The following is a 72,089-nucleotide window of genomic DNA, read 5'->3' as shown; positions in this document are numbered from 1 at the left end:
CTTGGCCAATATCCCTCGTCTTCCTTTCTCGGATCTTGGCCATCTTATAGATGTCCCTTTCACCTTCCTTCGTGCCTAACCGTTGGTAGAGGTCCTCATATGCCCGACCCCTTGCTTCACCAACAGCTCGCTTTGCGGCCTTCTTCGCCATCTTGTACTTCTCTATGTTGTCTGCACTCCTATCTAGGTATAGGCATTTGAAGCAATCTTTCTTCTCTTTAATCCTTCTGGACATCATCATTCCACCACCAGGTATCCTTATCTTTGCTTCTCCTTCCCCTGGACACTCCAAGCTCCTCCGAGGCCACCTTACGAATGCAAGTCGCCATCTTCGTCCACACATTGTTCGCATCTCCTCCTTCCTCCCAAGGGCCCTCCTTAATGACCCTCTCCTTGAATGCTAGAGCTACCTCCCCCTTGAGCTTCCACCACTTCGTTCTAGCGACTTTGGCATGCTTATCCCGCTTGACACGAATCCGAAAGCGGAAGTCAGCAACCACCAGCTTATGCTGGGGTACAATACTCTCTCCAGGTATCACCTTACAGTCTAGGCACGCACGCCTATCTTCTCTTCTTGAGAGGATGAAATCAATATGGCTAGAATGTTGGCCACTACTAAAAGTCACCAGATGTGATTCTCTCTTTCTAAAGAGGGTGTTAGCTACAATCATGTTGTTAGCTACAATCATGCAGTAAGCTTCAGCAGTACAGAAAAGGAGAGGTACAGAGAAGAAGAGGAGGCTACAGTAGGAGGTTGAGGGGAAGAAGAGAGCAGCAACAGTGGCGCAAGAAGAAGAACAGCAGCAGGCGTTGAATAGAAGAGAAGCAGCAACGCTAGGAGAGGGAGAGAGCAGCAGCAAGGAAGAGGGAAGGAGTAGCAAAATGGTTATAGGAGAAGAAGATAGGAGAGAAGAAGTGACAATAGGTTAGCAAGAGGAAGCAGCAGAGCGCAGTAGCAGCAGTAGCGTTGGGAGAGAAGAAGTGCAGCAGCAGGGACGTGAGGAGAGGGAAGGAGCAGCAACAAAGTTTGGGGAAGAAGAAGCAGCAGGTTGAGGCGCTAGGAGAGGGGAAGCAGAGGAGAAGCAGAAGGGCAGCAAGGAGGACATCGGGAAGAAGAACAACAATGAGGTAGGCGAAGGGAGCAGCAAGGAGAATCAGCAGCAGGTGGAGGCGCACGGGTACGGCAGGCGAGATGGGTGTTGGTGGTGAAGTTGGTGGTGAGTGGTGGATGTTTGTGGTGGGTGTGCTTATGGTGCGGAGGCGCACCACCACGCTGGCCTGGCCGTGGCAGCGGCCGGAGGTGGAGAAGGAAGGGTGAGGGAGAGAGATGTGATGCCAGGCCCGATTTTGAGGACTGAGAGCGCTAGGGATTTGATTCCCCCGATCGGATCTTCCATTTGCACATTGGCCCCTGTCCTTTTCTTCTCTCTGCACAAGTTGGTCCTCTTCTTAAGTTTGGCCCCTCTGATTACTTCTTTTTCTTCACGCTTGACTCCCTCCGTAAATTACAGTAACCACAACTTCTTGACACTCTCCATTATAGAAGGATTTTGGGCCTTTTCACCCTTTTCTGCAAAACATGGAGGAGTGTTGTAAATGTAATATAACGGGAACATCCGAATATTTCTTCAGTAAATAATGTGAAAATATGATTACAATGTGATGCAAAAAGGCTAAAAAGATTATATGAGGAAATGCTCTATCAAGTTCCCCCACACTTAAATCTTTGCTTGTCCTCAAGCAAAGGCATATGACAAGAGCAATAGTATGAATAGTGAATTGAGTAAAGAATGTCCTAGTAAAATAGATCTCCAAACAAGGCGTGCTTCAGACTTAGCTAGTGAAAATTAATGGTTAGGAGTGCTACAAAGCAGTAGGATACTAGTAAGCATGACGATTTTAAACTTTTACAATGATAAAAGAGGATCAACAAGTTTAAATGATGACTGTGCCAAAGGTTCCTAAAGAGAGCATGATCCTGAGAAACACTTATTACCATGAACACAACATTGTAGTAGAACCACTTATTGGATTTGGAGGAAGCAACAATGATAATATTTTACCAGTCTCACCAAAGGAATATACCACCGATCCCGAGAACATGGTATACACCTGGCTCGACCAATATTTAGTTTTTTTGTTTGTCTCCCCAAAGGAACATACCACTGATCCCGAGAACATGGTATACACCTGGTTCGACAATTACATTTTTTAAATATAATTAACTCCTATCCGATCCAACCACATTTCACAAGCCACCGATCCAGGGAACATGACATGCTACCGTTGGGTAAGATCTGATAATTATTCATTATAAGGTATTTTTTTAATGAACAACACAAGCACAAAAAAAGGAGTCCTCACTTCTCCATGTCTGGTTCACATGCTACCGATCCAGGGAACATAGCATGCTAATCCATAGTGGTTAGGTGATTGCTCTCAATAGGAACACACTTCGCAGAAATTCAGCATCTAAACATGGTGATCTAGGTGTATCATAGTAAATGCAGGAAATGACGAAGTTTTCTAGTGTACTAGGGATTTGAGCACTCAAAACTAATAGTTCTCACTAATTTCAGCCAAGCATGCATGGTGTAGATCACTAGTTTACAAGGCATTCAGAAATCAAGTCCACAAATTCACAACAAGCACGATGCCAAAGGTGAATTTTAGCTTGACAATAAGTAATAACTGGCTCAAGCAACCCAACTAGCAATTGAATTCAGCATGTATTTATGATGTTCAGAATGGGTCATGAAACAGCTCACCGGGCACTATGAAGTAACACTCGCTTGATCACTCTCTAAGTTGCAGCTCTTCTCCGTTGCTTCCTCGTGCATGCTCCAGCTTCACTCTTCTTCGCGTGTGCCCATTGCTTCTCCTCATCACCATGCCGTGAATCCACCAGGATCCCAGGGAATGTCATCTCGAACTCGGTCAACTCGTAGTAAATGGTGCACAAGCATCAACCTGAAAGAACACTCAACAACCAAGCCAATACAAGTGACAGAGAGAATGCCCTCTAAGTCATCGATAGAGTACCCTATCATATAAGTATATCTATTGAGCAAATCAGGAACATGTATCAACAACAAGTCACATGGTGCATAGGCAATATCAGCAATATGACATAACTTATCCAGAAAGCTGAGATAATACCTGAAATGGCCTTGGAGAAGTTTTATGAATACCTCAACTGAAGATACCATGGAAGGCATGGTAGTAGGAACTTCCACCGGGCTCATATCGACATGTGAAATAGTAGGGCTTTGCTCCTTGACATCTGAAGTGACCTCATCATAATCAACAATGAAGATTTCTATCTCAGGCTCAAGCATTGAAGAATCGATGTGGCTAACATCATCAAAGGTGAACTTTTCCATATCTGTCTCTAGCAGCACATGATCAATATCAACTAAAGGTATCTCCTCAATATCAAAAGTAACCAACTGTAGCTCTGGTTCATCCACAGAAGAATCATCACAATGCAAAACTGAATCTAGAATGCTAGTATCCATATGATCTGAAGTGTGTGTGTCAACTAGGATGGTGTCATCATCATCAAACATAATCCATGAAAGTTCAATCTTGTCACACGGAGAAACTGGTTCCGACTTTTGTGTAAGAGATTCTTGCTGAGATGAAGTGATTTGTTGCAAGCAAGCAACTGGGCCAGAGGTGGGCTTCTCATTGTACCACTGAAGTTGGTGGAAGGCTATGTTCTCAATCAGCAGAAAAGCATCATCAAGTGTCTTGTTTGTAATAGCTCCACCCGCTGCCATATCGACGTAAGATTGAGTGTCCGAAGTCAATCCTCTATAGAATAGCTGCAGCTCTAACCATCTCTCGAGCCCGTGGTTAGGACATCTCCTGAATAAGGCTTTGTACCTCTCCCAAGCATCATACAAGCTCTCGCCTTCACGCTGAACAAAGCTGAAGATCTCATCTCGAATTGTGGACTGCTTGTGTAGTGGGAAATATTTATCTAAGAAAGCTCATGATATCTCATTCCAACTGAATGATCTTGATGGCAAGAATCAATACCAAGCACGAGCATCATCTCGGAGAGAGAATGTGAACAACATGCACTTGATAACATCTTGAGGAACTCCATGATACTTTATTGTATCTGAATACTCCATGACTCGGAGCAAGTGCTCATAAGGGTCTTCAGTAGGCAGTCCTCCAGACTATTGTTGTTGAACCAAAGCAATAAGACTAGGTTTCAGCTCAAAGTTCTCTGCCTCAATAGTTGGCCAAACCGGTCCTGTGATATAGCACTGACTTTTGGGCATCCAAAGATCACGAAGCAATGCCATCTTAACCGAGTGTAACTATAGAACAACCTGCAATTAGTTCAGATTTCCTACGCACACTCATAAACAGTAAACACTAGTCAGAAAGTTAGTATCCTAATAAGCCGAAGCAACAAAAAGTAAGAAGGTAAAAGAAGCACCGAAATAAGTTTGACTGGAAATTTAAACAAAAACTATACTAAGCCTAGTCTATAGCTTCACACAATCGTTCGACGCTAGTCCCCGACAACGGCGCCAAAATAATCAGTTGAAAGTACAGCAGGATATTTCGCCCGAACTGCGAGTGTCGTGTTCCCCACAGGGACTAGGCGACGACGACTATGCTCGGCTAAATCTAGGTTACACAATTTTGAGAGACGGATGCAGAAAATAAAACCTAAACTAAAAAAGGTCGACGACAAAGAAAATGAAAATAAGCAAGGGGAGGTTCAGACTATCTTATTGTCTTTTTGGTATTTTGTTATTATTTTAGAAACTAAATACTGACACAGGACATCATCATCGACAAAAAAAAATAACAAGAGTTGATCACAAATATATCTAGCAGACGTATATAAGGGAAGGAAGAGGCATTTATATCATAGACCTTTATAACACAAGTACTGGAGCTAAAACATATATTACAAAACTGAATAAGTTTCTTCGAAATAAGAGCAGTGCACGAGTGACTAAGCATATATGGACGAGATTATACAAATCACAAGACTAGTACCACGGATCAACACAACAGTATTTAACAACTAAAAAATACTAGTAAAAATTAATGAGTACAGCGAGAAGAAATACACAGGGTGAACACACATATAAGGTGACAGAGCACTAGTTACCAAAGCAACAACATATCATATATCAGTTAATTCCCAAAGCAACAAGACATACACTATTCGGAACATAGAATTTTACAGATAAAAACTGAACAATAATCAAGTTGCAAGCTCTTATAAAATCTGAATATTACATGTGCTAAACATCTTAAATTACATAAACTTTAGAGAGAGAGCAGCAGCAGTAAGCTTCAGCAGTATAGAAAAGGAGATGTTCAGAGAAGATGAAGAGGCTACAGCAGGAGGTTGAGGGGAAGAAGAGAGCAGCAACAGTGGCGCAAGAAGAAGAACAGCAGCAGGCGTTGAATAGAAGAGAAGCAGCAGCGCTAGGAGAGGGAGAGAGCAGCAGCAAGGACGAGGGAAGGAGTAGCAGAAGGGCTATAGGAGAAGAAGATAGGAGAGAAGAAGTGGCAGCAGGTTAGCAAGAGGAAGCAGTAGAGTGTAGTAGCAGCAGTAGCGTTGGGAGAGAAGAAGTGCAGCAGCAGGGACGTGAGGAGAGGGAAGGAGCAGCAGCAAAGTTTGGGGAAGAAGAAGCAGCAGGTTGAGGCGCTAGTAGAGGGGAAGCAGAGGAGAAGCAGAAGGGCAGCAAGGAGGACGTCGGGAAGAAGAACAACAACGAGGTAGGCAAAGGGAGCAGCAAGGAGAATCAGCAGCAGGTGGAGGCGCGCGGGTACGGCAGGCGAGATGGGTGTTGGTGGTGAAGTTGGTGGTGAGTGGTGGATGTTTGTGGTGGGTGTGCTTATGGTGCGGAGGCGCACCACCACGATGGCCTGGCCGTGGCGGCGGCCGGAGGTGGAGAAGGAAGGGTGAGGGAGAGAGATGTGATGTCAGGCCCAATTTTGGGGATTGAGAGCGCTAGGGATTTGATTCCCCCGATCGGATCTTCCATTTGCACGTTGGCCCCTGTCCTTTTCTTCTCTCTGCACAAGTTGATCCTCTTCTTAAGTTCGGCCCCTCTGATTACTTCTTTTTCTTCACGCTTGACTCCCTTCGTAAATTACAGTAACCACAACTTCTTGACACTCTCCATTATAGAAGGATTTTGGGCCTTTTCGCCCTTTTCTGCAAAACATGGAGGAGTGTTGTAAATGTAATATAACGGTAACATCCGAATATTTCTTGAGTAAATAATGTGAAAATATGATTACAATGTGATGCAAAAAGGCTAAAAAGATTATATGAGGAAATGCTCTATTACTGATAACCTTAAATATGCTTATCTTGATGAAAAGAAGATATATCCTGTTATTATTAGTGCTAACCTTTCAGAGCATGAAGAAAAAAGATTATTGAAAATTTTGAAGAAGCACCGTGCTGCTATTGGATATACTCTTGATGATCTTAAGGGCATTAGTCCCACTCTATGTCGACATAAAATAAATTTGGAAGCAGATGCCAAACCAGTTCGAGATCCTCAACGACGTCTGAATCCTAAAATGAAAGAAGTGGTAAGAAAAGAAATACTAAAGCTTCTGGAGGCAGGTATAATCTATCCCGTTGCTGATAGTGAGTGGGTAAGTCTTGTCCATTGTGTCCCTAAGAAGGGGGGTATTACTGTTGTTCCTAATGATAAAGATGAATTGATTGCACAAAGAATTATGATAGGTTATAGTATGGTAATTGATTTCCGCAAATAAAATAAAGCTACTAAGAAAGATCATTACCCTTACCTTTTATTAATCAAATGCTAGAAAGATTATGCAAACATACACACTATTGCTTTCTAGATGGTTATTTCGGTTTCTCTCAAATACATGTGTCGGCTAGAGATCAATCAAAAACTACTTTTACATGCCCTTTTGGTACTTTTGCTTATAGACGTATGCCTTTTGGTTTATGTAATGCACCTTCTACCTTTCAAAGATGCATGATGGCTATATTCTCTGACTTTTGTGAAAAGATTTGTGAGGTTTTCATGGATGATTTTTCCGTTTATGGTTCCTCTTTTGATGATTGCTTGAGCAATCTTGATCGAGTTTTGCAGAGATGTGAAGAAACTAATCTTGTCTTGAATTGGGAAAAGTGTCACTTTATGGTTAATGAAGGTATTGTCTTGGGGCACAAAGTTTCTGAAAGAGGTATTGAAGTTGATAAAGCCAAGGTTGATGCTATTGAAAAGATGCCATGTCCCAAGGACATCAAAGGTATAAGAAGTTTCCTTGGTCACGCCAGATTTTACAGGAGGTTCATTAAGGACTTCTCAAAAATTTCTCGACCTCTGACTAATTTATTGCAAAAAGATATACCATTTGTCTTTGATGATGATTGTGTAGAAGCATTTGAAATACTTAAGAAAGCATTAGTCACTGCACCTGTTGTTCAGCCACCTGATTGGAATTTACCCTTTGAAATTATGTGTGATGCTAGTGATTATGTTGTAGGTGCTGTTCTAGGGCAAAGAATTGACAAGAAATTAAATGTTATTCATTACGCTAGTAAGACTCTAGACAATGCTCAAAGAAATTATGCTACTACTGAAAAAGAGCTTTTAGCAGTTGTATTTGCTTGTGATAAGTTCAGATCTTATATTGTTGATTCTAAAGTAACTATTCAAACAGATCATGTTGCTATTAAATATCTCATGGAAAAGAAAGATGCTAAACCTAGACTTATTAGATGGGTTCTCTTGCTACAAGAATTTGATTTGCATATTGTTGATAGAAAGGGAGCTGAGAACCCCGTTGCAGACAACTTGTCTAGGTTAGAAAATATTCTTGATGACCCACTACCTATTAATGATAACTTTCCTGATGAACAATTAAATGTTATAAGTACTTCTCGTAGTACTCCATGGTATGCTGATTATGCTAATTATATTGTTGCTAAGTTTATACCACCTAGCTTCACATACCAACAAAAGAAAAGGTTCTTCTATGATTTAAGATATTACTTTTGGGATGACCCACATCTTTATAAAGAAGGAGTAGATGGTGTTATTAGACGTTGTGTACCTAAGCATGAACAGGAACAGATCCTACGCAAGTGTCATTCCGAGTCTTATGGAGGACACCACGCTGGAGATAGAACTGCACATAAGGTATTGCAATCTGGTTTTTATTGGCCTACTCTCTTCAAGGATGCCCGTAAGTTTGTCTTGTCTTGTGATGAATGTCAAAGAATTGGTAATATTAGTAGACGTCAAGAAATGCCTATGAATTGTTCTCTTGTTATTGAACTGTTTGATGTTTGGGGCTTTGATTATATGGGACCTTTTCCTGGCTCTAATGGATACACACATATTCTAGTTGCTGTTGATTACGTTACTAAGTGGGTAGAAGATATTCCAACTAGTAGTGTTGATCATAACACTTCTATTAAAATGCTTAAGGAAGTTATTTTCCTGAGGTTTGGAGTCCCTAGATATTTAATGACTGATGGTGGTTCACACTTTATTCATGGTGCTTTCCGTAAAATGCTTGCTAAATATGATGTTAATCATAGAATTGCATCTCCTTATCACCCACAGTCTAGTGGTCAAGTAGAGTTGAGCAATAGAGAGCTCAAATTAATTTTGCAAAAGACTATTAATAGGTCTAGAAAGAATTGGTCCAAGAAACATGATGATGCGTTATGGGCTTATAGAACTGCATACAAAAATCCTATGGGTATGTCTCTGTATAAAATGGTTTATGGAAAATCATGTCACTTACCTCTCGAACTAGAACATAAGGCATATTGGGCTATTAAAGAGCTCAACTATGATTTTAAACTTGCCGGTGAAAAGAGGTTATTTGATATTAGCTCACTTGATGAATGGAGAACCCAAGCATATGAAAATGCCAAGTTGTTTAAAGAAAAATTTAAAAGATGGCATGATAAAAGGATACAAAAGCGTGAGTTTAATGTAGGTGATTATGTATTGCTATACAACTCTCATTTAAGATTTTTTGTAGGAAAACTTCTCTTTAAATGGGAAGGCCCCTATGTTATCGAAGAGGTCTATCATTCCGGTGCCATAAAAATCAATAATTTCGAGGGCACAAATCCGAAGGTGGTGAACGGTCAAAGAATCAAACATTATATCTCAGGTAATCCCATAAATATTGAAACCAATATTATTGAAACCGTAACCCCGGAAGAATACATAAGGGACACTTTCCGGAACGTTTCAGACTCCGAAAAGGAATAGGTATGTGGTACGGTAAGTAAACCGACTCCAAAACAATTTTTAAGGCAATATTTCTCCGTTTTGGAATATTTAGAAAAATAGAAAAATAAGTAGTAGTCCGGGAAGGACACGAGGGCCCCACGAGGGTGGTGGCACGCCCTACCCCCTGGGCACAGCCCCTACCTCGTGAGCACCTCGTGTGCTTTTCGGACTCCGTTTTCTTGCACATTACGTATTTTGGTCGGTAAAAATTCATTATATATTTTTCCGAAGGTTTTAACTCCCGTATCACGCAAATTTCCTCTGTTTTTGTTTTTGAGTTGTTGTTGCTGCAGATTAGAGCAAGATGTTTTCTCAAGAGTCAATCGGGGAGAGCCGGGTATCTAATCCGGCACCGGAACCAAGGGCAAACAGCGACGCTGACCACTTTGGGCCAGCAACGGAGGAGGAGATGGAGGCTGACTTGATGAGAGTAGATGCTATGGACGATCAAGAAGTCACCTCTCACCTCCGAGATGGGTTCATGATGGGGGAACTACAGAGCTCAGCTATTCCAAACTCGGTTATCCCTTCTAATGTTAGATTTCTTACTTATGAAAATATGAAGAGGAGTGTCACTTGTTCTCCCGCAGCTATGCAACACCCTTGGGTGCAAGGAGCTTTAGCTGTCATAGGAAAGCTTCGTAAGGAAATAATGGACCTCAAGCAGCAAGTCAATAAGCTCGAGGAGGAGAACCGTATCCTGAGAAGAATAATCGCCAAGAATATTACACCAACAACAAAGAAGGAGACATAATCACATGGGTACGGGCACTCCCCTTGGCAACTGCCAAGCTTGGGGGAGGTGCCCTGATATCGTATCACAATCAAAACTCCTATCTTTACCATTTTTCTTATTTCGATCCATTTGATAATATCTTGATCTAGTAGAATAAAGTTTATGGCATGATCTAGTTTTGAGTTTTGCTTTATGATCTCTCTATGTAATCGAGTCCGTGAGCTATATATAATAAAGATTAGTGTTGAGTCAAGGGCTTGATTATTTTGCCATGATCTTGGGTGAATAAAAGAAAAGAGAAAAGAATAAAAAGAAACAAAAAGTTCATATTGATCTTATTGAGAGTAATGACTTCACATAGAAAGAGTATGATGATTAAAAGTTGTTGGTAGTTGGCAGACATAGCTTTGGTCATTGTTGCAATTAATAGGAAGTAATAAGGAAAGAGAGGTTTTCACATATAGATATATTATCATTGACATCTTTTATGATTGGGAGCACTCATTAAAATATGACATGCCAAAGAGTTGATGTTGGACAAGGAAGACAACGTAATGAGTTATGTCTTTCTTATATCTGAGATAAAGTATGTTGTCATGGATCGTCTAACTTGTTGAGCTTGCATTTCCCTCTCATGCTAGCCAAATTCTCAGCACCAAGTAGAAATACTACTTGTGCTTCCAAATATCCTTAAACCAGTTTTGCCATGAGAGTCCACCATATCTACCTATGGATTGAGTAAGATCCTTCAAGTAAGTTGTCATCGGTGCAAAGCAATAAAAATTGCTCTAAATATGTATGATTGATGGGTGTGGGAGAAATAATCTTTATACGATCTTGTGATGTGGAAGTAATAAAAGCGACGGACTGCATAATAAAGGTTCATATCACAAGGGGCAATATAAAGTGACGTTCTTTCGCATTGAGATTTTATATATCCAACCATAAAAGCGCATGGCAACCTTTGCTTCCCTCTGCGAAGGGCCTATCCTTTATTATTATCTTCTACCTTATGCAAGAGTCATGGTGATCTTCACCTTTTCTTTATTATTTTATCCTTTGGCAAGCTCAGCATGTTGGAAAGAACATGATATATATATATATATCTAATTGGATGTAGGGGAACACGAACCATTATTGTTGACATTACCCTTGAGGTAAAAGGTTGTGGGGCAAAACTATAAGCCCCTATCTTTCTCTGTGTCCGATTAAAACTCTGTAACTACAAGTATCGCGTGAGTGTTAGCAATTATGGAGGGCTAAATGATAGTTGAGTATGTGGACTTGCTTTTTAGCTCTGACATAGACTCTTTCCGATGTTATGATAAATTGACTGAGATTATAGTTTGTCGGAGCCCGATAAGGTTTATGATCTCTTGCATTGTGAATAGATCATCACTTGAACATAAGTAATCATATGACAGAATCTATATACGTTGCTGTTATGAGAATAATCATGATGCCTTCATGTCCGTATTTTATTTTTATCGACGCCTCTACCTCTAAACACGAGGACATATTTATTGTTATCGGCTTTTCGCTTGAGGACAAGCGAGGTCTAAGCTTGGGGGAGTTGATACGTCCATTTTGCATCATGCTTTTATATCGATATTTATCGCATTATGGACTGTTATTTCACTTTATGTCACAATACTTATGGCTATTCTCTCTTCTTTTACAAGGTTTACATAAGGAGGGAGAATGCCGGCAGCTGGAATTCTGGTATGGAAAAGGAGAAAATATTAGAGACTTATTTTGCGCAACTCCAAAAGTCCTGAAACTCCACGGAACGTCTTAAAAGAAATAAAGAAAAATCCACGCCAAAGATGAAGGCCAGGGGCCCACACCCTGCTCACGAGGGTGGGGACGCCCCCCCTAGGGTGCGCCCCCTACCTCGTGGGCCCCCTGGTGTCTCTTCGACGCCCATCTTCTCCTATATGAGGTCTTTCAATGAGAAAAAATAAGTAGGACCTTTTTGGGACAAGACTCCGCCGCCACAAGGCAGAACCTTGGCGGATCCAATCTAGAGCTCCGGCAGAGCTGTTCTGCCGTGGAAACTTCCCTCCGGGAGGGGGAAATCATCACCATCTTCATCACCAACGTTCGTCTCATCGGGAGAGGGCAATATCCAGCAACATCTTCACCAGCACCATCTCATCTCCAAACCCTAGTTCATCTCTTGTATCCAATTCTTGTCTCAAAGTTCGGGATTGGTGCTAGTAGGTTGCTAGTAGTGTTGATTACTCCTTGTAGTTGATGCTAGTTGGTTTATTCGGTGGAAGATCATATGTTCAGATCCTATATGCATATTATTACCCCTCTGATTATGAACATGAATATGCTTTGTGAGTAATTACGTTCATTTCTGAGGACAAGGGAGAAGTCTTGCTATGAGTAGTCATGTGGATTTGGTATTCGTTTGATATTTTGATAAGATGTATGTTGTCTAGCCTCTAGTGGTGTTATGTGAACGTCGACTACATAACACTTCACCATTATTTGGGCCTAGAGGAAGGCATTGGGAAGTAATAAGTAGATGATGGGTTGCTAGAGTGACAGAAGCTTAAACCCTAGTTTATGCGTTGCTTCGTAAGGGGCTGATTTGGATCCATATGTTTCATGCTATGGTTAGGTTTACCTTAATACTTTTGTTGTAGTTGCGGATGCTTGCAATAGAGGTTAATCATAAGTGGGATGCTTGTTCAAGTAAGAACAGCACCCAAGCACCGGTCCACCCACATATCAAATTATCAAAGTATCGAACGCGAATCATATGAACGTGATGAAAACTAGCTTGATGATATTCCCATGTGTCCTCAGGAGCGCTTTTCCTATTATAAGAGTTTGTTCCGACTTGTCCTTTGCTACAAAAGGATTGGGCCATCTTGCTGCACTTTATTTACTTTTGTTACTCATTGCTCGTTACAACTTATCCTATCACAAAACTATCTGTTACCACTTATTTCAGTACTTGCAGAGAATACCTTGTTGAAAACCGCTTATCATTTCCTTCTGCTCCTCGTTGGGTTCGACACTCTTACTTATCGAAAGGACTACGATAGATCCCCTATACTTGTGGGTCATCACTAACTAAACTAGATTAAGTTTAATCTAATTACCCTGGACCCACGTGTCAGCATTGACTGTGCTGACGTGTCCGTTGACTGGACCCACGTGTCATTGTCACTGAACAACACTGGGTCACTGACCAGTGGACCCCACTGGTGAGGTTTGACCTGGAACGCTCCTGTTGACCTGCTGATGTCAGCATGATGTAGTGCTGACGCAGTAAATATTTTCTGGGATTTAAAATAAATCAGAAATGATTTATTTAGTTCAGAAAATATCCAAAACTTCTAAAAATCATACAAAATCAACCGTAACTCCAAATGAAATAATTTATATATGAAAAATTATCAGAAAAATATGAAGAATCTGTCTATGGAATTCTCATGCATGTTTGAACAACTTACCGCCACTGTATATGACAAATTGAATAAAATGCATTTGAAATGCCTTACATGGAGTTTGAATTTGAACCTTGGGTTCAAACCAACTTCATTTAATCTGTTGATAGCTGCATTAGCTCAAATCACAGCATATTGCCATGTCATGATCATGCATCATATTGTTGCATTGCATTGATTGTGTTCCTTCTCTGTTGTCGGTATTTGTCCCCTCTTAGTAGATGTGGTTCCGACGATGAGATCGATGACATCGATGAAGAACTATACTATCTTCAGAAGTTCCAGCCAAGCAAAACCCCCTTGTTTATTCTGATACAATCCCACTCTCTCACTTCTGCTCTCTTTTACTGCATTAGGACAACAACAATTCAATTGTTACATGTTGCGGTAGTTGAACCCCCTTTCCTCTGCATGACCTGTCATTGCCACAGTAAATAGATGAAACCCACTAGCATGAGTAGGAGTTGTTTGAGCCCTGATGTGCCTACTCATTCATGCTTGTTTGTTATGCCCGCTACTACTTAGAATTGAGTTAGGTCTGATTCATCGGGGATGAATTGGAGGTGTGTGAACATGTCCTATTATTGAGAGCTAAGTGTGTGAACATGATTTGGTAAAGGTGTCGATGAGAGGCCATGTAGGAGTAAATGGTGGGTTGATTCATTGAAGCCGTCCTTGGGAACTGGGTTTTGTGTTTGTGATCCATGAAAAACTACTACCAAACATTGGGCCCGAAACCAATGGACCCTCTCGACTTATCAACTGCCCTTGTCCTCTGTCCAGGAATTGCAACTAGTTTCTAGTGTTTGTAGGATATGTGTTGGAGGCCGTGCGTAGTGCTGACCCTAGGGGTGGGCTATGATGTGGTAGATACACCGTGGCTGGGTATGCCGGGCGCCCGTTTGGTGTCGCGGAACCCTGTACACATCGTTTGGGGATGTGAGAGAAACCCCGGCTGGATCTCCTCATGGATGGAACCCGAATAGGCGATAAACCTGGACTAGAGACTTGTGTGGTTAGTTAGGTCATGGCCGACTCCCTCGCCAGGCTTCCGCTTGAAGGTTACCGAGATACACAACATGTACATGGTGGTAAGTGGCGAGTGCGTGTGTGAAGAAGTACACCCTGCAGGGTTATAAATGATCTATTTGAATAGCCGCGTCCACGGTAAAGGACCTCTGGGTTGCCTGTATAGTTCATAGATAACTTGAAGTGGATACTCTAAAACTCGCAAGATAAGCGTGAGTGCTATGGACGGCCTTCTCGTAGGGAGACAGGAGCGGATCCATAGTGGTGTATTGTTATGGTGAATATGTGGACTCGTGTGCGTCACCTCAAAAGAATTACTTGCAGTTGTAGTTTAGGATAGCCACCGAGTCAAAGCTGGCTTGCTGCGGTTAAACTCCATCACCCCCTTTGTTGATATTGATGCATATGTAGCTAGTTCTGATGTAAGTCTTGCTGAGTACATTTGTACTCACGTTTTCTTAATTTATGTTTTGCAGAGAGACTTTAGTCTCGCTAGTAGTTCCGTTGGACTTCGACGTTTAGCTTGATACCTCAGCTACGATCTTGTGCCCTCGGTAGGATCTGGTAGATAGTCTGGCTTCTCAGCCTTTTTCATTTGTAGATGTGTGTAGTTAGACATGTTAAGCTTCTGCATGTGCTTTGACTTGTATGCTCTGAATGTTGGGTCATGAGACCCATGTTTGTAATATCTCGCTCCTCGGAGCCTAATGAATAAATACTTTGAGTCGTAGAGTTTTGTTGTGATGCCATGTTGTATTTGCACATATCGAGCATATTGTGTGTAAGTTATTTAAATGCTTGGTATGTGTGGGATCCAAAAATCTAGTTGTTTATCTTTGGTAGCCTCTCTTATGGGGAAATGTAGTCTGGTGCTTCCACTAAGCCTTGGTAGTCCGCTACAGCCCGGTTTACCGACATGCTCGATGTTGATTCATGTATGCCTATCCCTGTAAGTTAGTGCTACTTTGGGCTCACGACTAGTCATGTCGGCCCGGGTTCTCTGTCATATGGATGCTAGTGACACTATCATATACGTGAGCCAAAAGGCGCAAATGGTCCCGGGCCATGGTAAGGCGACACCCGTGGGGATACCGTGCATGAGGCCGCAAAGTGATATGAGGTGTTACAGGCTAGATCGGTGTGACTTAGAATCGGGGTCCTGACACCTGGACAGGATATTGGACCGACCCTGCCAGATTCATGGCTGCCCCGATAAACCAGCTAATCATACCAACAGAAACTGCTGGGTACTTAAACAGGCCGGCAAGCTCAACGCCGAACACAGGAGGAGGAGGCCGCCAAGCGACAGGGATGACGGAAAGGTTCACCAACGAAACATCAGAGGTCAGAAGCAGTCTCCCCCCGAGGATCAACTTCTCCTAGAACGGAAATAGCAACCCGGCTTCCGCCGCCCACTCCGTACACCTACAAAGTTTGTACCGCGCATACATCATTACGCACTCAAGATACCATGGGCATTGGCGGAAGCACAATATGGACAAGCCTGCAAGCACTCCAGTAACTTTTTTATTATTTATTTTCTTTTTATTTCTTCCTTCGCTATCCTTTAGAAATAGGTGACGAACAGGATAAACATCAGAAACTGGCTCTATCAGAGTCCGGGTCCATACACTCACCTAAGGGGCTATTTCCATCAAGGATTCCCCCCACCAAGGACTGGCGACGCAGACGTGCGACAGGAGGTCCAAAATAACTTTTTGTAGACCGCACTCTCTATTTCTCGAGCCTGTACTATGCCTGTTCCTCCGCCTCCAACCCCGAGCATGTCAAATAGCCGGGGGGACGGCTTATATATATATCATAAGTAATCATTGGCATATCGCTCAGTTACCAGTAAACAATATCCGAACTAATCATCTGTATTGTTTTCCCGACAAACATAGCTCCTACGGTTATTTCATAGAAATACCTTGGCATAACCTGCCAGGGGCTCGGTGTGGGAACAAATGAGTTGCCGGTAAAAGTCTGAACAGTTCTATAGCATACTTCCGCATCGCAAGCTTGGCCTTATATGCATCAGCTCCAAATCATAGTCTTGGGTCAATAGTTGGGTTGCCTAGCTCATGTGCTTGCTACCCTACGTTCCGCTCTATCGGCTAGGGTAGTAAAGGGAGAACTACTGCGATTGTGCCCTGGCCTAAACCGAACGAGCACCTCAGTAGAGAAAGCCGAAAACTGACTGTCATGATGCGGCGTGAGCTGGTCAGCCACTTGACGACTTATTGGAATCTTTAGCGATTCTCCGTGTCACACAAGGGATCTTTTTCAAATCAAATATATAAGGCACTATACGCCGCATACATACCAGGGGCTATGTCATAGCCCCACCATAAAACTCCTATGGCTAAGTGAATGTGTTAACGCCTTATAGTCCGAGTGCCTGGTTCGCCGCATTATCACCTCCTTCATGGACCAAGACGTTGGATAAAGAGTGATTAAATGCTTTTCCAAACACCCCCGTACTTCCTACGAGGGGGCTGAAGCCGATGACTGGAAAACTTCTAGATTATATCAAAATGGCCGCACAGGAGGAATTCAAGCTTTCAAGCAAAACACAAATAGATTAACTATAAAATTGTCTTTTACAATTTTCATACACGTCACTCGAACATTATGTCTTTTGAGCACTAACCCTCTATAAAGCGGGCGGCCTCTAGGACGTCTTCAAAATAATGCTCTGGTTCCGGACGGTCCTTGCCTTTGCGTGGACTCTTCGCCGCAACATCAATGGCCTTCATCTTCCCCTAGAACATCTTAACTCTGGCAAAAGCCATCCGTGCCGTGCACCCTCAATGCACGTTGAGCGCTTCACAATGTCGATACACGGCACTGCATCAACAAGCCTTTGCACCTAACCGAAATAGCTATTCGGAACAGGCTCGGTTGGCCACAACCGGATTACGACATCCTTCATGGCAGCGCCGGATATCCTATGAAGTATGGCCCATTGGGACATTTGTTCATTGAGCAACAGAGGACACTTTGATGCGCCAAACTGCAACCAAGAAAGCTTCTCTGTTGCATATCCATCCCGCACTTGGTAATACTGCGCCGCATCGGTAGAACTCTTCGGCAAGTCCAAGAACTCGTCCGGAGAACTCCATACTTGGTTAAGCTGGGCATAGTTCGGGTCACTGAACTTAGTTTGCAGCAGAATGGGCTTTCCAGCCGTAATCTCCCTGGCCTGTCGAATGTCCTCACGGGCTACTCTGCATTCCGACCGCGCTTCTCTCGCCTCTTGTAAGGCCTTCTCCAGATCAGCCGTTAAGGCTTCTCTCCTTCTCCAGAAATTCACAGCGGCCGTAGCATTCTCCAGTTCGAGCGTCATCATGGATATCTTCTCCTCATCTTGGCGCCGTGCAGCTTGTTCAGCTTTTAATTCAGCCGATGCCTTTTTGGCAACAGCATTGCTACGCCGGGCCTGATCCTTGGCCCGGGCCAGCTCCGCTCGAAGAACTTCAACAGCGGCAACACCATCTGCAGCCAAATCTCAGCATTATGCTTATACCACAAAAAAGTATGAGGATTGCCCCGAATACATACCTTCGACTCGTCCAGACGCATATTGATTAAAGCAAGATCATCCCCTGCCACATCAAGCTTCCGCTGCACATCGGCAATCTCCATAGTCCGGGAAGTGGCCAAGGGGGAAGCAGCCTGTGTTCAAAGTTCATCAAGTTAGTCCTCAAACAATCCTTTTCCGATCCTCCTTTTGCTTCCTAGTGGAAGCTAACCCGAGTATCAGGGGCTACTACCTATACACAGACGCATCTTTGCAAATGAAACATAGCAAAAAACATTATGTCACAAACTTCGAAGCCCTTCAGTAGGCTCATGAAGGCTTCATTTAATCCGCTCTTCGCGGATGAAATCTTCTCAATCACTGTACCCATCAAGGTACATTGTTCCCCCGAGATAGATGCTTTCCGCAAAATGTCCCGCAATATATCCGGAGTCTCCGAGTTTCCCGAAGCTGCTCCAGGAGCACAATCATTCTTTGAAGGAATCTGTTCACCCGTCTCCAGAATCAGTGTCGGCTGCGAACTAGTCAATCTGGGACCTTTGTTATCATCAGCCCCGGATCCCGGATGGTCGGTGCTCCACCTTCGGGTACTGCCTCTTCTGTCCCCTATGTAACTTGTTGGTCAAAAGGGACCCTCCACGATGACACTTCAGAGTTATCTGCCTTGTTGGTCGAGGAGTTTGGAGGAGGCGTCTTGCTCTCCATCATCTCTGGGAGGAGACTCCTCGAAGAAGAGGATCGTCCAGAAAAACTCTGTGCCGACCTGTAAAAATGCATGAATGCGTTACGTATATCTTCGGTAACAGCAACGGAGTGGGACGCTATCAAATTACTCCAGATTCTCTTACGGTTTGGCCGAGGGCTTGTCCCCTTGTTGGAGCTATTTAATGGCATCACTTTCCAAACCCAGGGCGCTCGACGGTGGCATCTTGCCCTCATTAGAAGACCGCCCCTCCCAATCTTCGGAGGCGGCCCTTTTTCTCATGCCTGTAGTAGGGATACTGGGTCCTTTTTCGCCTCCGTCTTTGGGCGAAGAAAGGTAGATTTGTCCGGACTCAGTGTCCGACTTACCTCCGGAACCAAGGTCATCTTGGGCCTTCTCGCCCTCCCCTGCCGGTGCCTGGTATGCCGCCGAGGCCAACATCCTTGTTAACACAGGAGTAGTTGAGTCTTCGGGAAGGGGAGCCGGGCACCTAATCAGTTCCACCTTCTTTATCCAGCCCTGAAAAAGGATGATACTATTGGTATCTTGCCACTGGGTATCTGACTATAAGGTATTCGGTAAACGGGTACTTACCGGGGTATCCGGATGATTACAGTCTAGGCCGACATCTTCGGTGGTGTCTGGCCATTGCCTTTGTTTCCCCTAGAATAATCTCCACATTCCTTCGTGCGTTGTGCCGAAGAAGTGCTGAAGAGTCCGCAGCCCTTCTGGATTGAACTCCCATAGGCAGAGAGGCCGTCGCTGGCACGGCAGGGTCCGACGAACTAGCATTACTTGAGCGACGTTGGCTATGTCGATGTCCCTCTCAATGAGGCTTCGGATGCGACTTTGCAGAGTTCACACATCATTAGTTGATCCCCAATCCAGCTCCTTGTTAATCCACAATGCAAGCTGAGTTGGGGGGCTGGATTGGAATGCGGGCGCAGTTACCCACTTGGAGCTGCGGGGCTCGGTGATATAGAACCACCCCTGCTGCCACAGATCGGAAGATTTGGTGAAGGATCCTTTTAGCCAAACGACGCTAATAAGCTTGCTCACTGTAGCGCCGCCGCACTCGACCTGCTCCCCTTCTACCACTTGCGACTTCACATTGAAGGTCTTGAGCCACAAGCCGGAGTGCGGAGGAGTTCGGAGGAGGGCTTTGCACGTGACGATAAATGCCGAGATAAGAAGAATAGAGACCGGGGCCAAATCGGGAAAGTCTAGACCGTAATAGAACATGAGCCCTCGGAATAAGGGGTTAAGTGCAAACCCCAACCCGCGGAGGAAGTGGGACATGAACACGACCCTCTCGCCGGATCTGGGGTTGGAAATAACCTGCCCCTCGGCAGGAAGCCGATGATGGATTTCGGCAGTCAGGTACCTCGTCGCTCGAAGCTTTGCAATATCTTCCTCCACAACAGAAGAAGCAACCCACCAGCATTGATGGCTGGATCCGGACATGATTGGGTCTAGTGGCAACCGAAACCCGGGTGTTGGAACTCGGAGTTGCAAGGGTCGAGTAAGAGGCAAGCATAGAAGAAAAAGACGGGTCTGTACCCCTATATAAAGGCTGCAAATATCAAACATCTCCTCTTGGGCCTCAAAAACTTGCTTATTTCCAAGGAGTTGTATCCCAGCGACGGTTGGGTTACCCACGTCCGGGTTGACAGGAATCCCTTAAAAAAAGTGGAGGCATGATCTCCGCTTGGATAAGACGCGCCAATAAAGCCACGTCTTGGGACATGGGGCGACGGGCCGGCTAAAACGGTTCGCAAGTAGTGGCCAGGCAGGTGTGGTGTCATATTACCAAAAAGTGGTCGATGGGTTGAACTCGTAAAATATTCCTCTGCGGTTGTGTATACCAGTCCGGATACAATCATCACATCGGAAGATCAATTGGGAGTTCGGAAGGGGGAACCCGCCTTGCAATGCCGAAAACAATCTGCACGTCAGACTCCTCGTCATTGAAGTCAGGTTCAGGGGCTACTAAGGGAGTCCTGGACTAAGGGGTCCTCGGGCGTCCGGCCTATTATCCATGGGATGGACTAATGGCCTGTGAAGACATGAAGGCCGAAGACCGTACCCGTGTCTGGATTGGATTCTACTTGGCGTGGCGGGGCAAGCTTGGCGACCGGCTAGGAAGATTCCTTCTTATGTAACCGACTCTATGTAACCCTAGATTCCCCCCAGTATCTATATAAGACAGAGGGGTTAGTCCGGAAAGGATATACTCATTACCATAGTCATATAGGCTAGGCTTCTAGGGTTTAGCCATTATGATCATGTGATAGATCAACTCTTGTAACACTCATATTCATCAAGATCAATCAAGCAGGACGTAGGGTATTACCTCCATAGAGAGGAACCGAACCTGGGTAAACATCGTGTCCCCCGTCTCCTGTTACCATCGATCCTAGATGCACAGTTCGGGACCCCCTACCCAAGATCCGCCGGTTTTGACACCGACAGAGAAGCGGAAAACCCTATTCCTGCTTTTGTGTATATTTGAGTGTTCTTGTGTTCTTGAACTAGCTGTGGTGTCTGTCTAGTCCAAAAGATCCGAATCCCTCTCCAGTACACCTCAAGCCTCCTTTTATAGACAAAAGGGGTCTCCACAGAGGCACACAGGAGGTGCAAAGGTGTACAGTGGCTGAGTATATCCTCTAGCATCGTCGAACAAACGGATTTAATGCGCTGCCGGCGTGCCCCTCTTGCTTTATTGGGGACGGCAAAGAAGCTCGTCCCAGCTATCGTCGCTTCTCCTGGCTCCGATGCACGTTCAAGCTGACGAGGCATTGTAGCGCCACGTTGGTTGGCTGCTGGGCTGGCGCAGTGGTGGAGCCTTCACGAAGATCTGCATGCCACCACGCAGGTGCTTGCTGAGTTGGTGTGGAGGCCGCGCGCTGCCACGCAGATGCCTGCTCAGCTGGTCGAGCTAGCAGCTATGTGGGAGCGGCGGTGGAGTCTTGGCAGGCGTGGGCCTGGCAGCGGCCCCGCAGGTGTCTTCGGCAAGGGCCTTGCTGGGGGCCCTGTCGGAGTAATGGGCCACGGGTAGGCCAACCCGAGTCCCATAACCTTTCAAGACATCGGGGCAGGCTGCGCCCCTCAAGACTCCGGGACGAAGAGCCGCCTCCTGAGGAGTCGACGGCAGGGCAGCCGACTGCCCACTCATGGCCGAGTCCTAGGGACGACTTCCAGAGAAGCCGGCTTTGGGGAGTCGGCCGGCGACTCCAACAAATCATGACCTCATCGAAGGGGACGAGGCAGAGGCGTGGCTACAGTGAAGCCCACTCCCGCCCCTTACCAAGGGCAGGCACGGCCACAACACGCCGTACCCGGGAAGATCTCCGAGCGGCGTGGCACTGTTGCCCGGCCAGCCCTGACATCAGCACCACAGTACCAAGTCCTGCACCCACGATGGCTTGTCTGTACGGCCCGGAGGCAGCAGGGCCCACCAGTCAGCGAGACCTCGGGAGACGGCGGGAGAACCGCCAGTTGGATCCATCGGGAGTCGGCTTAGGGGAGTCGGCAGAGCCCTCCCCCGGGGCCCACATGCCATTAATCAAGATGAGATGGGGAGTGGCCTCAGTGATCGCCCGCCAGGCGGCGGGGCTGTTGCCACGACCCCTTGACCAAGCCTGCATCATCAGAAGCACGGCTACAGTAATCAGCAGCCGGCAAGACCCGCCCACGACGGACGCGGCCTGTCGGATCCGTACCAGACCAGTCGACGGGACCCACCAGTCGGTGGGCCCCAGCAGTCGGCGGAGAAGTCGAAGGTCGGAGGCACTGACGGATGGGCCCGTAGCCAGACAAATTACCATTGTAGCCCTGGGGGGTAGGCCTATATAAACCCCCCAGGGCACCCATGCAAAGGGTTGGATCCCAGTAGTTCTAGACCATACCAGATAGAAGGAGAGAGCTAGCCTTGCCCTCTTCTACCACCAGAAACAGCTCAAGGAGCAACCGTGTAAACACTTGGCCATAGTGATCATGCGGAGACCCCGCAGAGCAGCAGTAGGGGTGTTATCTCCCCGGAGAGCCCTGAAGCTGGGTAAGATTCGCCGGCGTGCATGTCTTCGCCTCATCCCGTTTCTAGGCACCGGCGACGTTCTACTCACCCCCACCATGATAAGCCATCCGTTGGCATATGTCGCACCAAACCCCCGACATTTGGCGCCCACCGTGGGGCCTGGTGCACCGCCGTCTGGAGATCTGTTCTGGACGGGAACCCTTTTCCTCCCTGGCGAGCGCAGCCAGCCAGGCACACCAGGCGAAGTTTGCATCGACGCACTGCGCGGCGTTGAGATCGCCTGCGCAGCCAGCTTCTTGGCTGAACTCGTTGGCGAGGTCCGCCTCTTCGATGAACCTGCGTCCAATGCAGGCGCGGGCGGCCCCGAGAACCTCCTCGTGGGCCTCCTCGATCAACTCCACGTTTCCGACGAGCCTGCCGTAGACTTGGAGTCCGTAGGCTCCACCGACCCAATGCTGGTCGACTCCGACACCGCGTCGATCGACGCGTTCCCCACCAACGTGGTGGTCTATGACGAACCTCTCCCCCACGCGGAGAGCGACGGAAGCACCGTCACCGCGGTGCTAGTCATCAGTCATGACGAGTTCCTTGGCGGAGGAGCGCCCGACTCACTCGGCGTGGCACTGCAAGACCTAGCTGCGCCCATTCCGCAAGATGCTGACGCAGAGATGTTAGAAGCGCGCCGCCTTCAGCTCGTTGAAGGTGCGAAGAAGCTGGCCAGCATGAGACGCTTGTCAGAAGCTTACCAGCGGGAGATGGATCGTGCCGTCGGCGGCTCGCCGGCCCCGGCAGGGCCTAGCCGCCTTGGCACGGTCCAGCAGCGTGGCGTAGCCATCGCCAGCCTGTTTGGGGCTAGCCGCCCCATGTACGCTACACCGGCGGAGAACATCCGAGCCGCCTAGGCAGCGGCGGATGAGCTGGACAATTTTGAGGGCGAACAACGCCGCCTCATGATGGAACGAGTCCAGTGGCTCCTCGACATGGCCGCCATGTAGAATGAGGCCAGCTGCCGCACGGAGGCGCCGTAGCGGCCAAACGACGACCCGCACCGAGATCAAGGCGCGACGTCTCGGACGCCGACTGGCAGCGCCCGAGGAAGAAAGGACAAGGAGTCGTCTGTCAGCCACAGTCGGACTCGCATTACCATAGAGCGCGACCGAGATGGCCGCCCGAGAGAAGTGGAATGACGGGACGACTGTCCGCCTCCCCCTCCCCGCAAGGAGAGGCGAGTCTCCCCGCCGCCTGTTGACCATCCGACTCTCGGTGACCGCCTTGGCCGCTGAGAGGGAGTTGGAGAGAATGACGCCCGCCACCGGATCGACCGACTTCACCGGTCCCTCGCGCTGGAAGAAGAAGACGAGCTGGGTCCGCCTTGTTTCGGGCCCCGCATTCGGGACGAGCCCTTTCCTAGAGGGTTCACGCTCCCAAGAGACACACCCAAGTATACCGGCTCCATGAAGCCAGAAGACTGGCTAGTCGACTACTCCACGGCTGTCAGCATAGCAAACGGCAACAAGCGTGTCGTCGTAAAGTACGTTCTGCTCATGCTCCAGGGCACGGCCCGGACATGGCTGAACAGCCTAAAGCCCCGCAGCATCAACAGCTGGGTCGACTTCATCGAAGCGTTCGTCCGCAACTTCACTAGCATGTACAAGCGTCCTCCCAAGCCTCGTCAGCTCTCCCTGTCCGTGCAAGGTCCTGACGAGTCGACCCGTGACTACCTCACGCGTTGGGCTGAGCTCTGGAACTCCTGCGAGGGTGTGCATGAGGTGCAGGCCATTGAGTACTTCACAGCCGGGTGCCGAGAAGGCACCCTCCTCAAGCACAAGCTCCTCTGCGACAAGCCAGAAACTCTCGACGAGCTGCTGATCATAGCGGACAAGTACGCCACGGCCGACTCTTCCATGAAGGCGGAAATTCAAATCAGCACGACTGGCAAAGTGGCTCCTCAAACTCCAAGAACTCCGGCAGCAGACGCCGGCCGGCGACAACAGCAGGGCGACAACAAGCGCAAGGCCCCGCAGCCGGCTTCCGGCAGCCGGCAGGTCGCGACCGTTGAAGCCCAATAGCCAGAAGAGCAGCCTCCGCCCAAGCGACAGAAAGGCGGCAAGCCGAACTGGTTGCCGTCCTTCTCCTATGAGCAGACCTTGGATGGACCTTGCAAGTTCCACAGCGGCGCGAAGCCGTCGAATCACACCACCCGGAAGTGCCACTGGCTGACCAGGATCGCCAAGGGAGATGGCCTCCTGCCACCCCCGCCTGCTGAGCAGCCGCCTCCGCCTCCACCCCAGCAGCCGGCAGTCAGGCCAGTCGGCGTAGTACAAGACGAATACCCTGAAGAGCAAGGAGCCTATGTGGTGTTCACCAGTGTGGCTGATGATCGACGTAGCAGGCGGCTGCAGCGTCAAGAGGTGAATGCAGTAGCCTCAGAGACGCCAGAGTTCATGCACTGGTGTGAGAAGCCCATCAGCTGGAGCAGGGCTGACCACCCAGAAGTGATGCCGAGTCCGGGCTCCTACGCCTTGGTCCTGGATGCCACCTTTGCCATGGACAAACGGGCCGCGCGTTTTTCACGAGTTCTGATAGATGGGGGAAGCAACATCAATATCCTGTACAAGGACACCATGGAGAAGTTAGGAATCAAGCAAAGACAGCTTCAGAACAGCCGGACTGTGTTCCACGGCATTGTTCCTGGGCTTTCCTGCTCACCAATCGGCAAGATCCTGATTGACGTCCTCTTTGGGGACAAAGATCACTTCCGAAGAGAGCCTGTTTGGTTTGAGGTGGTGGACCTTGAGATCCCATACCATGCGCTACTTGGCCGACCCGCCTTGGCCAAGTTCATGGCGGTCCCCCACTACGCCTACCTCAAGATGAAGATGCCCAGTTCTAGGGGAATTCTGACTGTGGCCGGTGACTATCGAAAGTCGTCCACTTGCGCGGCCGAGAGCAGTCGGCTGGCCGAGTCCCTGGTAATCGCAGCCGAGAAGCGACTCCTTGAACGAGTTGTGGCAATGGCCGCAAGCAGCCGGAGATATCACCCGACCCAAAGGAGTCGGAAGCCGATGGTTCGTTCAAGCCGGCCAAAGAGACAAAGAAGATACCCCTGGATCCGGAGCACCCAGAGAGGTACGCCGTCGTAGGTGCAAACCTCGACAGCAAATAGGAAGGCGAGCTCGTCGATTTCCTCCATGAGAATCGAGACATCTTCGCATGGTCTCCCAAAGACATGCCAGGTGTACCGACGGATTTCGCCGAGCACAAGTTACATGTCCGATCTGATGCAAAGCCGGTCAGCCAGCCCCTGCGCCGTTTATCAGAAGAGAAGAGAAGAGTCGTCGGAGAAGAGATTGCCCGACTCCTAGCAGCCGGCTTCATTATGGAAGTTTTCTTTCCAGAGTGGCTGGCAAATCCGGTCCTGGTGCTAAAGAAGAACAAGCTGTGGCGAATCTGTATTGACTACACGAGCCTCAACAAGGCCTGCCCCAAGGACCCATTTGCTCTACCAAGAATCGATCAGGTGATAGACTCCACAGCCGGATGCGAGCTGTTGAGTTTCTTGGATGCATACTCAGGATATCACCAGATCAAGCTGAACCCGGCTGATAGGTTGAAGACCGCCTTCATCACGCCGTTTGGAGCATTCTGTTACCTCACCATGACGTTCGGCTTGAGGAATGCCGGCGCCACCTTTCAAAGTTGCATGCATAAGTGTCTCCTCAAGCAGCTCGGCAGGAACGCCCACGTCTACGTAGATGACGTGGTGGTGAAGACCGAAAAGCGTGGAACACTGTTGGAAGACCTCAAGGAGACCTTTGAGAACCTACGCCGGTTCCAGATCAAGCTCAACCCTGAGAAGTGTGTCTTCGGAGTACCAGTCGGCCAGCTGCTAGGTTTCCTGGTCTCTGAGCGCGACATAGAATGCAACCCAGTGAAAATCAAGACCATCGAGAGAATGGAGGTACCCAGCCAACTACTGGATGTGCAGAAGTTCACCAGCTGCTTAGCGCCCATCAGCCGATTCATCAGTCGGCTGGGCGAGAAAGCTCTCCCCTTATACCAACTCATGAAGAAGACCACTTTTTTCGAGTGGAACCATAAGGCTGACGAAGCTTTTCACCAGTTGAAGAAGATGCTGACTACTCCACTCATCCTGGCGGCTCCGACTCCCAAGGAACCTATGCTCCTGTACATCGCCGCCACCAGCCGAGTAGTCAGCACAGTCATTGTAGTAGAGCGCAAGGAGGAAGGCAAGGCGCTGCCTGTCCAGAGACCAGTATATTACCTGAGCGAGGTACTGTCGACCTCCAAGCAGAACTACCCCCACTACCAGAAGGTGTGCTATGGCGTGCACTTTGCTGCCAAGAAATTGAAGCCTTACTTTCAAGAGCATCCAATCACAATGGTTTGCACGGCTCCACTTGCCGAGATCATCGGTAACCGAGATGCTCCTGGTCGAGTGGCCAAGTGGGCCATAGAGCTGGCTCCTTACACCATCTACGACCAACCCCGCACCACTATCAAATCACAAGCACTGGCCGACTTCCTTGTCGACTGGGACGAGACCCAGTACCTGCCTCCAGCGCCTGACTCCACCCATTGGCGGATGCACTTCGACGGCTCCAAGATGCGCACCGGTTTGGGAGCTGGTGTCGTCCTCACCTCTCCCAAAGGCGACAAGCTCAAGTATGCACTGCAAATCCATTTTGCCGCATCCAACGATGTTGCCGAGTACGAGGCGCTTATTCACGGGCTCCGGCTTGCCAAAGAACTTGGCATCCGCCGGATCTTGTGTTATGGCGACTCGGACTTAGTGGTCCAGCAGTCATCTGGCGACTGGGACGCGAAAGACGCAAACATGGCGAGCTACCGTTTCCTCGTGCAGCAACTCAGTGGGTATTTCGAAGGGTGCGAGTTCCTCCATGTGCCAAGAAATGACAATGACCAAGCAGACGCCTTGTCACGAATCGGCTCTACCCGCCAAGCAATACCCTCTGGCGTCGCCCTTCAACACCTCCTCAAGCCGTCTGTCAAGCCTTCACCAGAATCAGAGTCCATTTTTGTGCCGGCTCCTCCCGAAGACGGCGGATCCGACTCCAGAGCTCCGGCAGTCGGAACGGGGACTTTGGCGGATGACTCCAAAGCCGCCACAGTCGAGCCCGGCCCGGGGACTGCGGTGGCGGACTCGAAGATTCCAAAACTTGGCCCAAGGCCCGCGCCAGTCGGCCCGGGACTTCATTAACCCAGCAAGCGGCTGTTGACTCCAACCTGCCGCCTCCCAGCCCAGCTGCCCTCGTCCAAGTCGCAGTTCTGGTAGTGGAAGAAATAGCAGCACCCTCATGGGCCCATCCCATCCTTAAATTCCTGGTGAACAAAGAGCTACCAACTGATGAGACCTCAGCTCGGCAAGTACAACGCCAGGCGGCAGCCTATACCATAATCAACATAGAGCTGGTCAGGCGCAGCGTCACTGGTGTCTACCAGCGCTGCGTAGAGCCAGAGCAAGGCCAGGCGATTCTCAAAGACATCCATCAAGGCGAATGCGGCCACCATGCGGCTTCAAGAGCACTCGTCGCCAAAGCCTTTCGGCACGGTTTCTTCTGGCCGACTACCTTGGAAGAGGCCAAGGAGTTGGTCCAAAAATGTAGAGGGTGCCAGAAGTTCAGCTCCAAGCCACACTAGCTGGCTTCTGCGCTCAAGACCATCCCCATTGCCTGGCCTTTCGCAGTTGATAGATAATGATGAGATATGTAACATGATTGATATTGTTTTGATAATATAATATGCCAAATACCATTGGCAAAGGGCAGATGAACCGTCGGTCGGCAAAAGGAAGCACTGTCCCATTGTTGGTCGGGAAAGGTTCATGCTAGGGCCAACAGAAAGTTGGTTGGCAAAGATAATACCATCAGATTATTGGTTTGGAAAGGTTCATGGCTGGGCCAACGAAAAGTTGGTCGGCAAAGATATTGCCGTCAAACAGTCGGCCAGGAAAGGTTTGTAAGAGAAAATCGGTCGGGAAAGGTTCGTGCCAGGACCAACAGAAAGTTGGTCAGTAATGTTTCCTTTAGCCGTCCAACAGTCGGTCGGGAAAGATATGTCGGTCGGGAAAAGGCTTTCTCGTTTGGACTTTCCCCAGCAGACCATGTTGGTCGGCAATAGTCTTTCCCAACCGACTATTTGTGAGCGGAAGCTATTTTCCCAACCAATCTGTATGTTGGGAAAGTAGTGTTGTGGTGTAGTGTATCCGAATACTTACGATCTCCCCGGGGGCTTGGCCTGGGGCAACCACTCGTCTTCGCCCTTGTCGGCGGCGGTGGAACTGTCCGGAAGGAGAGTTCTCCCCTTCTTGGACCCTTCGGCCTCCCCAGTTGGGGCGGCCTTCCTTTTCTTGTCTCCCCCGCCTGGAGGGGGAGCATCTTCTTCTTCCTCCTCGTCTTCGAGGGAGGAGTGTGCCGCAGAGTTATCAGACAATGAGTCCGATAACACCTGGCGCCGAGAACTCTTTCGGGTTCCCTTGGCCTTCTTGGTCTTCTCCGACACCTTGTAAGGAGCCGGAGTCAGCATCTCCCTCAGGAGAGCGCTCGCAGTGTCTTCGGGCAAAGGGGCCGGACAGTTAATCTGCCTCGACATCTCCACCCAGTCCTATCAAAGGCATGGAGATTAGACCCCGCGCATAATTAAGCTAGGGAAAATAAATGTCCTGCGGGACGTATTGAACTCACCGAGCGCGCTAGACGCTTTGCACTTAGTCCGCGGTCCTCGGCGAGAGAAGGGGGGACCTCGGCGCCCTTGAATAGCACCTTCCAGACGTCCTTGTGCGTCGTATCGAAGAGCTTGCTCAGAGTCGGGTGCTGGGCCGGGTCGAACTCCCACAAGGTAAAATCTCATTGTTGACACAGGAGGATCCGGCGGATGAGCATAACTTGGACTATGTTGACAAGCTTGAGCTTCTTGCTCGCCATACTCCGGATACATTTCTGGAGTCCATCCAGCTCCACCGATGAACCCCACGACAAGCCCTTCTCTTTCCAGGAAGTGAGCCATGTTGGGAATCAGGATCGAAACTCAGGGGCTGCCGCCCATTTGGCATCGCACGGCTCGGTGATATAGAACCACGCCGATTGCCATCCCTTTATCATCTCCACGAAGGAGCCTTCGAGCCCTATGACGTTGGGCATCTTGCCCACCATGGCTCCGCCGCATTCAGCTTGTTGGCCTCGTACTACTTTCGGCTTGATATTGAAGGTCTTTAACCACAGGCCGAAGTGGGGCCGGATGCGGAGGAAAGCCTCACACACGATGATGAACGCCGAAATGTTGAGGATGAAGTTCGGGGCCAGATCATGAAAGTCCAGCCCGTAGTAGAACATGAGACCACGGACGAATGGATGGAGGGGAAACCCTAGTCCGCGGAGGAACTGGTGCAGGAAAACTACCCTCTCATGAGGTTCCGGGGTAGGGACGATCTGCCCCGCAGCGGGCAGCCGATGCGCGATGTTCGCGACTAAGTATCCGGCTCCGCGCAGCTTCTTGATGTCTCCCTTCGTGACAGAGGAGACCATCCACCTGCCTCCCGCTCCGGACATGGTTGGAGAAGGTTGAGGTGGGAAGAGCAGACTTGGGCGTTAGAGTTTGAGTGTGCGAAAACGGATGAGCAAAGGAGGAAGAAGGCGTGGATAGAAAGGTGAATCCTTATCCCTTTATATGGGCGGACGAAGCTAAGCGTCCCCTGTTGCCTTGTAAAACTCGCTTATCCCCCAAGCGCCGTAATTGATGGCGCGGTTGGGTTACCCATGCCCGTATTGATGAGAATCCCGTAATAAAGGGACACGATCTCTGCTTTGACAAGACGTGTCAAAAAACTGACCCGCGTTATGTGCGGGGCTGGTTAAAGGAAACGGTTCGAATAATCACCAGGCCGTGACATAACGTCATGCTGCCAAAACAAGCCAGCAAATTAGATCTGCGAAAATATTATTCTCTCTACGGTGGTACGTGGAACTTATTTTGCAGGGTCGGACACTATCCTCGTTTTCAAGTTCTTCTGTGATGTATTCGGAGAAGGAACCCGCCTTGCAATGCCGAAGACAATACCGCGCGCCGGACTCATCGTCATTGAATCTTGATTCAGGGGCTACTGAGGGAGTCCTAGATTAGGGGGCCTCCGGACAGCCGGACTATCTCCATTGGCCGGACTGTTATACTATGAAGATACAAGATTAAAGACTTCGTCTCGTGTCCGGATGGGACTCTACTTGGCGTGGAAGGCAAGCTAGGCAATATGGATATAGATATCTCCTCCTTTGTAACCGACATTGTGTAACCCTAACCATGTCCGGTGTTTATATAAACCGAAGGGTTTTAGTCCGTAGGACAACAATCACAACATACAATCATACCATAGGCTAGCTTCTAGGGTTTAGCCTCTCTGATCTCGTCGTAGATCTACTCTTGTACTACCCATATCATCAATATTAATCAAGCAGGACGTAGGGTTTTACCTCCATCAAGAGGGCCCGAACCTAGGTAAAACATCGTGTCCCCTGCCTCCTGTTACCATCCGGCCTAGACGCACAGTTCGGGACCCCGTACCCGAGATCCGCCGGTTTTGACACTGACGGTCATCAAGACTCTTTTCTGGCGCCGTTGCCGAGGAGTGTAGCGCCTTTGGTAGGTGGAATTTGGTAAGGAAAAATTTATATAGTGTGCTAAAATTTACTGTCACTTGTTACTATGGAAAGTAATTCTCTGAGGGGCTTGTTTAGAGTATCTTCACCCCGTCCAGTAGAGCAAAGAGTTGCTCCTCAACCTACTGAACCTATTGAAAATGAAATTCCTTATGAGTATCCTTCGGGTTTGATAGAAAAACTGCTAGCTAATCCTTTTACAGGAGATGGAATAAAGCATCCTGATGAGCACTTAATATATGTGGATGAAGTTCGTGGATTATTTAAGCTTGCAGGTATACCCGATGATGTTGCTAAGAAGAAGGTCTTCCCTTTATATTTGAAGGGAGACACATTGTATGGTATAGGCTATGTGATGACATGAGATCATGGGACTATAAAAGATTGAAGCTGGAATTTCATCAAAAGTATTACCCTATGCATGTTGTTCATCGTGATCGCAATTATATATATAATTTCTGGCCTCGCGAAGGAGAAAGCATCGCTCAAGCTTGGGGGAGGCTTAAATCAATGTTATATTCATGCCCCAATCATGAGCTCTCAAGAGAAATAATTATGCAAAGTTTTTATGCTCGGCTTTTTGAAAACAATCGCACCATGCTCGATACTTCTTGTGCTGGCTCTTTTATGATGAAGACTATTGAATTCAGATGGAATTTATTGGATAGAATTAAACGCAACTCTGAAGATTGGGACCTCGACGAAGGTAAGGAGTCAGGTATGACACCTAAGTTTGATTGTGTTAAATCTTTTATGGATACCGATATTTTCCGTAAGTTTAGCACTAAATATGGGCTTGACTCTGAGATAGTAGCTTCTTTCTATGAATCTTTTGCTACTTATGTTGATCTCCCTAAGGAGAAGTGGTTTAAATATCATCCTCCCATAGAAGTAAAAGTAGTTGCACCTATTAAAGTTGAAGAAAAGACTGTCACTTATAATGATCCTATTGTTCCTACTTCTTATATTGAGAAACCACCTTTCCCTGTTAGAATAGAGGATCATGCTAAAGCTTCAACTGTTATTCGTAAAAGCAATATTAGAACTTATACACCTCCTGAACAAGTTAAAGTAGAACCTAATATTGCTATTGTTAAAGATCTCTTGTCTGATAATATTGATGGGCATGTTATTCAATTCGAAGGTGAAACTGCTAGAATTGCTAAACCTTGTGCTAAAGATAAACATCGACATGTGGTAGGCGTGCCTGTTATTTTTGTTAAAATAGGACATCATTGTTATCATGGCTTATGTGATATGGGTGCTAGTGCTAGTGTTATACCTCATGACTTATACAAAGAAATTAAGAATGAAATTGCACCTGTTGAGTTAGAAGATATTGATGTCACAATTAAACTTGCCAATAGAGATACTATTTCACCAATTGGAATTGTTAGAGATGTTGAAGTCTTGTGTGGGAAAACTAAATATCCTGCTGATTTTCTTGTTCTTACTTCCCCACAAGATAGCTTTAGTCCCATTATATTTGGTAGGCCCTTCTTAAATACTGTCAATGCTACCATAGATTGCACCAAGAATGTTGTTACTGTTGGCTTGGATGATATGGTTCATGAGTTTAATTTCTCTAAATTTAGTAAACAACATCGTGAGGAAGAATTACCTAGCAATGATAAAATTATTGGTCTTGCTTCTATTGCCGTACCTCCTAGTGATCCTTTAGAACACTATTTGCTAGACCATGAAAATGATATGTTCATGAAAGAAATAATGGAAATAGATGAAGTATTCTTTAAACAAGAACCTATTCTGCATCACAACTTGCCTCTTGAAATCTTAGGGGATCCTCCTCCACCCAAGGGTGATCCCGTGTTTGAGCTTAAACCTTTGCCTGATTAATCAGTTGAAAGTACAGCGGGATATTTCGCCCGAACTGCGAGTGTCGTGTTCCCCACAGGGACTAGGCGACGACGACTATGCTCGGCTAAATCTAGGTAACACAATTTTGAGAGACAAATGCAGAAAATAAAACCTAAACTAAACAAGGTTGACGACAAAGAAAATGAAAATAAGCAAGGGGAGGTTCAGATTATCTTACTGTCTTTTTGGTATTTTGTTATTATTTTAGAAACTAAATACTAACACAGGACATCGTCATCGACAAAAAGAAAATAACAAGAGATGGTCACAAATATATCTAGCAGACGTATATAAGGGAAGGAAGAGGCATTTATATCACAGACCTTTATAACACAAGTAATGGAGCTAAAACATATACTACAAAATTGAACAAGTTTCTTCGAAATAAGAGCAGTGCACGAGTGACTAAGCATATATGGACGAGATTATACAAATCACAAGACTAGTACCACGGATCAACACAACAGTATTGAACAACTAAAAATTACTAGTAAAAATTAACGAGTACAACGCGAAGAAATACACAGGGTGAACACACATATAAGCTGACAGAGCACTAGTTACCAAAGCAACAACATATCATATATCAGTTAATTCCCAAAGCAACAAGACATACACTATTTGGAACATAGAATTTTACAGATAAAAACTGAACAATAATCAAGTTGCAAGCTCTTATAAAATCTGAATATTACATGTACTAAACATCTTAAATTACATAAACTTTAGAGAGAGAGCAGCAGCAGTAAGCTTCAACAACAACAACAACAATAAAGCCTTTAGTCCCAAACAAGTTGGGGTAGGCTAGAGGTGAAACCCATAAGATATCGCAACCAACTCATGGCTCTGGCACATGGATAGCAAGCTTCCACGCACCCCTGTCCATAGCTAGCTCTTTGGTGATACTCCAATCCTTCAGGTCTCTCTTAATGGACTCCTCCCATGTCAAATTCGGTCTACCCCGCCCTCTCCTTACATTCTCCGCACGCTTTAGCCGTCCACTATGCACCGGAACTTCTGGAGGCCTGCGCTGAATATGCCCAAGCCATCTCACACGATGTTGGACAAGCTTCTCTTCAATTGGTGCTACCCCAACTCTATCTCGTATATCATCATTCCGGACTCGATCCTTCCTCGTGTGGCCACACATCCATCTCAACATACGCATCTCCGCCACACCTAACTGTTGAACATGTCGCCTTTTAGTTGGCCAACACTCAGCGCCATACAACATTGCGGGTCGAACCGCCGTCCTGTAGAACTTGCCTTTTAGCTTTTGTGGCACTCTCTTGTCACAGAGAATGCCAGAAGCTTGGCGCCACTTCATCCATCCAGCTTTGATTCGATGGTTCACATCTTCATCAATACCCCCATCCTCCTACAGCATTGACCCCAAATACTGAAAGGTGTCCTTCTGAGGTACCACCTGGCCATCAAGGCTAACCTCCTCCTCACACCTAGTAGTACTGAAACCGCACATCATGTACTCGGTTTTAGTTCTACTAAGCCTAAACCCTTTTGATTCCAAGGTTTGTCTCCATAACTCTAACTTCCTATTTACCCCCGTCCGACTATCGTCAACTAGCACCACATCATCCGCAAAGAGCATACATCATGGGATATCTCCTTGTATATCCCTTGTGACCTCATCCATCACCAATGCAAAAAGATAAGGGCTCAAAGCTGACCCCTGATGCAGTCCTATCTTAATCGGGAAGTCATCAGTGTCGACATCACTTGTTCGAACTCTTGTCACAACATTATCGTACATGTCCTTGATGAGGGTAATGTACTTTGCTGGGACTTTGTGTTTCTCGAAGGCCCACCACATGACATTCCGCGGTATCTTATCATAGGCCTTCTCCAAGTCAATGAACACCATATGCAAGTCCTTCTTTTGCTCCCTATATCTCTCCATAAGTTGTCGTACCAAGAAAATGGCTTCCATGGTCGACCTCCCAGGCATGAAACCAAACTGATTTTTGGTCACGCTTGTCATTCTTCTTAAGCGGTGCTCAATGACTCTCTCCCATAGCTTCATTGTATGGCTCATCAGCTTAATTCCACGGTAATTAGTACAACTCTGAACATACCCCTTGTTCTTGAAGATTGGTACTAATATACTCCGTCTCCATTCTTCTGGCATCTTGTTTGCTCGAAAAATGAGGTTGAAAAGCTTGGTTAGCCATACTATCGCTATGTCCCCGGGACCTTTCCACACCTCAATGGGGATACAATCAGGGCCCATCGCCTTGCCTCCTTTCATCCTTTTTAAAGCCTCCTTGACCTTAGACTCCTGGATTTGCTGCACAAAACGCATGCTGGTCTCATCAAAGCAGTCGTCCAGTTCAATGGTAGAACTCTCATTCTCCCCATTGAACAGCTTGTCGAAGTACTCCCGCCATCTATGCTTAATCTCCTCGTCCTTCACCAAGAGTTGGCCTGCTCCGTCCTTGATGCATTTGACTTGGCCAATATCCCTCGTCTTCCTTTCTCGGATCTTGGCCATCTTATAGATGTCCCTTTCACCTTCCTTCGTGCCTAACCGTTGGTAGAGGTCCTCATATGCCCGACCCCTTGCTTCACCAACAGCTCGCTTTGCGGCCTTCTTCGCCATCTTGTACTTCTCTATGTTGTCTGCACTCCTATCTAGGTATAGGCATTTGAAGCAATCTTTCTTCTCTTTAATCCTTCTGGACATCATCATTCCACCACCAGGTATCCTTATCTTTGCTTCTCCTTCCCCTGGACACTCCAAGCTCCTCCGAGGCCACCTTACGAATGCAAGTCGCCATCTTCGTCCACACATTGTTCGCATCTCCTCCTTCCTCCCAAGGGCCCTCCTTAATGACCCTCTCCTTGAATGCTAGAGCTACCTCCCCCTTGAGCTTCCACCACTTCGTTCTAGCGACTTTGGCATGCTTATCCCGCTTGACACGAATCCGAAAGCGGAAGTCAGCAACCACCAGCTTATGCTGGGGTACAATACTCTCTCCAGGTATCACCTTACAGTCTAGGCACGCACGCCTATCTTCTCTTCTTGAGAGGATGAAATCAATATGGCTAGAGTGTTGGCCACTACTAAAAGTCACCAGATGTGATTCTCTCTTTCTAAAGAGGGTGTTAGCTACAATCATGTTGTTAGCTACAATCATGCAGTAAGCTTCAGCAGTACAGAAAAGGAGAGGTATAGAGAAGAAGAGGAGGCTACAGCAGGAGGTTGAGGGGAAGAAGAGAGCAGCAACAGTGGCGCAAGAAGAAGAACAGCAGCAGGCGTTGAATAGAAGAGAAGCAGCAACGCTAGGAGAGGGAGAGAGCAGCAGCAAGGAAGAGGGAAGGAGTAGCAAAATGGTTATAGGAGAAGAAGATAGGAGAGAAGAAGTGACAGTAGGTTAGCAAGAGGAAGCAGCAGAGCGCAGTAGCAGCAGTAGCGTTGGGAGAGAAGAAGTGCAGCAGCAGGGACGTGAGGAGAGGGAAGGAGCAGCAACAAAGTTTGGGGAAGAAGAAGCAGCAGGTTGAGGCGCTAGGAGAGGGGAAGCAGAGGAGAAGCAGAAGGGCAGCAAGGAGGACATCGGGAAGAAGAACAACAATGAGGTAGGCGAAGGGAGCAGCAAGGAGAATCAGCAGCAGGTGGAGGCGCACGGGTACGGCAGGCGAGATGGGTGTTGGTGGTGAAGTTGGTGGTGAGTGGTGGATGTTTGTGGTGGGTGTGCTTATGGTGCGGAGGCGCACCACCACGCTGGCCTGGCCGTGGCGGCGGCCGGAGGTGGAGAAGGAAGGGTGAGGGAGAGAGATGTGATGCCAGGCCCGATTTTGAGGACTGAGAGCGCTAGGGATTTGATTCCCCCGATCGGATCTTCCATTTGCACATTGGCCCCTGTCCTTTTCTTCTCTCTGCACAAGTTGGTCCTCCTCTTAAGTTTGGCCCCTCTGATTACTTCTTTTTCTTCACGCTTGACTCCCTCCGTAAATTACAGTAACCACAACTTCTTGACACTCTCCATTATAGAAGGATTTTGGGCCTTTTCACCCTTTTCTGCAAAACATGGAGGAGTGTTGTAAATGTAATATAACGGGAACATCCGAATATTTCTTCAGTAAATAATGTGAAAATATGATTACAATGTGATGCAAAAAGGCTAAAAAGATTATATGAGGAAATGCTCTATCAAGTTCCCCCACACTTAAATCTTTGCTTGTCCTCAAGCAAAGGCATATGACAAGAGCAATAGTATGAATAGTGAATTGAGGAAAGAATGTCCTAGTAAAATAGATCTCCAAACAAGGCGTGCTTCAGACTTAGCTAGTGAAAATTAATGGTTAAGAGTGCTACAAAGCAGTAGGATACTAGTAAGCATGATGATTTTAAACTTTTACAATGATAAAAGAGGATCAACAAGTTTAAATGATGACTGTGCCAAAGGTTCCTAAAGAGAGCATGATCCCGAGAAACACTTATTACCATGAACACAACATTGTAGTAGAACCACTTATTGGATTTGGAGGAAGCAACAATGATAATATTTTACCAGTCTCACCAAAGGAATATACCACCGATCCCGAGAACATGGTATACACCTGGCTCGACCAATATTTAGTTTTTTTGTTTGTCTCCCCAAAGGAACATACCACTGATCCCGAGAACATGGTATACACCTGGTTCGACAATTACATTTTTTAAATATAATTAACTCCTATCCGATCCAACCACATTTCACAAGCCACCGATCCAGGGAACATGACATGCTACCGTTGGGTAAGATCTGATAATTATTCATTATAAGGTATTTTTTTAATGAACAACACATAAGCACAAAAAAAGGAATCCTCACTTCTCCATGTCTGGTTCACATGCTACCGATCCAGGGAACATAGCATGCTAATCCATAGTGGTTAGGTGATTGCTCTCAATAGGAACACACTTCGCAGAAATTCAGCATCTAAACATGGTGATCTAGGTGTATCATAGTAAATGCAGAAAATGACGAAGTTTTCTAGTGTACTAGGGATTTGAGCACTCAAAACTAATAGTTCTCACTAATTTCAGCCAAGCATGCATGGTGTAGATCACTAGTTTACAAGGCATTCAGAAATCAAGTCCACAAATTCACAACAAGCACGATGCCAAAGGTGAATTTTAGCTTGACAATAAGTAATAACTGGCTCAAGCAACCCAACTAGCAATTGAATTCAGCATGTATTTATGATGTTCAGAATGGGTCATGAAACAGCTCACCGGGCACTATGAAGTAACACTCGCTTGATCACTCTCTAAGTTGCAGCTCTTCTCCGTTGCTTCCTCGTGCATGCTCCAGCTTCACTCTTCTTCGCGTGTGCCCATTGCTTCTCCTCATCACCATGCCGTGAATCCACCAGGATCCCAGGGAATGTCATCTCGAACTCGGTCAACTCGTAGTAAATGGTGCACAAGCATCAACCTGAAAGAACACTCAACAACCAAGCCAATACAAGTGACAGAGAGAATGCCCTCTAAGTCATCGATAGAGTACCCTATCATATAAGTATATCTATTGAGCAAATCAGGAACATGTATCGACAACAAGTCACATGGTGCATAGGCAATATCAGCAATATGACATAACTTATCCAGAAAGCTGAGATAATACCTGAAATGGCCTTGGAGAAGTTTTATGAATACCTCAACTGAAGATACCATGGAAGGCATGGTAGTAGGAACTTCCACCGGGCTCGTATCGACATGTGAAATAGTAGGGCTTTGCTCCTTGACATCTGAAGTGACCTCATCATAATCAACAATGAAGATTTCTATCTCAGGCTCAAACATTGAAGAATCGATGTGGCTAACATCATCAAAGGTGAACTTTTCCATATCTGTCTCTAGCAGCACATGATCAATATCAACTAAAGGTATCTCCTCAATATCAAAAGTAACCAACTGTAGCTCTGGTTCATCCACAGAAGAATCATCACAATGCAAAACTGAATCTAGAATGCTAGTATCCATATGATCTGAAGTGTGTGTGTCAACTAGGATGGTGTCATCATCATCAAACATAATCCATGAAAGCTCAATCTTGTCACACGGAGAAACTGGTTCCGACTTCTGTGTAAGAGATTCTTGCTGAGATGAAGTGATTTGTTGCAAGCAAGCAACTGGGCCAGAGGTGGGCTTCTCATTGTACCACTGAAGTTGGTGGAAGGCTATGTTCTGAATCAGCAGAAAAGCATCATCAAGTGTCTTGTTTGTAATAGCTCCACCCGCTGCCATATCGACGTAAGATCGAGTGTCCGAAGTCAATCCTCTATAGAATAGCTGCAGCTCTAACCATCTCTCGAGCCCGTGGTTAGGACATCTCCTGAATAAGGCTTTGTACCTCTCCCAAGCATCATACAAGCTCTCGCCTTCACGCTGAACAAAGCTGAAGATCTCATCTCGAATTGTGGACTGCTTGTGTAGTGGGAAATATTTATCTAAGAAAGCTCATGATATCTCATTCCAACTGAATGATCTTGATGGCAAGAATCAATACCAAGCACGAGCATCATCTCGGAGAGAGAATGTGAACAACATGCACTTGATAACATCTTGAGGAACTCCATGATACTTTATTGTATCTGAATACTCCATGACTCGGAGCAAGTGCTCATAAGGGTCTTCAGTAGGCAGTCCTCCAGACTATTGTTGTTGAACCAAAGCAATAAGACTAGGTTTCAGCTCAAAGTTCTCTGCCTCAATAGTTGGCCAAACCGGTCCTGTGATATAGCACTGACTTTTGGGCATCCAAAGATCACGAAGCAATGCCATCTTAACCGAGTGTAACTATAGAACAACCTGCAATTAGTTCAGATTTCCTACGCACACTCATAAACAGTAAACACTAGTCAGAAAGTTAGTATCCTAATAAGCCGAAGCAACAAAAAGTAAGAAGGTAAAAGAAGCACCGAAATAAGTTTGACTGGAAATTTAAACAAAAACTATACTAAGCCTAGTCTATAGCTTCACACAATCGTTCGACGCTAGTCCCCGACAACGGCGCCAAAATAATCAGTTGAAAGTACAGCAGGATATTTCGCCCGAACTGCGAGTGTCGTGTTCCCCACAGGGACTAGGCGACGACGACTATGCTCGGCTAAATCTAGGTAACACAATTTTGAGAGACGGATGCAGAAAATAAAACCTAAACTAAAAAAGGTCGACGACAAAGAAAATGAAAATAAGCAAGGGGAGGTTCAGATTATCTTATTGTCTTTTTGGTATTTTGTTATTATTTTAGAAACTAAATACTGACACAGGACATCATCATCGACAAAAAGAAAATAACAAGAGTTGATCACAAATATATCTAGCAGACGTATATAAGGAAAGGAAGAGGCATTTATATCATAGACCTTTATAACACAAGTACTGGAGCTAAAACATATATTACAAAACTGAATAAGTTTCTTCGAAATAAGAGCAGTGCACGAGTGACTAAGCATATATGGACGAGATTATACAAATCACAAGACTAGTACCACGGATCAACACAACAGTATTTAACAACTAAAAATTACTAGTAAAAATTAATGAGTACAGCGAGAAGAAATACACAGGGTGAACACACATATAAGCTGACAGAGCACTAGTTACCAAAGCAACAACATATCATATATCAGTTAATTCCCAAAGCAACAAGACATACACTATTCGGAACATAGAATTTTACAGATAAAAACTGAACAATAATCAAGTTGCAAGCTCTTATAAAATCTGAATATTACATGTGCTAAACATCTTAAATTACATAAACTTTAGAGAGAGAGCAGCAGCAGTAAGCTTCAGCAGTATAGAAAAGGAGATGTTCAGAGAAGATGAAGAGGCTACAGCAGGAGGTTGAGGGGAAGAAGAGAGCAGCAACAGTGGCGCAAGAAGAAGAACAGCAGCAGGCGTTGAATAGAAGAGAAGCAGCAGCGCTAGGAGAGGGAGAGAGCAGCAGCAAGGACGAGGGAAGGAGTAGCAGAAGGGTTATAGGAGAAGAAGATAGGAGAGACGAAGTGGCAGCAGGTTAGCAAGAGGAAGCAGTAGAGTGTAGTAGCAGCAGTAGCGTTGGGAGAGAAGAAGTGCAGCAGCAGGGACGTGAGGAGAGGGAAGGAGCAGCAGCAAAGTTTGGGGAAGAAGAAGCAGCAGGTTGAGGCGCTAGTAGAGGGGAAGCAGAGGAGAAGCAGAAGGGCAGCAAGGAGGACGTCGGGAAGAAGAACAACAACGAGGTAGGCAAAGGGAGCAGCAAGGAGAATCAGCAGCAGGTGGAGGCGCGCGGGTACGGCAGGCGAGATGGGTGTTGGTGGTGAAGTTGGTGGTGAGTGGTGGATGTTTGTGGTGGGTGTGCTTATGGTGCGGAGGCGCACCACCACGATGGCCTGGCCGTGGCGGCGGCCGGAGGTGGAGAAGGAAGGGTGAGGGAGAGAGATGTGATGCCAGGCCCAATTTTGGGGATTGAGAGCACTAGGGATTTGATTCCCCCGATCGGATCTTCCATTTGCACGTTGGCCCCTGTCCTTTTCTTCTCTCTGCACAAGTTGATCCTCTTCTTAAGTTCGGCCCCTCTGATTACTTCTTTTTCTTCACGCTTGACTCCCTTCGTAAATTACAGTAACCACAACTTCTTGACACTCTCCATTATAGAAGGATTTTGGGCCTTTTCGCCCTTTTCTGCAAAACATGGAGGAGTGTTGTAAATGTAATATAACGGTAACATCCGAATATTTCTTGAGTAAATAATGTGAAAATATGATTACAATGTGATGCAAAAAGGCTAAAAAGATTATATGAGGAAATGCTCTATCACTGATAATCTTAAATATGCTTATCTTGATGAAAAGAAGATATATCCTGTTATTATTAGTGCTAACCTTTCAGAGCATGAAGAAAAAAGATTATTGAAAAATTTGAAGAAGCACCGTGCTGCTATTGGATATACTCTTGATGATCTTAAGGGCATTAGTCCCACTCTATGTTGACATAAAATAAATTTGGAAGCAGATGCCAAACCAGTTCGAGATCCTCAACGATGTCTGAATCCTAAAATGAAAGAAGTGGTAAGAAAAGAAATACTAAAGCTTCTGGAGGCAGGTATAATCTATCCCGTTGCTGATAGTGAGTGGGTAAGTCTTGTCCATTGTGTCCCTAAGAAGGGGGGTATTACTGTTGTTCCTAATGATAAAGATGAATTGATTGCACAAAGAATTATCATAGGTTATAGTATGGTAATTGATTTCCGCAAATAAAATAAAGCTACTAAGAAAGATCATTACCCTTACCTTTTATTAATCAAATGCTAGAAAGATTATGCAAACATACACACTATTGCTTTCTAGATGGTTATTCCGGTTTCTCTCAAATACATGTGTCGGCTAGAGATCAATCAAAGACTACTTTTACATGCCCTTTTGGTACTTTTGCTTATAGACGTATGCCTTTTGGTTTATGTAATGCACCTTCTACCTTTCAAAGATGCATGATGGCTATATTCTCTGACTTTTGTGAAAAGATTTGTGAGGTTTTCATGGATGACTTTTCCGTTTATGGTTCCTCTTTTGATGATTGCTTGAGCAATCTTGATCGAGTTTTGCAGAGATGTGAAGAAACTAATCTTGTCTTGAATTGGGAAAAGTGTCACTTTATGGTTAATGAAGGTATTGTCTTGGGGCACAAAGTTTCTGAAAGAGGTATTGAAGTTGATAAAGCCAAGGTTGATGCTATTGAAAAGATGCCATGTCCCAAGGACATCAAAGGTATAAGAAGTTTCCTTGGTCACGCCAGATTTTACAGGAGGTTCATTAAGGACTTCTCAAAAATTTCTCGACCTCTGACTAATTTATTGCAAAAAGATATACCATTTGTATTTGATGATGATTGTGTAGAAGCATTTGAAATACTTAAGAAAGCATTAGTCACTGCACCTGTTGTTCAGCCACCTGATTGGAATTTACCCTTTGAAATTATGTGTGATGCTAGTGATTATGTTGTAGGTGCTGTTCTAGGGCAAAGAATTGACAAGAAATTAAATGTTATTCATTACGCTAGTAAGACTCTAGACAATGCTCAAAGAAATTATGCTACTACTGAAAAAGAGCTTTTAGCAGTTGTATTTGCTTGTGATAAGTTCAGATCTTATATTGTTGATTCTAAAGTAACTATTCAAATAGATCATGTTGCTATTAAATATCTCATGGAAAAGAAAGATGCTAAACCTAGACTTATTAGATGGGTTCTCTTGCTACAAGAATTTGATTTGCATATTGTTGATAGAAAGGGAGCTGAGAACCCCGTTGCAGACAACTTGTCTAGGTTAGAAAATATTCTTGATGACCCACTACCTATTAATGATAACTTTCCTGATGAACAATTAAATGTTATAAGTACTTCTCGTAGTACTCCATGGTATGCTGATTATGCTAATTATATTGTTGCTAAGTTTATACCACCTAGCTTCACATACCAACAAAAGAAAAGGTTCTTCTATGATTTAAGATATTACTTTTGGCATGACCCACATCTTTATAAAGAAGGAGTAGATGGTGTTATTAGACGTTGTGTACCTAAGCATGAACAGGAACAGATCCTACGCAAGTGTCATTCCGAGTCTTATGGAGGACACCACGCTGGAGATAGAACTGCACATAAGGTATTGCAATCTGGTTTTTATTGGCCTACTCTCTTCAAGGATGCCCGTAAGTTTGTCTTGTCTTGTGATGAATGTCAAAGAATTGGTAATATTAGTAGACGTCAAGAAATGCCTATGAATTGTTCTCTTGTTATTGAACTGTTTGATGTTTGGGGCTTTGATTATATGGGACCTTTTCCTGGCTCTAATGGATACACACATATTCTAGTTGCTGTTGATTACGTTACTAAGTGGGTAGAAGATATTCCAACTAGTAGTGTTGATCATAACACTTCTATTAAAATGCTTAAGGAAGTTATTTTCCTGAGGTTTGGAGTCCCTAGATATTTAATGACTGATGGTGGTTCACACTTTATTCATGGTGCTTTCCGTAAAATGCTTGCTAAATATGATGTTAATCATAGAATTGCATCTCCTTATCACCCACAGTCTAGTGGTCAAGTAGAGTTGAGCAATAGAGAGCTCAAATTAATTTTGCAAAAGACTATTAATAGGTCTAGAAAGAATTGGTCCAAGAAACATGATGATGCGTTATGGGCTTATAGAACTGCATACAAAAATCCTATGGGTATGTCTCTGTATAAAATGGTTTATGGAAAATCATGTCACTTACCTCTCGAACTAGAACATAAGGCATATTGGGCTATTAAAGAGCTCAACTATGATTTTAAACTTGCCGGTGAAAAGAGGTTATTTGATATTAGCTCACTTGATGAATGGAGAACCCAAGCATATGAAAATGCCAAGTTGTTTAAAGAAAAATTTAAAAGATGGCATGATAAAAGGATACAAAAGCGTGAGTTTAATGTAGGTGATTATGTATTGCTATACAACTCTCATTTAAGATTTTTTGTAGGAAAACTTCTCTTTAAATGGGAAGGCCCCTATGTTATCGAAGAGGTCTATCATTCCGGTGCCATAAAAATCAATAATTTCGAGGGCACAAATCCGAAGGTGGTGAACGGTCAAAGAATCAAACATTATATCTCAGGTAATCCCATAAATATTGAAACCAATATTATTGAAACCGTAACCCCGGAAGAATACATAAGGGACACTTTCCGGAACGTTTCAGACTCCGAAAAGGAATAGGTATGTGGTACGGTAAGTAAACCGACTCCAAAACAATTTTTAAGGCAATATTTCTCCGTTTTGGAATATTTAGAAAAATAGAAAAATAAGTAGCAGTCCGGGAAGGACACGAGGGCCCCACGAGGGTGGTGGCACGCCCTACCCCCTGGGCACAGCCCCTACCTCGTGAGCACCTCGTGTGCTTTTCGGACTCCGTTTTCTTGCACATTACGTATTTTGGTCGGTAAAAATTCATTATATATTTTTCCGAAGGTTTTAACTCCCGTATCACGCAAATTTCCTCTGTTTTTGTTTTTGAGTTGTTGTTGCTGCAGATTAGAGCAAGATGTTTTCTCAAGAGTCAATCGGGGAGAGCCGGGTATCTAATCCGGCACCGGAACCAAGGGCAAACAGCGACGCTGACCACTTTGGGCCAGCAACGGAGGAGGAGATGGAGGCTGACTTGATGAGAGTAGATGCTATGGACGATCAAGAAGTCACCTCTCACCTCCGAGATGGGTTCATGATGGGGGAACTACAGAGCTCAGCTATTCCAAACTCGGTTATCCCTTCTAATGTTAGATTTCTTACTTATGAAAATATGAAGAGGAGTGTCACTTGTTCTCCCGCAGCTATGCAACACCCTTGGGTGCAAGGAGCTTTAGCTGTCATAGGAAAGCTTCGTAAGGAAATAATGGACCTCAAGCAGCAAGTCAATAAGCTCGAGGAGGAGAACCGTATCCTGAGAAGAATAATCGCCAAGAATATTACACCAACAACAAAGAAGGAGACATAATCACATGGGTACGGGCACTCCCCTTGGCAACTGCCAAGCTTGGGGGAGGTGCCCTGATATCGTATCACAATCAAAACTCCTATCTTTACCATTTTTCTTATTTCGATCCATTTGATAATATCTTGATCTAGTAGAATAAAGTTTATGGCATGATCTAGTTTTGAGTTTTGCTTTATGATCTCTCTATGTAATCGAGTCCGTGAGCTATATATAATAAAGATTAGTGTTGAGTCAAGGGCTTGATTATTTTGCCATGATCTTGGGTGAATAAAAGAAAAGAGAAAAGAATAAAAAGAAACAAAAAGTTCATATTGATCTTATTGAGAGTAATGACTTCACATAGAAAGAGTATGATGATTAAAAGTTGTTGGTAGTTGGCAGACATAGCTTTGGTCATTGTTGCAATTAATAGGAAGTAATAAGGAAAGAGAGGTTTTCACATATAGATATATTATCATTGACATCTTTTATGATTGGGAGCACTCATTAAAATATGACATGCCAAAGAGTTGATGTTGGACAAGGAAGACAACGTAATGAGTTATGTCTTTCTTATATCTGAGATAAAGTATGTTGTCATGGATCGTCTAACTTGTTGAGCTTGCCTTTCCCTCTCATGCTAGCCAAATTCTCAGCACCAAGTAGAAATACTACTTGTGCTTCCAAATATCCTTAAACCAGTTTTGCCATGAGAGTCCACCATATCTACCTATGGATTGAGTAAGATCCTTCAAGTAAGTTGTCATCGGTGCAAAGCAATAAAAATTGCTCTAAATATGTATGATTGATGGGTGTGGGAGAAATAATCTTTATACGATCTTGTGATGTGGAAGTAATAAAAGCGACGGACTGCATAATAAAGGTTCATATCACAAGGGGCAATATAAAGTGACATTCTTTCGCATTGAGATTTTATATATCCAACCATAAAAGCGCATGGCAACCTTTGCTTCCCTCTGCGAAGGGCCTATCCTTTATTATTATCTTCTACCTTATGCAAGAGTCATGGTGATCTTCACCTTTTCTTTATTATTTTATCCTTTGGCAAGCTCAGCATGTTGGAAAGAACATGATATATATATATATATATATCTAATTGGATGTAGGGGAACACGAACCATTATTGTTGACATTACCCTTGAGGTAAAAGGTTGTGGGGCAAAACTATAAGCCCCTATCTTTCTCTGTGTCCGATTAAAACTCTGTAACTACAAGTATCGCGTGAGTGTTAGCAATTATGGAGGGCTAAATGATAGTTGAGTATGTGGACTTGCTTTTTAGCTCTGACATAGACTCTTTCCGATGTTATGATAAATTGACTGAGATTATAGTTTGTCGGAGCCCGATAAGGTTTATGATTTATACTCTTGCATTGTGAATAGATCATCACTTGAACATAAGTAATCATATGACAGAATCTATATACGTTGCTGTTATGAGAATAATCATGATGCCTTCATGTCCGTATTTTATTTTTATCGACGCCTCTACCTCTAAACACGAGGACATATTTATTGTTATCGGCTTTTCGCTTGAGGACAAGCGAGGTCTAAGCTTGGGGGAGTTGATACGTCCATTCTGCATCATGCTTTTATATCGATATTTATTGCATTATGGACTGTTATTTCACTTTATGTCACAATACTTATGGCTATTCTCTCTTCTTTTACAAGGTTTACATAAGGAGGGAGAATGCCGGCAGCTGGAATTCTGGTATGGAAAAGGAGCAAATATTAGAGACCTATTTTGCGCAACTCCAAAAGTCCTGAAACTCCACGGAACGTCTTAAAAGAAATAAAGAAAAATCCACGCCAAAGATGAAGGCCAGGGGCCCACACCCTGCTCACGAGGGTGGGGACGCCCCCCCTAGGGTGCGCCCCCTACCTCGTGGGCCCCCTGGTGTCTCTTCGACGCCCATCTTCTCCTATATGAGGTCTTTCAATGAGAAAAAATAAGTAGGACCTTTTTGGGACAAGACTTCGCCGCCACAAGGCAGAACCTTGGCGGATCCAATCTAGAGCTCCGGCAGAGCTGTTCTGCCGTGGAAACTTCCCTCCGGGAGGGGGAAATCATCACCATCTTCATCACCAACGTTCCTCTCATCGGGACAGGGCAATATCCAGAAACATCTTCACCAGCACCATCTCATCTCCAAACCCTAGTTCATCTCTTGTATCCAATTCTTGTCTCAAAGTTCGGGATTGGTGCTAGTAGGTTGCTAGTAGTGTTGATTACTCCTTGTAGTTGATGCTAGTTGGTTTATTCGGTGGAAGATCATATGTTCAGATCCTATATGCATATTATTACCCCTCTGATTATGAACATGAATATGCTTTGTGAGTAATTACGTTCATTCCTGGGGACAAGGGAGAAGTCTTGCTATGAGTAGTCATGTGGATTTGGTATTCGTTTGATATTTTGATAAGATGTATGTTGTCTAGCCTCTAGTGGTGTTATGTGAACGTCGACTACATAACACTTCACCATTATTTGGGCCTAGAGGAAGGCATTGGGAAGTAATAAGTAGATGATGGGTTGCTAGAGTGACAGAAGCTTAAACCCTAGTTTATGCGTTGCTTCGTAAGGGGCTGATTTGGATCCATATGTTTCATGCTATGGTTAGGTTTACCTTAATACTTTTGTTGTAGTTGCGGATGCTTGCAATAGAGGTTAATCATAAGTGGGATGCTTGTTCAAGTAAGAACAACACCCAAGCACCGGTCCACCCACATATCAAATTATCAAAGTATCGAATGCGAATCATATGAACGTGATGAAAACTAGCTTGATGATATTCCCATGTGTCCTCGGGAGCGCTTTTCCTATTATAAGAGTTTGTTCCGACTTGTCCTTTGCTACAAAAGGATTGGGCCATATTGCTGCACTTTATTTACTTTTGTTACTCATTGCTCGTTACAACTTATCCTATCACAAAACTATCTGTTACCACTTATTTCAGTACTTGCAGAGAATACCTTGTTGAAAACCGCTTATCATTTCCTTCTGCTCCTCGTTGGGTTCGACACTCTTACTTATTGAAAGGACTACGATAGATCCCCTATACTTGTGGGTCATCACTAACTAAACTAGATTAAGTTTAATCTAATTACCCTAGACCCACGCGTCAGCATTGACTGTGCTGACGTGTCCGTTGACTGGACCCACGTGTCATTGTCACTGAACAACACTGGGTCACTGACCAGTGGACCCCACTGGTGAGGTTTGACTTGGAACGCTCCTGTTGACCTGCTGATGTCAGCATGATGTAGTGCTGACGCAGTAAATATTTTCTGGGATTTAAAATAAATCAGAAATGATTTATTTAGTTCAGAAAATATCCAAAACTTCTAAAAATCATACAAAATCAACCGTAACTCCAAATGAAATAATTTATATATGAAAAATTATCAGAAAAATATGAAGAATCTGTCTATGGAATTCTCATGCATGTTTGAACAACTTACCGCCACTGTATATGACAAATTGAATAAAATGCATTTGAAATGCCTTACATGGAGTTTGAATTTGAACCTTGGGTTCAAACCAACTTCATTTAATCTGTTGATAGCTGCATTAGCTCAAATCACAGCATATTGCCATGTCATGATCATGCATCATATTGTTGCATTGCATTGATTGTGTTCCTTCTCTGTTGTCGGTATTTGTCCCCTCTCAGTAGATGTGGTTCCGACGATGAGATCGATGACATCGATGAAGAACTATACTATCTTCAGAAGTTCCAGCCAAGCAAAACCCCCTTGTTTATTCTGATACAATCCCACTCTCTCACTTCTGCTCTCTTTTACTGCATTAGGACAACAACAATTCAATTGTTACATGTTGCGGTAGTTGAACCCCCTTTCCTCTGCATGACCTGTCATTGCCACAGTAAATAGATGAAACCCACTAGCATGAGTAGGAGTTGTTTGAGCCCTGATGTGCCTACTCATTCATGCTTGTTTGTTATGCCCGCTACTACTTAGAATTGAGTTAGGTCTGATTCATCGGGGATGAATTGGAGGTGTGTGAACATGTCCTATTGTTGAGAGCTAAGTGTGTGAACATGATTTGGTAAAGGTATCGATGAGAGGCCATGTAGGAGTAAATGGTGGGTTGTTTCATTGAAGCCGTCCTTGGGAACTGGGTTTTGTGTTTGTGATCCATGAACAACTACTACCAAACATTGGGCCCGAAACCAATGGACCCTCTCGACTTATCAACTGCCCTTGTCCTCTGTCCAGGAATTGCAACTAGTTTCTAGTGTTTGTAGGATATGTGTTGGAGGCCGTGCGTAGTGCTGACCCTAGGGGTGGGCTATGATGTGGTAGATACACCGTGGCTGGGTATGCCGGGCGCCCGTTTGGTGTCGCGGAACCCTGTACACATCGTTTGGGGATGTGAGAGAAACCCCGGCTGGATCTCCTCATGGATGGAACCCGAATAGGCGATAAACCTGGACTAGAGACTTGTGTGGTTAGTTAGGTCATGGCCGACTCCCTCGCGCTTGAAGGTTACCGAGATACACGACGTGTACATGGTGGTAAGTGGCGAGTGCGTGTGTGAAGAAGTACACCCCTGCAGGGTTATAAATGATCTATTTGAATAGCCGCGTCCACGGTAAAGGACCTCTGGGTTGCCTGTATAGTTCATAGATAACTTGAAGTGGATACTCTAAAACTCGCAAGATAAGCGTGAGTGCTATGGACGGCCTTCTCGTAGGGAGACAGGAGCGGATCCATAGTGGTGTATTGTTATGGTGAATATGTGGACTCGTGTGCGCCACCTCAAAAGAATTACTTGCAGTTGTAGTTTAGGATAGCCACCGAGTCAAAGCTGGCTTGCTGCGGTTAAACTCCATCACCCCCTTTGTTGATATTGATGCATATGTAGCTAGTTCTGATGTAAGTCTTGCTGGGTACATTTGTACTCACGTTTTCTTAATTTATGTTTTGCAGAGAGACTTTAGTCTCGCTAGTAGTTCCGTTGGACTTCGACGTTTAGCTTGATACCTCAGCTACGATCTTGTGCCCTCGGTAGGATCTGGTAGATAGTCTGGCTTCTCAGCCTTTTTCATTTGTAGATGTGTGTAGTTAGACATGTTAAGCTTCTGCTTGTGCTTTGACTTGTATGCTCTGAATGTTGGGTCATGAGACCCATGTTTGTAATATCTCGCTCCTCGGAGCCTAATGAATAAATACTTTGAGTCGTAGAGTTTTGTTGTGATGCCATGTTGTATTTGCACATATCGAGCATATTGTGTGTAAGTTATTTAAATGCTTGGTATGTGTGGGATCCAAAAATCTAGTTGTTTATCTTTGGTAGCCTCTCTTATGGGGAAATGTAGTCTGGTGCTTCCACTAAGCCTTGGTAGTCCGCTACAGCCCGGTTTACCGACATGCTCGATGTTGATTCATGTATGCCTGTCCCTGTAAGTTAGTGCTACTTTGGGCTCACGACTAGTCATGTCGGCCCGGGTTCTCTGTCATATGGATGCTAGTGACACTATCATATACGTGAGCCAAAAGGCGCAAATGGTCCCGGGCCATGGTAAGGCGACACCCGTGGGGATACCGTGCATGAGGCCGCAAAGTGATATGAGGTGTTACAGGCTAGATCGGTGTGACTTAGAATCGGGGTCCTGACACCTGGACAGGATATTGGACCGACCCTGCCAGATTCATGGCTGCCCCGATAAACCAGCTAATCATACCAACAGAAACTGCTGGGTACTTAAACAGGCCGGCAAGCTCAACGCCGAACACAGGAGGAGGAGGCCGCCAAGCGACAGGGATGACGGAAAGGTTCACCAACGAAACATCAGAGGTCAGAAGCAGTCTCCCCCCGAGGATCAACTTCTCCTAGAACGGAAATAGCAACCCGGCTTCCGCCGCCCACTCCGTACACCTACAAAGTTTGTACCGCGCATACATCATTACGCACTCAAGATACCATGGGCATTGGCGGAAGCACAATATGGACAAGCCTGCAAGCACTCCAGTAACTTTTTTATTATTTATTTTATTTTTATTTCTTCCTTCGCTATCCTTTAGAAATAGGTGACGAACAGGATAAACATCAGAAACTGGCTCTATCAGAGTCCGGGTCCATACACTCACCTAAGGGGCTATTTCCATCAAGGATTCCCCCCACCAAGGACTAGCGACGCAGACGTGCGACAGGAGGTCCAAAATAACTTTTTGTAGACCGCACTCTCTATTTCTCGAGCCTGTACTATGCCTGTTCCTCCGCCTCCAACCCCGAGCATGTCAAATAGCCGGGGGGACGGCTTATATATATATCATAAGTAATCATTGGCATATCGCTCAGTTACCAGTAAACAATATCCGAACTAATCATCTGTATTGTTTTCCCGACAAACATAGCTCCTACGGTTATTTCATAGAAATACCTTGGCATAACCTGCCAGGGGCTCGGTGTGGGAACAAATGAGTTGCCGGTAAAAGTCTGAACAGTTCTATAGCATACTTCCGCATCGCAAGCTTGGCCTTATATGCATCAGCTCCAAATCATAGTCTTGGGTCAATAGTTGGGTTGCCTAGCTCATGTGCTTGCTACCCTACGTTCCGCTCTATCGGCTAGGGTAGTAAAGGGAGAACTACTGCGATTGTGCCCTGGCCTAAACCGAACGAGCACCTCAGTAGAGAAAGCCGAAAACTGACTGTCATGATGCGGCGTGAGCTGGTCAGCCACTTGACGACTTATTGGAATCTTTAGCGATTCTCCGTGTCACACAAGGGATCTTTTTCAAATCAAATATATAAGGCACTATACGCCGCATACATACCAGGGGCTATGTCATAGCCCCACCATAAAACTCCTATGGCTAAGTGAATGTGTTAACGCCTTATAGTCCGAGTGCCTGGTTCGCCGCATTATCACCTCCTTCATGGACCAAGACGTTGGATAAAGAGTGATTAAATGCTTTTCCAAACACCCCCGTACTTCCTACGAGGGGGCTGAAGCCGATGACTGGAAAACTTCTAGATTATATCAAAATGGCCGCACAGGAGGAATTCAAGCTTTCAAGCAAAACACAAATAGATTAACTATAAAATTGTCTTTTACAATTTTCATACACGTCACTCGAACATTATGTCTTTTGAGCACTAACCCTCTATAAAGCGGGCGGCCTCTAGGACGTCTTCAAAATAATGCTCCGGTTCCGGACGGTCCTTGCCTTTGCGTGGACTCTTCGCCGCAACATCAATGGCCTTCATCTTCCCCTAGAACATCTTAACTCTGGCAAAAGCCATCCGTGCCGTGCACCCTCAATGCACGTTGACCGCTTCACAATGTCGATACACGGCGCTACGTCAACAAGCCTTTGCACCTAACCGAAATAGCTATTCGGAACAGGCTCGGTTGGCCACAACCGGATTACGACATCCTTCATGGCAGCGCCGGATATCCTATGAAGTATGGCCCATTGGGACATTTGTTCATTGAGCAATAGAGGACACTTTGATGCGCCAAACTGCAACCAAGAAAGCTTCTCTGTTGCATATCCATCCCGCACTTGGTAATACTACGCCGCATCGGCAGAACTCTTCGGCAAGTCCAAGAACTCGTCCGGAGAACTCCATACTTGGTTAAGCTGGGCATAGTTCGGGTCACTGAACTTAGTTTGCAGCAGAAAGGGCTTTCCAGCCGTAATCTCCCTCGCATGTCGAATGTCCTCACGGGCTACTCTGCATTCCGACCGCGCTTCTCTCGCCTCTTGTAAGGCCTTCTCCAGATCAGCCATTAAGGCTTCTCTCCTTCTCCAGAAATTCACAGCGGCCGTAGCATTCTCCAGTTCGAGCGTCATCGTGGATATCTTCTCCTCATCTTGGCGCCGTGCAGCTTGTTCAGCTTTTAATTCAGCCGATGCCTTTTTGGCAACAGCATTGCTACGCCGGGCCTGATCCTTGGCCCGGGCCAGCTCCGCTCGAAGAACTTCAACAGCGGCAACACCATCTGCAGCCAAATCTCAGCATTATGCTTATACCACAAAAATGTATGAGGATTGCCCCGAATACATACCTTCGACTCGTCCAGACGCATATTGATTAAAGCAAGATCATCCCCTGCCACATCAAGCTTCCGCTGCACATCGGCAATCTCCATAGTCCGGGAAGTGGCCAAGGGGGAAGCAGCCTGTGTTCAAAGTTCATCAAGTTAGTCCTCAAACAATCATTTTCCGATCCTCCTTTTGCTTCCTAGTGGAAGCTAACCCGAGTATCAGGGGCTACTACCTATACACAGACGCATCTTTGCAAATGAAACATAGCAAAAAACATTATGTCACAAACTTCGAAGCCCTTCAGTAGGCTCATGAAGGCTTCATTTAATCCGCTCTTCGCGGATGAAATCTTCTCAATCACTGTACCCATCAAGGTACGTTGTTCCCCCGAGATAGATGCTTTCCGCAAAATGTCCCGCAATATATCCGGAGTCTCCGGGTTTCCCGAAGCTGCTCCAGGAGCACAATCATTCTTTGAAGGAATCTGTTCACCCGTCTCCAGAATCAGTGTCGGCTGCGAACTAGTCAATCTGGGACCTTTGTTATCATCAGCCCCGGATCCCGGATGGTCGGTGCTCCACCTTCGGGTACTGCCTCTTCTGTCCCCTGTGTAACTTGTTGGTCAAAAGGGACCCTCCACGATGACACTTCAGAGTTATCTGCCTTGTTGGTCGAGGAGTTTGGAGGAGGCGTCTTGCTCTCCATCATCTCTGGGAGGAGACTCCTCGAAGAAGAGGATCGTCCAGAAAAACTCTGTGCTGACCTGTAAAAATGCATGAATGCATTACGTATATCTTCGGTAACAGCAACGGAGTGGGACGCTATCAAATTACTCCAGATTCTCTTACGGTTTGGCCGAAGGCTTGTCCCCTTGTTGGAGCTATTTAATGGCATCACTTTCCAAACCCAGGGCGCTCGACGGTGGCATCTTGCCCTCATTGGAAGACCGCCCCTCCCAATCTTCGGAGGCGGCCCTTTTTCTCATGCCTGTAGTAGGGATACTGGGTCCTTTTTCGCCTCCGTCTTTGGGCGAAGAAAGGTAGATTTGTCCGGACTCAGTGTCCGACTTACCTCCGGAACCAAGGTCATCTTGGGCCTTCTCGCCCTCCCCTGCCGGTGCCTGGTATGCCGCCGAGGCCAACATCCTTGTTAACACAGGAGTAGTTGAGTCTTCGAGAAGGGGAGCCGGGCACCTAATCAGTTCCACCTTCTTTATCCAGCCCTGAAAAAGGATGATACTATTGGTATCTTGCCACTGGGTATCTGACTATAAGGTATTCGGTAAACGGGTACTTACCGGGGTATCCGGATGATTACAGTCGAGGCCGACATCTTCGGTGGTGTCTGGCTATTGCCTTTGTTTCCCCTAGAATAATCTCCACATTCCTTCGTGCGTTGTGCTGAAGAAGTGCTGAAGAGTCCGCAGCCCTTCTGGATTGAACTCCCATAGGCAGAGAGGCCGTCGCTGGCACGGCAGGGTCCGACGAACTAGCATTACTTGAGCGACGTTGGCTATGTCGATGTCCCTCTCAATGAGGCTTCGGATGCGACTTTGCAGAGTTCACACATCATTAGTTGATCCCCAATCCAGCTCCTTGTTAATCCACAATGCAAGCTGAGTTGGGGGGCTGGATTGGAATGCGGGCGCAGTTACCCACTTGGAGCTGCGGGGCTCGGTGATATAGAACCACCCCTGCTGCCACAGATCGGAAGATTTGGTGAAGGATCCTTTTAGCCAAACGATGCTAATAAGCTTGCTCACTGTAGCGCCGCCGCACTCGACCTGCTCCCCTTCTACCACTTGCGACTTCACATTGAAGGTCTTGAGCCACAAGCCGGAGTGCGGAGGAGTTCGGAGGAGGGCTTCGCACGTGACGATAAATGCCGAGATAAGAAGAATAGAGACCGGGGCCAAATCGGGAAAGTCTAGACCGTAATAGAACATGAGCCCTCGGAATAAGGGGTTAAGTGCAAACCCCAACCCGCGGAGGAAGTGGGACATGAACACGACCCTCTCGCCAGATCTGGGGTTGGAAATAACCTGCCCCTCGGCAGGAAGCCGATGATGGATTTCGGCAGTCAGGTACCTCATCGCTCGAAGCTTTGCAATATCTTCCTCCACAACAGAAGAAGCAACCCACCAGCATTGATGGCTGGATCCGGACATGATTGGGTCTAGTGGCAACCGAAACCCGGGTGTTGGAACTCGGAGTTGCAAGGGTCGAGTAAGAGGCAAGCATAGAAGAAAAAGACGGGTCTGTACCCCTATATAAAGGCTGCAAATATCAAACATCTCCTCTTGGGCCTCAAAAACTTGCTTATTTCCAAGGAGTTGTATCCCAGCGACGGTTGGGTTACCCACGTCCGGGTTGACAGGAATCCCTTAAAAAAAGTGGAGGCATGATCTCCGCTTGGATAAGACGCGCCAATAAAGCCACGTCTTGGGACATGGGGCGACAGGCCGGCTAAAACGGTTCGCAAGTAGTGGCCAGGCAGGTGTGGTGTCATATTACCAAAAAGTGGTCGATGGGTTGAACTCGTAAAATATTCCTCTGCGGTTGTGTATACCAGTCCGGATACAATCATCACATCGGAAGATCAATTGGGAGTTCGGAAGGGGGAACCCGCCTTGCAATGCCAAAAACAATCTGCACGTCAGACTCCTCGTCATTGAAGTCAGGTTCAGGGGCTACTAAGGGAGTCCTGGACTAAGGGGTCCTCGGGCGTCCGGCCTATTATCCATGGGATGGACTAATGGCCTGTGAAGACATGAAGGCCGAAGACCGTACCCGTGTCTGGATTGGATTCTACTTGGCGTGGCGGGGCAAGCTTGGCGACCGGCTAGGAAGATTCCTTCTTATGTAACCGACTCTATGTAACCCTAGATTCCCCCAGTATCTATATAAGACAGAGGGGTTAGTCCGGAAAGGATATACTCATTACCATAGTCATATAGGCTAGGCTTCTAGGGTTTAGCCATTATGATCATGTGATAGATCAACTCTTGTAACACTCATATTCATCAAGATCAATCAAGCAGGACGTAGGGTATTACCTCCATAGAGAGGAACTGAACCTGGGTAAACATCGTGTCCCCCGTCTCCTGTTACCATCGATCCTAGATGCACAGTTCGGGACCCCCTACCCAAGATCCGCCGGTTTTGACACCGACAGAGAAGCGGAAAACCCTATTCCTGCTTTTGTGTATATTTGAGTGTTCTTGTGTTCTTGAACTAGCTGTGGTGTCTGTCTAGTCCAAAAGATCCGAATCCCTCTCCAGTACACCTCAAGCCTCCTTTTATAGACAAAAGGGGTCTCCACAGAGGCACACAGGAGGTGCAAAGGTGTACAGTGGCTGAGTATATCCTCTAGCATCGTCGAACAAACGGATTTAATGCGCTGCCGGCGTGCCCCTCTTGCTTTATTGGGGACGGCAAAGAAGCTCGTCCCAGCTATCGTCGCTTCTCCTGGCTCCGATGCACGTTCAAGCTGACGAGGCATTGTAGCGCCACGTTGGTTGGCTGCTGGGCTGGCGCAGTGGTGGAGCCTTCACGAAGATCTGCATGCCACCACGCAGGTGCTTGCTGAGTTGGTGTGGAGGCCGCGCGCTGCCACGCAGATGCCTGCTCAGCTGGTCGAGCTAGCAGCTATGTGGGAGCGGCGGTGGAGTCTTGGCAGGCGTGGGCCTGGCAGCGGCCCCGCAGGTGTCTTCGGCAAGGGCCTTGCTGGGGGCCCTGTCGGAGTAATGGGCCACGGGTAGGCCAACCCGAGTCCCATAACCTTTCAAGACATCGGGGCAGGCTGCGCCCCTCAAGACTCCGGGACGAAGAGCCGCCTCCTGAGGAGTCGACGGCAGGGCAGCCGACTGCCCACTCACGGCCGAGTCCTAGGGACGACTTCCAGAGAAGCCGGCTTTGGGGAGTCGGCCGACGACTCCAACAAATCATGACCTCATCGAAGGGGACGAGGCAGAGGCGTGGCTACAGTGAAGCCCACTCCCGCCCCTTACCAAGGGCAGGCACGGCCACAACACGCCGTACCCGGGAAGATCTCCGAGCGGCGTGGCACTGTTGCCCGGCCAGCCCTGACATCAGCACCACAGTACCAAGTCCTGCACCCACGATGGCTTGTCTGTACGGCCCGGAGGCAGCAGGGCCCACCAGTCAGCGAGACCTCGGGAGACGGCGGGAGAACCGCCAGTTGGATCCATCGGGAGTCGGCTTAGGGGAGTCGGCAGAGCCCTCCCCCGGGGCCCACATGCCATTAATCAAGATGAGATGGGGAGTGGCCTCAGTGATCGCCCGCCAGGCGGCGGGGCTGTTGCCACGACCCCTTGACCAAGCCTGCATCATCAGAAGCACGGCTACAGTAATCAGCAGCCGGCAAGACCCGCCCACGACGGACGCGGCCTGTCGGCTCCGTACCAGACCAGTCGACGGGACCCACCAGTCGGTGGGCCCCAGCAGTCGGCGGAGAAGTCGAAGGTCGGAGGCACTGACGGATGGGCCCGTAGCCAGACAAATTACCATTGTAGCCCTGGGGGGTAGGCCTATATAAACCCCCCAGGGCACCCATGCAAAGGGTTGGATCCCAGTAGTTCTAGACCATACCAGATAGAAGGAGAGAGCTAGCCTTGCCCTCTTCTACCACCAGAAACAGCTCAAGGAGCAACCGTGTAAACACTTGGCCATAGTGATCATGCGGAGACCCCGCAGAGCAGCAGTAGGGGTGTTATCTCCCCGGAGAGCCCTGAAGCTGGGTAAGATTCGCCGGCGTGCATGTCTTCGCCTCATCCCGTTTCTAGGCACCGGCGACGTTCTACTCACCCCCACCATGATAAGCCATCCGTTGGCATATGTCGCACCAAACCCCCGACATTTGGCGCCCACCGTGGGGCCTGGTGCACCGCCGTCTGGAGATTTGTTCTGGACGGGAACCCTTTTCCTCCCTGGCGAGCGCAGCCAGCCAGGCACACCAGGCAAAGTTTGCATCGACGCACTGCGCGGCGTTGAGATCGCCTGCGCAGCCAGCTTCTTGGCTGAACTCGTTGGCGAGGTCCGCCTCTTCGATGAACCTGCGTCCAATGCAGGCGCGGGCGGCCCCGAGAACCTCCTCGTGGGCCTCCTCGATCAACTCCACGTTTCCGACGAGCCTGCCGTAGACTTGGAGTCCGTAGGCTCCACCGACCCAATGCTGGTCGACTCCGACACCGCGTCGATCGACGCGTTCCCCACCAACGTGGTGGTCTATGACGAACCTCTCCCCCACGCGGAGAGCGACGGAAGCACCGTCACCACGGTGCTAGTCATCAGTCATGACGAGTTCCTTGGCGGAGGAGCGCCCGACTCACTCGGCGTGGCACTGCAAGACCTAGCTGCGCCCATTCCGCAAGATGCTGACGCAGAGATGTTAGAAGCGCGCCGCCTTCAGCTCGTTGAAGGTGCGAAGAAGCTGGCCAGCATGAGACGCTTGTCAGAAGCTTACCAGCGGGAGATGGATCGTGCCGTCGGCGGCTCGCCGGCCCCGGCAGGGCCTAGCCGCCTTGGCACGGTCCAGCAGCGTGGCGTAGCCATCGCCAGCCTGTTTGGGGCTAGCCGCCCCATGTACGCTACACCGGCGGAGAACATCCGAGCCGCCTAGGCAGCGGCGGATGAGCTGGACAATTTTGAGGGCGAACAACGCCACCTCATGATGGAACGAGTCCAGTGGCTCCTCGACGTGGCCGCCACGCAGAATGAGGCCGGCTGCCGCACGGAGGTGCCGTAGCGGCCAAACGACGACCCGCACCGAGATCAAGGCGCGACGTCTCGGACGCCGACTGGCGGCGCCCGAGGAAGAAAGGACAAGGAGTCGTCTGTCAGCCACAGTCGGACTCGCATTACAATAGAGCGCGACCGAGATGGCCGCCCGAGAGAAGTGGAATGACGGGACGACTGTCCGCCTCCCCCTCCCCGCAAGGAGAGGCGAGTCTCCCCGCCGCCTGTTGACCATCCAACTCTCGGTGACCGCCTTGGCCGCCGAGAGGGAGTTGGAGAGAATGACGCCCGCCACCGGATCGACCGACTTCACCGGTCCCTCGCGCTGGAAGAAGAAGACGAGCTGGGTCCGCCTTGTTTCGGGCCCCGCATTCGGGACGAGCCCTTTCCCAGAGGGTTCACGCTCCCAAGAGACACACCCAAGTATACCGGCTCCATGAAGCCAGAAGACTGGCTAGTCGACTACTCCACGGCTGTCAGCATAGCAAACGGCAACAAGCGTGTCGCCGTAAAGTACGTTCTGCTCATGCTCCAGGGCACGGCCCGGACATGGCTGAACAGCCTAAAGCCCCGCAGCATCAACAGCTGGGTCGACTTCATCGAAGCGTTCGTCCGCAACTTCACTACCATGTACAAGTGTCCTCCCAAGCCTCGTCAGCTCTCCCTGTGCGTGCAAGGTCCTGACGAGTCGACCCGTGACTACCTCACGCGTTGGGCTGAGCTCCGGAACTCCTGCGAGGGCGTGCATGAGGTGCAGGCCATTGAGTACTTCACAGCCGGGTGCCGAGAAGGCACCCTCCTCAAGCACAAGCTCCTCTGCGACGAGCCAGAAACTCTCGACGAGCTGCTGATCATAGCGGACAAGTACGCCACGGCCGACTCTTCCATGAAGGCGGAAATTCAAATCAGCACGACTGGCAAAGTGGCTCCTCAAACTCCAAGAACTCCGGCAGCAGACGCCGGCCGGCGACAACAGCAGGGCGACAACAAGCGCAAGGCCCCGCAGCCGGCTTCCGGCAGCCGGCAGGTCGCGACCGTTGAAGCCCAATAGCCAGAAGAGCAGCCTCCGCCCAAGCGACAGAAAGGCGGCAAGCCGAACTGGTTGCCGTCCTTCTCCTATGAGCAGACCTTGGATGGACCTTGCAAGTTCCACAGCGGCGCGAAGCCGTCGAATCACACCACCCGGAAGTGCCACTGGCTGACCAGGATCGCCAAGGGAGATGGCCTCCTGCCACCCCCGCCTGCTGAGCAGCCGCCTCCGCCTCCACCCCAGCAGCCGGCAGTCCGGCCAGTCGGCGTAGTACAAGATGAATACCCTGAAGAGCAAGGAGCCTATGTGGTGTTCACCAGTGTGGCTGATGATCGACGCAGCAGGCGGTTGCAGCGTCAAGAGGTGAATGCAGTAGCCTCAGAGACGCCAGAGTTCATGCACTGGTCTGAGAAGCCCATCAGCTGGAGCAGGGCTGACCACCCAGAAATGATGCCGAGTCCGGGCTCCTACGCCTTGGTCCTGGATGCCACCTTTGCCATGGACAAACGGGCCGCACGTTTTTCACGAGTTCTGATAGATGGGGGAAGCAACATCAATATCCTGTACAAGGACACCATGGAGAAGTTAGGAATCAAGCAAAGACAGCTTCAGAACAGCCGGACTGTGTTCCACGGCATTGTTCCTGGGCTTTCCTGCTCACCAATCGGCAAGATCCTGATTGACGTCCTCTTTGGGGACAAAGATCACTTCCGAAGAGAGCCTGTTTGGTTTGAGGTGGTGGACCTTGAGATCCCATACCATGCGCTACTTGGCCGACCCGCCTTGGCCAAGTTCATGGCGGTCCCCCACTACGCCTACCTCAAGATGAAGATGCCCAGTTCCAGGGGAATTCTGACTGTGGCCGGTGACTATCGAAAGTCGTCCACTTGCGCGGCCGAGAGCAGTCGGCTGGCCGAGTCCCTGGTAATCACAGCCGAGAAGCGACTCCTTGAACGAGTTGTGGCAATGGCCGCAAGCAGCCGGAGATATCACCCGACCCAAAGGAGTCGGAAGCCGATGGTTCGTTCAAGCCAGCCAAAGAGACAAAGAAGATACCCCTGGATCCGGAGCACCCAGAGAGGTACGCCGTCGTAGGTGCAAACCTCGACAGCAAATAGGAAGGCGAGCTCGTCGATTTCCTCCATGAGAATCAAGACATCTTCGCATGGTCTCCCAAAGACATGCCAGGTGTACCGACGGATTTCGCCGAGCACAAGTTACATGTCCGATCTGATGCAAAGCCGGTCAGGCAGCCCCTGCGCCGTTTATCAGAAGAGAAGAGAAGAGTCGTCGGAGAAGAGATTGCCCGACTCCTAGCAGCCGGCTTCATTATGGAAGTTTTCTTTCCGGAGTGGCTGGCAAATCCGGTCCTGGTGCTAAAGAAGAACAAGCTGTGGTGAATCTGTATTGACTACACGAGCCTCAACAAGGCCTGCCCCAAGGACCCATTTGCTCTACCAAGAATCGATCAGGTGATAGACTCCACAGCCGGATGCGAGCTGTTGAGTTTCTTGGATGCATACTCAGGATATCACCAGATCAAGCTGAACCCGGCTGATAGGTTGAAGACCGCCTTCATCACGCCGTTTGGAGCATTCTGTTACCTCACCATGACGTTCGGCTTGAGGAATGCCGGCGCCACCTTTCAAAGTTGCATGCATAAGTGTCTCCTCAAGCAGCTCGGCAGGAACGCCCACGTCTACGTAGATGACGTGGTGGTGAAGACGGAAAAGCGTGGAACACTGTTGGAAGACCTCAAGGAGACCTTTGAGAACCTACGCCGGTTCCAGATCAAGCTCAACCCTGAGAAGTGTGTCTTCGGAGTACCAGTCGGCCAGCTGCTAGGTTTCCTGGTCTCTGAGCGCGGCATAGAATGCAACCCAGTGAAAATCAAGACCATCGAGAGAATGGAGGTACCCAGCCAACTACTGGATGTGCAGAAGTTCACCAGCTGCTTAGCGCCCATCAGCCGATTCATCAGTCGGCTGGGCGAGAAAGCTCTCCCCTTATACCAACTCATGAAGAAGACCACTTTTTTCGAGTGGAACCATAAGGCGGACGAAGCTTTTCACCAGTTGAAGAAGATGCTGACTACTCCACCCATCCTGGCGGCTCCGACTCCCAAGGAACCTATGCTCCTGTACATCGCCGCCACCAGCCGAGTAGTCAGCACAGTCATTGTAGTAGAGCGCAAGAAGGAAGGCAAGGCGCTGCCTGTCCAGAGACCAGTATATTACCTGAGCGAGGTACTGTCGACCTCCAAGCAGAACTACCCCCACTACCAGAAGATGTGCTATGGCATGCACTTTGCTGCCAAGAAATTGAAGCCTTACTTTCAAGAGCATCCAATCACAGTGGTCTGCACGGCTCCACTTGCCGAGATCATCGGTAACCGAGATGCTCCTGGTCGAGTGGCCAAGTGGGCCATAGAGCTGGCTCCTTACACCATCTACGACCAACCCCGCACCACTATCAAATCACAAGCACTGGCCGACTTCCTTGTCGACTGGGACGAGACCCAGTACCTGCCTCCAGCGCCTGACTCCACCCATTGGCGGATGCACTTCGACGGCTCCAAGATGCGCACCGGTTTGGGAGCTGGTGTCGTCCTCACCTCTCCCAAAGGCGACAAGCTCAAGTATGCACTGCAAATCCATTTTGCCGCCTCCAACGATGTTGCCGAGTACGAGGCGCTCATTCACGGGCTCCGGCTTGCCAAAGAACTTGGCATCCGCCGGATCTTGTGTTATGGCGACTCGGACTTAGTGGTCCAGCAGTCATCTGGCGACTGGGACGCGAAAGACGCAAACATGGCGAGCTACCGTTTCCTCGTGCAGCAACTCAGCGGGTATTTCGAAGGGTGCGAGTTCCTCCATGTGCCAAGAAATGACAATGACCAAGCAGACGCCTTGTCACGAATCGGCTCTACCCGCCAAGCAATACCCTTTGGCGTCGCCCTTCAACACCTCCTCAAGCCGTCTGTCAAGCCTTCACCAGAATCAGAGTCCATTTTTGTGCCGGCTCCTCCCGAAGACGGCGGATCCGACTCCAGAGCTCCGGCAGTCGGAACGGGGACTTTGGCGGATGACTCCAAAGCCGCCACAGTCGAGCCCGGCCCGGGGACTGCGGTGGCGGACTCGAAGATTCCAAAACTTGGCCCAAGGCCCGCGCCAGTCGGCCTGGGACTTCATTAACCCAGCAAGCGGCTGTTGACTTGTCAGGACCCCGACTCGATGTCACATCGATCTAGCCGGTAACACCTCATATCACTTTGCGGCCTCACGCACGGTATCCCCACGGGTGTCGCCTTACCTTTGCCCGGGACCGTTTGCGCCTTTTGGCTCACGTATATGATAGTGTCGCTAGCATCCATATGATAAGGAGCCCGGGCTGACATGACTAGTCGTAAACCCAAAGTGGCACAGACTTACAGGGACAGGCATCCATGACCCAGCTTCGAACGTGTCGGTCATCAGCAAGTGGGTCCGGGCTGTAGCACTGGGCTAGCAGGACTCCGGTAAACCGGGCTGTAGCGGGCTAACAGGACTCCGGTACTCAAAGCGTGACATTTCCCCGAAGGGACAGACACAGGAACGAAGAAGGACACATGCCGGCCAGCCTAAGTGTTCCGGAGCAGTAGCAAGCTACCATGGCTCAGTGGAAGCACTAGGAGACATTTCCCGGTAAGAGAGGCTACTAAAGATAAACAACTAGATGGTCAGATCCCACACATACCAAGCATTTCAATAACATACACCCAATATGCTCGATATGTGCAATACAACATGGCATCACAAAATGACTCTACGACTCAAGTAATTTATTCAATAGGCTCCGAGGAGCGAGACATTACAAACATGGGTCTCACGACCCAACAATCAGAGCATACAAGTCAAAGCACAAGCGGAGGCTATCATGTCTGAGTACAGACATCTATAAATGAAAAAGGCTGAGAAGCCTGACTATCGTTCAGATCCTGCCGAGGGCACAAGATCGTAGCTGAGGTATCAAGCTAAACGTCGAAGTCCACGTGAAACTACTAGCGAGACCGAAGTCTCTCTGCAAAACATAAAATAGGCAAACGTGAGTACAAATGTACCCAGCAAGACTTACATCAGAACTATCTACATATGCATCATTATCAACAAAGGGGTGGTGGGGTTTAACTGCAGCAAGCCAGCTTTGACTCGGTGGCTATCCTGAACTACGACTGCAAGTAACTCTTTTGAGGTGGCGCACACGAGTCCACATATTCACCATATCAATACACCACTATGGATCCGCTCCCGTCTCCCTACGAGAACGCCATCCATAGCACTCACGCTTATCTTGCGTATTTTAGAGTATCCACTTTCACTTGTCTATGAACTGATATAAGCAACCCAGAAGTCCTTTTTCCGCGGACACGGCTATTCGAATAGATGATGTTAACCCTGCAGGGGTGTACTTCTTCACACACGCTCTCACCACTTACCGCCGTTTACACGACATGTACTCGGCAACCTTCAAGCGGAAGCCCAATGTGGGTGTCGGCCACGACCTACCTAATCACCTAAGTCTCTAGTCCAGGTTTATCGCCTATTCGGGTTCCATCCATGAGGAGATCCGGCCGGAGTTTCGCTCACAGCCCCAAACGATGTGAACAGGGTTCCCGAGACACCAAACGGGCGCCCGGTACACCGTGCCACGTGCCTACCGCATCACAGCCCACCCCTACGGTCAGCGCTGTCCACGGCCTCCAGCATACTACAAACACCAGAAACTACTTGCAACTCCTGGACAGAGGACAAGGGTGATCAAGAAGCCGAGAGGGTCCATTGGTTTCGGGCCCAATGCGTGGTAGTAGCTGAATCATGGATCACAAACACAGAACTCAGTTCCTGAGGACGGCTGCAATGAGACAACCCACCATGTACTCCTACATGGCCTCTCACCGCTACCTTTACCAAATCGTGTTCACACACTTAGCTCACACACAGTAGGACAGGTTCACACGCCTCTGATTCATCCCCGATGAATCAGACCGACTCAACTCTAAGCAATAGCAGGCATGACAAACAAACATGAATGAGTAGGCACATCAGGGCTCAAACAACTCCTACTCATGCTAGTGGGTTTCATCTATTTACTGTGGCAATGACAGGTCATGCAAAGGACAAAGGGGTTCAGCTACCGCAGCAAGTAACAGATGAATCGGTGTTGTCCTAATGCAGTAAAAGAGAGCAGGAGCGAGAGAGTAGGATTGTATCGGAATGAACAAGGGGGGTTTTGCTTGCCTGGCACTTCTGAAGATAACATTGAGTCTTCATCAGTGTTAACGATCACATCATCGGTACACGTCTATCGAGAGGGGACAAATACCGGCAATACAGAAAAAACACGATCAATGCAATGCACAATATGATGCATGCTATGACATGGCAAAATGAATGTGTTTTGGGCTAATGCATCTAAAACCAGATTAAATGAAGTTGGTTTGAATACAAGATTCAAATTCAAACTCCATATATGATTATTTAAATGCCATTCACTTCATTTGCTCTAAACAGTAGTGATAAGTTGTTCTAACATGCATGAAAATGGTACAGATGGATTCCTTGAATTTTTCTGATAATTTTTCATATATAAATTATTTAATTTGGAGTTACGGTTAATTTTCTATGATTTTTAGAAGTTTTAGACATTTTCTGGAATTTTCTGATTATTTAGAATTAAAACAATTCCAGAAAATTAATTATGACATCAGCACTGCGTCATGCTTGCGTCAGCAAGTCAACAGGGCTGCCCCGGGTCAAACCTGACCAGTGGGGTCCACTGGTCAGTGACACAGGGACTAATCCCGCGTTGACCCGGGCTGGTTAGCTCTGACTAAGCCCTGGGGCCCACTGTCAGTGGCCTAGGGGGTTGGTTAGCGGGGGTAGTTAGGCCCTAATGACTGGCCACGTCGGCTCCTGCCGGAGTTTCACCGGCGGCGACCATTAGCGCGGCGGCGAGAGTGGTTTTGGCCACTCCGGCGACCAAATGGGCCGCGGAGGCATCTAGGAGGAGCTGGGGACGAGCCGAAGCTCCTGGTGGAGTCAGTTGCACTCGGGGCGGCCGGAATCAGTGCCGACGGCGAGCGAGGCGGCGGCCGGAGCTCGGGTGAGCTCGGAGTCGGCGTTAGGGAGCGCAGCAGAGGGTGCGGATGGGTGCTATGGCCTCCTGGGGGTGCACTGAGCACGGCTGCGTGCTCGGTTGCAGTTCTAGGCAACCGTGGCTACGGCGGCGACATGGCCGGCGGCGAAGAGCTCTCGGCTCCGGTGGTTGATGTGGCTAGGGGGCGAATTAGACAACGAGGCATGGGGGAAACGATGCAGCGGCTCACCGCGGTTCTTCTGGTGCTGCTGGCGAGGCAGGGGAGGCACGGGGTCCGGCGAATCGACGGCGGGGATCACCGGCACCCGAGGTCGGAAACGGTGGCGTTGGAGATGCAGCAGAGCTTCTGGCGCCGCGTGACTCGATGGAGAGGACGACGACGTCGGGGCGGAGCTCGGGATCACGTCGGAGAGGTGGGGCAGTGGCTGTGGGTGCGGGGTTACGGCAGCGTGTCCATGGAGGCTTCGGCCATGGCGGGGAACGGGCGAGGAGAGGCGTAGGGGGGGCGAATGGGGTGTCGGCGAGGTCGGGGACGGCCCGGAGCCGACGAATTCGTCGACGGCGACCGGCGGGTCCGAAGAGGGGAAGAACGGCGGGGCGGCGCCTCGGGGCTTCTCCGGTCGCGTGAGATGGCGGGGAGGGTGAGGATGGAGTGGCGGAGCTGGTGGGCTAGTTGGGGGAGCGAGGGAGGCCCTGTGGCCGCGGTGGTGGCGAGCGGCGGCGACGGCGGCTCCGTTCGGGGAGGAAAACAGAGAGGGGGAAGAGCGTTCGGGGAAGAGAGAGGGAGCAGCGAGGGAGGAAGAGGAGCGAGGGGACACGAGGCGTGAGGGGGAGGCTCGGGAACGACTCGGTGGAAGCAGGAGGTGGCCGAGGCGGCATCGGCGCTCGCCACCGAGCTGCTTCGGTGCGAGGGGAGGAAGAAGACAAGGGGGAGGAGGTGGGCTGGGCCTCACAGGTGGGCTGCACAGGGGGGGCTGGGCCAGCACAGGTGAGCGCCAGGTAAGTGGGCTTCTCTCTCTCTTTTCTTTATTTTCTGTTTTTCTATTTTTCCTGCAACTGTTGGGCTTTATTAAAAATACCAAAACGTTTTCAAAAATCCTGAAAATAATTGTGGGCTCTTTTGGGATTGTTCCTAACAACCCAAAACTAGTTTCAGAATTATTAGAGCATTTAAAAATGTTTATAGGATTTAAATGCCCCAATTCAAATACAATATGAGTTAATTCAATAATCCAAATGTCATGGAAAAATGTGCAATATCTCTGGTTACTGTTTCCAGCATTTCCCAAAAATGGTGAACATTTTTGAAGGCCATTTGGATTCATTGAAAAATATTTTCTTAGTTGAACCTATTTGAATTGCTTTAGTGCTAGGGCTTGGTCATCCCCCACTTCAGATTTCCTTTGAAATCAAACATGATGCATGGATGCAGATGCCACTATCTACAAACAACTCTGGGGCTGTGACAACTCACCCCCACTAAACAAAAATCTCGTCCCGAGATTCAAGCGTAGGGTAAGGTGAAAGGGGAACGCAAACTAGCACAATCTTCACGATCCAGGTTGCACTTCAAATGAACGTTGATTTGAACACCATCTTTGTCTTGTCGTCTAGCTCTGAGATCTTCAGCTAATCATGACAAGAAGAGGAAAGGAAAACTCTGGAAGGATCGGTCTTCTCGAAGATCGAACAACTCAGGATTAACTCCCGGAATGAGACATAGAACCATCTCTCGGGTTGAGACACGAGATACACATCAAGAGGGGTGGAAAGAAACGGATGACGAAAGTTCACTAAGTAGACAACAATTTCACGCTTAAGAAGGTGGTAAACGATTGTCAACGTAGCGAAGAGTTGAGTTGCCATGATACCACGACGAAACATCCTGGAGGAAGGTGATCGTAGAGTATTATCTTAAGTGGCAAAAAGAATTACTTTTGATATAGAGATCATTGAGACTCTCTATATCAGCCTAAGGCAAATCACAGCAATCGTTTGGAGGGGGTCGGTAGAATGGCATACTCGGACTTGGATGATGTGGATTACCTTGTTGAAGACAACGTAATGGATGAATTTCCTTATCACCGGAGATGGAAGAGACCCGTGGTAGAATGGCACATTGGCGGTGCAAGCTGGGAACAAAATGCAAATGCTGGGAATGATTCTAGTAACTGGGGAAGAACCCAACAATAGAGAGTGAATTCACTGTTGGAGTGGTTATAGCATAACCGAGGAAATCTGGGGCAATCCCAGCTAGTGCCGATGATAAGACGTAGCGCTTGTGCGTGCTCTCAAGAACTTGAGCATTTTCACAATCATCAAGGTTTTACCAACATCCATGTCAAGGGTCCGGTAACACAACTTACTACCATGATGAATGGTGATGGAGGATGCAGATGCAAAGGAAGATAACACCTCCTCAGATTTCACCCTTGGCGGGGCCAAGGAAATAAAAATCTGGATGATCGACCGAGAGACATTTAGCACTCCGCTTCTAATGTTCTCCTTGATGTGCTAGCGTAATCCACCCATAGATATGGTTTGATATCTAGAACATCAAGTAAAAAGGTCGGACTTCGGAACACAGAAATCCATAGGGGCAACTAGGGAGTAATCCTACGAAATCCTTATGGGGAGGTGGCCAACTTCATCAATCAAGATATTATAATAACAGGTCTTCCGGCTGGGTGTGTTGGCCACGACATCCACTTTACCGGTTATCGCGCGACCAATATTATAATTCTTGGGAAATATTCCAACCATCATATCTGCCTGAGATTCAGATCTGGTTGGTGTCAGGATATTCCAGACTCATCGAGTCTAGGAAGAAAAACGGAAATTTGCAACACAAATCGACGAGATGACGTTGCGGGATTCTCGAGAGATGAACTACGATAGCAAGCTCCAAAACATGAGCTGGTTCTGCTACAAACATGTGAACACGTTATCCCAGACAAGCACGACCACAAAGTAGTCTTATAATAAAACACTACCGAGTTCTGGTTGGGAACCATCACCGTGGATAACGAAGTCCTTGCATAAGTCATATGATTAGCTCTTATGAAGGAACTTCTTCTCCTTGAACAAATCAATCAGTGGCTTGGTGTGCTCGGGACACATATGGAATGAAGGTTGCAAGTCTCCAGACCACAGAATACTTCGCACGTGTGCATGACTGATTTGGGATGATTCCAAGGAAACAAAACTAGCTTTCTCAAATTCACGGCGGCAACTTTCACCAAATGCACGTGTATAAGAGGAAGTCACTCCTTTCATCAAACAAATACTTCATGAGCTAGCATGAAGGAAATGCTTCAAAAGTTTCCAACACTAGCTTAATGTTCAGCAAAATTATGGAGATAAGGATGTTGTCAATGGGCTCAACAACAATTCATCTAGGTTTCCTTTTAAAAGGAATTCCATAGTTAAGTGAACACGGTGATAGCATTGGTCAGACCCAAAAGATATAATGGTGTATGCTCGAGGGATCAACCACGAGTAAGACAACATTACGAATATCGTTGGTTCTGGTCTGATTGGATGATAGCCCATACTCAATCAAAGGTTTGGGTAAGATAATAGATCCAACAATTGTTCACGAGGACCAATTGATGAAGATATCATCTTTCTTCAACACACACACACACACACACAAAAGATATCCCTTAACATGAACTAAGTCGGACAAGCTTTTATCTTCCAACTCTCCAAGTTGTTGTTTGGCTTATCCAACTAGCTCAGGGTATCCAACACGGATTCTTGGAGAAGGGGGTGGTTTACAGGAATAAACCAACTTGATCACGAACTCAACATAGCGGTCAGGTGACAACCTGGTAATACTTCTGAGAAGATATTCAGAAAATCACGAACCACCGGTATGTTACTAAGCTCGAGAACAATCTTGCTTTTTGAGGCAAGACGATATGATCAATAAGCAAGGATTGGCACTATCCTAACTCACTGATCGAAGAGTGCACCAGAAATAAGGACTAGGTAGCACAATCAACCTTAGGGTGACGATTCAATAATCAACACGCTAAGAATGAGGTTATCGTCCATTTAACTACCAAGCAACGAGGTTGCTGGGAGTATAGATTTCACACATCACAATTCATTTGTCGGTATTCCGGTTGCAATAACACAGGAACCGAGGAATGAACAATGATGGTAAGAAGTATCGCTGTACCAAGAGTTCATAGGATGGTGTGCAATTCCTATAACAATCCCGATATAAGGATGGTAATACTCCAAGGTAGAACAGAGCAAAAGCTGGATTAGCAATTTGTTCTGCGGAATACAACTACTTTGACCCAATCCTAGATATGAATGAGGTACTGGAGTTTGTTTCTCCAAGTCATTCTGGACAGAATGGCTTGACGGACCACAAGAATAACGAGCATCGGTGATCACGAATGCACGACTACTCTTGACTATCAATTGATAGGCGAGGGTCGGAATGCAACTAAAGAGAACAACTCAAAGGAACATATAATTTTCTGAGTTGTGGATGCATAGATTAGTATGTCGAACCAAGTTCAACATATTTCTTCCGGATAACCCATGCAGAAAGGTAGAACTGGCAGAGTCACGATTTATGAATGGAGAACTCCTCAAGAGTACTCTAATTGTGATTTTTTTGATCCAATAAACATCTGCCATAAGCGGTTCATAGTATTTGGAAGAAGGAAATACCACGGACCTCGAGGACTATCGCAAAGTTACTAATATCCTGAAGGAACTAGCAAACACTATCAACATGAAGTAAGTAGAGTGAATCTCGGGTTCAAAGCCCAAGGAATAGAATACCTACTACTAAGTGGCATCACGGGATGCTTTCGAGAATAAAAGCCAGAATCATCACACTGGGAATCACAAAACATTGCTAGATTACTAGGTGACTTCCTAAACACCTAGGGCCATAATAGTATCTCCAACATATATGTCAAGGTAACGGAGTACCTCAACTCACTGATTAGTGTGGTTAATCTGGCCCATGGGAACATTGAAACAGGAAGAAAGGATTTGCAATTGCATCAGACTACTTAGAAACCTGGGATGACTCGGACAGCATAACGGCTGTAAATGCTCAGAAAAGATTTGAGACATTCACAAAAATGGTGGCATAACCACTCAGAAGCACAATATCAAGGTTTCGAGATCAACAGTTAACATACGGAAGTAGTAGGAGCTGAACTGAGGCTTGAATCAACAATCTTATAAGTCTACGGATTAGTAACACGTGATCCTGATAGAAAGAAG

General features: G+C 47.4%; 2 non-coding genes across 2 annotated transcripts; both read left to right on the top strand.

The window, feature by feature from the left end:
- Positions 1 to 3,849: 3,849 nt before the first annotated feature.
- Positions 3,850 to 3,956, top strand: LOC123155114 (small nucleolar RNA R71). Its single transcript, XR_006477230.1, has one exon. It is a non-coding gene; the product is annotated as a small nucleolar RNA R71 (small nucleolar RNA).
- A 35,734-nt stretch (positions 3,957 to 39,690) lies between these two features.
- Positions 39,691 to 39,797, top strand: LOC123155113 (small nucleolar RNA R71). Its single transcript, XR_006477229.1, has one exon. It is a non-coding gene; the product is annotated as a small nucleolar RNA R71 (small nucleolar RNA).
- The last annotated feature ends 32,292 nt before the right edge of the window (positions 39,798 to 72,089 follow it).

The sequence above is a fragment of the Triticum aestivum genome, chromosome 7A (assembly GCF_018294505.1).
Source record: "Triticum aestivum cultivar Chinese Spring chromosome 7A, IWGSC CS RefSeq v2.1, whole genome shotgun sequence".
NCBI classification, from domain to species: Eukaryota; Viridiplantae; Streptophyta; class Magnoliopsida; order Poales; family Poaceae; genus Triticum; species Triticum aestivum.
Note: the sequence above shows the minus strand (reverse complement) of the source record. Positions and strands in the feature narration are given on the sequence as shown.